The sequence below is a fragment of the Bos javanicus genome, chromosome 19 (assembly GCF_032452875.1).
Source record: "Bos javanicus breed banteng chromosome 19, ARS-OSU_banteng_1.0, whole genome shotgun sequence".
In the NCBI taxonomy this organism is placed as follows: Eukaryota; Metazoa; Chordata; class Mammalia; order Artiodactyla; family Bovidae; genus Bos; species Bos javanicus.
Window position 1 is genome coordinate 63,763,029 of NC_083886.1, and position 69,249 is coordinate 63,832,277.

The 69,249-nt window shown below is 57.0% G+C and overlaps 1 protein-coding gene and 1 long non-coding RNA gene across 7 annotated transcripts; one reads left to right on the plus strand and one right to left on the minus strand.

Moving 5' to 3' along the window:
• Positions 1 to 1,521: 1,521 nt before the first annotated feature.
• LOC133231628 (uncharacterized) lies at positions 1,522 to 2,549 on the plus strand. 2 transcript variants are annotated; one of them, XR_009731173.1, is made up of 2 exons: positions 1,522 to 1,727; positions 2,266 to 2,549. It is a non-coding gene; the product is annotated as an uncharacterized LOC133231628 (long non-coding RNA). The 2 variants fall into 2 exon arrangements; XR_009731172.1 differs by having other exon boundaries at positions 2,311 to 2,549.
• A 24,168-nt stretch (positions 2,550 to 26,717) lies between these two features.
• Positions 26,718 to 55,268, minus strand: AXIN2 (axin 2). Of its 5 annotated transcripts, none has more exons than XM_061393046.1 (11): positions 55,121 to 55,268; positions 51,700 to 52,628; positions 44,167 to 44,307; positions 36,980 to 37,082; positions 34,297 to 34,437; positions 33,684 to 34,201; positions 33,406 to 33,573; positions 32,892 to 33,128; positions 32,371 to 32,466; positions 31,024 to 31,191; positions 26,718 to 28,035 (listed from the first exon to the last, which is right to left on the minus strand). In XM_061393046.1, exons 2-11 carry the CDS (start codon positions 52,512 to 52,514, stop codon positions 27,909 to 27,911), a joined length of 2,514 nt encoding a protein of 837 aa, XP_061249030.1. In that variant the 5' UTR covers positions 52,515 to 52,628; positions 55,121 to 55,268; the 3' UTR covers positions 26,718 to 27,908. The 5 variants fall into 5 exon arrangements, with proteins under 5 accessions (XP_061249030.1, XP_061249031.1, XP_061249027.1 ...); XM_061393047.1 differs by having other exon boundaries at positions 33,406 to 33,570; positions 51,700 to 52,632; XM_061393043.1 differs by having other exon boundaries at positions 51,700 to 52,632.
• Positions 55,269 to 69,249: the final 13,981 nt, after the last annotated feature.

Consider the following 69,249-nt stretch of genomic DNA (forward strand, 5'->3'; position numbering starts at 1 on the left):
TATTCTTGCCTGGAGAATCCCCTGGACAGAGGAGCCTGGCGGGCTACAGTCCACGGGGTCACAGAGTCAGACACGACTTGGCAACTGAACAGCAAGGAGTGCCTTGTCTGCTGTGTTTCCTGACTCTGCCCCTCGGGGAGGCCGAGGGCCCGCTCACTGTCCCCGAGCCCAGAGGCCTGTCGAGCCTGCAGGTCGACAGGACCGACCGGCTCCAGGCCGGCTCGGCGCCCGGCTCAGGTGTTCCTGTGAGGTTCACCTCCCCACATCTCTCCCGTCCTGCGTCACCTCCTCCGCTGCCCGTGAGCGGGGCTGGGTCGCCCACAACAGTAAAGAAAGTGTTCAAAATAACTGGGGTGAAGACGACAGTGTGGGTGGGACTTGCCCACGTGACCACCCACCCGTGTTGATTTACCGTGGGAACAGCACACACCCGGCGGCCCCGGAGCAGGGACACGCGAGCCTCCTGCAGCAGCTGTGTGATCCCCCGGGGGGCTTCACACTCTGCAGAAAGGGTCGGGGGTGGGGTGGGGTGGGTGAGAGGCTCAGGCTTCACCCGGAGTGAGGGGGGCGGAAAGGGAGCAATGAAGACCATTCAATCAGCCCGAATCACCAGCAGGGGCTCGGTGTGAGCCCCGGGGGCAGAAACCCAGGGGGTCAAGCCCCAGAGACTCTCAGCTCCCGTTGAGGGCTCCCGCTGAGCTGGTCGGAGAGGCTGAGGCTGCGTTTTCGCCCCTGAACTGGTCCCCCAGGGCCGCGCTCGTGGGCTGGCGTGTGCGGGGCACGCTAGGCACAGAGCGGGGGTGGACCGGCGTCTTAGGGCAGTGAGAACTGGCCCGGCTGCGGGGCTCGCGTGTGGCCGGGAGGACGGGGGCCCCTCGGCAGGGCGTGAAGCACAGAGGTGCGGGGCGTGCTCGGCACAGGCGGGGTGGACCAGCGTCGTGGGGCAGTGAGAACCCGGCCCGGCTGCGGGGCTCCCGTAGAGCACGGCGCCCCTCATCCTGCTCTGGTCTTGGAGTCGGTCCGCGGCCTCCTGCCGACCGCTGGGTGCAGGGCCCCTGCCTCCTCCCCACCTCAGCAGCCTAGCCAGTCTTCCTCTTCCTCTGGGGCAGGGGCCTCGTCTTCCTCCCTAGGTCCAGCTCCCGATGCGCCTCCAGCACCGTGCCCAGTGGGCATCCGATGCCTGTTTGTGAAAGTAGACTGAGACCCATCTGGATGGCTTCTGTGTGTGTGTGCTCAGGCGTGTCTCTGTGTGACCCTATAGACCATAGCCCCCCAGGCTCCTCTGTCCAGGGGATTCTCCAGGCAAGAATACTGGAATGGGTAGCCATTCGCTTCTCCAGGGGATCTTCCTGACCCAGGGATCAAACCTGCGTCTCCAGCATGGTAGGCAGATTCTTTACCGCTGAGCCACCCGGGAAGCCCCAGGCGGCTACTATGCACCACCTAAGCTAAGTGCCATGTCATAGACAAAGGTCCCCTGAGGCCTCTGCAGGTTTTGAGCCCCGCCCAGGACCCCTCAGCTGTCATCAGCGGAGCCTGCCCTGTCATGAGAGCTGCTGACACCTGGCAGCGGCCTTTCAAGTTCACCCAGCAACCCCAGAACGGCGGGTCACCAGCAGGACAGACAAGAGCTCAGTGAGAGACACCACCCACTGAGCAGGAGAAGCCGAAGAAAGAGTGCTAGAGAACCCAGAAGTCCAGAACGAGGGTGAAGCCTTAGAACCGTGGTACCTGCCGTGTGTTGCCGTGTGGACTGGGAGTTTTGAAGCACCCGGGCTTTTCCAGGGGTAGGTGGGGTGGGCAGGAGGGCCAGGAGTGTGGATGAAAACGGAGGTTCCTCAGCCCCATGCCAGCTTTTATCTGAGGGCTCTGCCTTTATCGGGTTTATTTGTGTATATTTCTGGGTACAATTTCCTTTGAACAAAGGGATCTGTGACTCAAAGAATGTTTGAAAGCCACTTACTATTTCCAGTACAAGATCAAGGCACAGAGCAATCAGGAATGGCTGGGAACGATGGGGCAGGCTTCCAGGAGGGAGGGCTGAAATTCAGAAGAGGAGAGGGAAGGAGAGAGGGCCCTGGGTGCGGCCGATGACGGGAATGGTGGTGGGACCAGCAGGTGACCGGGGGTCAGCCAGGGCCCTCCTGGGATAAAACGAGAGTTGTGTGGATGAACGGAGATGTGGGGAGGGTTAGAGGGGCTGGGCTGAGGGCTGCCCCCGTCTCTCACTTGCTGGGTCCCCTAAATCACAGGCCCATGTTTTAGGGTCCAAGACAGTGATTCCAGAAACCTGGTTCTGAAACATTCCAGGCACCTCCCACCATCTTCATGAAGTCCTCAGCCCGTGATGTAATTGGACAAGTTCCAGCAGGACCCGGTGCTCAGAAATGTCGCCCCTCCCCTGCTGCATCTGACCTCCTTGCTCCAGGGTTTCGCAGCCTCGAGTTTCAAAGGCATTGATCCTTGTTCACATCCCACCCAGCAGTGATAACTTTGGGTGTTCAACTCAGACTTGAAAATCATGTTCACCCAAAAACTTGCACACGGAAGTTCATAGCAGGTTTGTTTGTAACAACGCAAAGCTGGAAACCACCCAAGTGTCCTTCCATGGGTGAATTGTGGTACGTCCAACCCCTGGAAGACAGCTCGGTGATAAAAAGGAATGAAAGATGGATGTGCAAACAGCTTGGATGGATCCTGAGGGAATTACGCTGAATTGAAAACTCCCAGTTGTGGTGGGTTACATACTGTGATTCTGTTTATGTGGGATACTCTTGATATAACGAAGTTACAGAGATGGGGAACAGATTACTAGTGGCCAGAAGTTAGGGATGGGACAGAGGGTGAGCCTTGATGTAAAGAGGAACACCAGAGAGCCTTGGAGTGATGGAGCGGGCCTGTATCTTGGTGGAGGTGCTGGGTGCACTGACCTAGGCATGCGATAAAATTGCAAAGAAGGACACACGCACAGAATGAGAGCAGGTAAACCTGGCAAAACCTGCACACGCTTCACAGATTGTACCAATGCCACCGTCCTGACACTGATCTTTTACTCTATTTATCCAAGGTGTAGTCACTGGGGAAAATGGGCTGAATGTACACAGGACCCCCTGTGGATTTCTTTCTTTCTTTTACAAGTTCTTCTGGATCTATAATTATTTCCAAAGTAGAAAATTAAAGAAACACTCCCACGCTGCACAGATATCCCTGGGAGGGATAACCCTTGTGCTTCAATTAAGATCTTGTAAATCGGTCACAGTTTTGATAGACAGCAGAGGAAGCTCTCCCCTGGGGGCTCAGTGGTAAAGAATCCATCTACAACGCAGGAGACGCGGGTTCCATCCCTGGGTTGGGAAGAACCACTGGAGAAGGGAATGATAATGCACTCTCACCCAATTTCCACTTTCGCCCAGAGGTTTCCCAGACTTTGCCGTGAGATGCTTTCATGTTGTGTGCAGGGAAGCTGGATGCACTTTCAAGACACTTTAGATGATAAAGACCGTGATCATTTAAGGGGGTGAATGGTGAATCCCCCCAACAAGCGGCACCCTGAATCCAGGACTTCCCAGACACCGGAGGAGAGCCCTCGGGGAGGACGGACAGACACCTGCCAGGCTGGTGAAAGAAGAGGTGGGAGAAGGCAGAGTAGGAGGCTTCTTCCCCCTCGAGTTAGAAAGTGAGCAGAGTGAGAGATCAAACACTCAGAGGGCCCTCCTGTCAGCCTCTCCCTGTTTTAATTAAGCAGCCTGTCCACACGCCCACCCTCCCTCCCGCGAACCTGCTTTGCACTCAGCGAGAGCCGCTGCCCAGCAGGCCGCAACTGAGCCTTCAGAAGCCAACAGCCTCGGGAAAGGCCAACAGCTTCAGGTGGGGCTCACCCACCCCACCCCCACCCCGCCTCCTGCACCAGGCAGAGCAGCCGCAGGTGGGCCAGGGGCTGGGGGTCACCCCAGACCCTCCTCCACGCGTGGGGACCCCCACCCCACAGTGACCACCCCCAGTGGGAAATGCGTGGCCAGGGTGGGGGCGTCCGCACGGATGAAACTCACACTGAAACCCCTGTGCTTAGCACTGCGATGTGCGACGTGCCCGTTTTCTCTTCCCTGTTGTTTTTAATGCTGGGTGCGAACCTGTGCCCCCTGCAGTGGAAGCGTGGCTTCTTAACCCTGGACCTCCAGGGAAGTCCTGCGGTATGTCTTCTTTAAGAAGCCAATCTGTAACTTGTTTTTTTAACGTGTATATATAGCATTCTTTATTATCCTTTTCCATTATGGTTTATCCCAGGATATTGACCAGAGTCCCCTGTGCTGCACAGTAGGCCCTGTTGTTTGTCCATCCTGTGTGTAACAGTTGGCATCTTTGAACCCTAACCTCCCCTCCAGGCCTCCCCCTACCACCCCACCTCCTCCTTGGCACCCCAGGGCTGTTCTCGAGGCCCGGGATTCTGGTTCCGTCTCACAGATGGGTTCTTCTGTATCATAGCTGGGATTCCCGTATAAAGAGGCGCTGGCCGGGTCTCCGGCCTCCTCGCAGCTCCTGGCTGGCGGCCCACATCCCTGCAGACCCTGCGCGTCCCGAACGTCTCCAGGTGCTCCCACCTCCAGGCCTTTGTCCAAGCTCCTTGCTGAGCCCGGACGCCGCCCTTCTGTCTGCCCGTGCTTCCCCCGGTCGTGACACTTCGCTGAAGCCTTTCCTGAATTTCTCATGGTGCCCCGGGCCGCGGGCGAGCGCCTCTCTTCACCGATCCCGTGAGGTGTGGTGGCTCCTCGGGGACCCGTGCCTCCTCCCACCTGGCCAGCGGCCCACAGATCAGTGTCTCCGTCCGCGTTTCTGATCGGAAGAGAGTGGGCTGGAGAGCGCGGGCCGGAGGGCGCCGGGTTGGACCAACCCAGCGGCAGGGCCGGTCCGAGGAAGGGCACCCCTCCCGGGCTTCGTCTCTGAGTCGAGGAGCCACCACCTCCGTCTCCAGGTGGGAGCAGGCGTCATCTCCAGGTGAGATGTTTCCGGAAACCCTTGGCGATGCCTTGACAAGCCTTCTCAGAAGAGAAGCGCAGCCCTCTGGGCTTAATCCAGAAAGGCGGGGAGGAGGGGGAGGTAGGGCGACTTGGGGGAGGGGTGGCGGGAGGGAGGAGGCCCCGTTTCTAAAGCAGCGATGCCCGACCTTGCATTCAGAGCCCTCCCCCTCCATGCGGCGGACAACGCAGCCTTCGGTAAGGGTGCCCGCGGTCCTTCAGGGGACAGAGGAAGACGGAAGGGAGAGCTCTGTCACCGGGGCTAAGGGCAGGACCTGTCTCACCGCGTTTCATGAGGTCCTGATGGTTAATCTAAACGAAGCACTTAGGGGCTTTCCTGGCGGCTCAGTGGTAAAGAACCCGCCCGCCGCTGCAGGAGATTCCGGTCTGATCTCTGGTCCAGGAAGATCCCCTTTCCTGGGAGCAACTAAGCCCGCGGGTGCCACGACTGAGCCTGTGCTCCAGAGCCCCCGCATCTGGAGTCCGTATTCCGGACAAGAGGAGCCGCCGCAGTGGGAGCCTGTGGCAAGAGGAAGAGCAGCCCCATTCACCACAGAGGAAAGCCCTCAGGGCAACAGAGAGCCAGCACGGCGGAAATGAATAAATAGAAGTATATATATAATATAATATATATATATAAATAATATATATTAAATAAATAAAATTTTATAATATATTAATATAATAAATGAAATTATAGATATAATATTTTATATATATATAAGGAAAAGCACTGAGAAAATGGCCTGGCACAGAATAAGTGTTCTGTTTGTTTTATTTCATCATCGCATCAACTCCTCAAAGTGAGTATTATTCCCAGTTTATATATAAGGAAACTAAAGCAGGAAAGAGAATTAACTCAAGAAGAATTAGCGTCAGACTCAGATCAGAAAAGAATGTTTAGTGACCGTCTGGACTGCCCAGGTGGCGCTAATGGGAAAGAACCTGCCTGCCAGTGTAGGAGACGCAGGAGACGTGGGTTCGATCCCTGGGTCAAGAAGATCCCCTGAAGAAGGACATGGCAACCCACTCCAGTGTTCTTGCCCGGAGAATCCCATGGACAGGGGGGCCTGGCAGGCTGCAGTCCATGGAGTGACAAAGAGTCAGACGTGACCAAGTTCATACACACACACTGAGCATGTGGACATCCCTGCCGGTTCAGTGGTTAAGACTCTGTGCTCCCACTGCGTGGGGCCTGGGTTCCATCCCTGGTGGGGAAATACAATCCTGGAAGCCACAGGGCCTGGCCATAAAAAGAAAAAAGAAGCAATGCTTAGTGAACATCTGTCTTGTGAAGAGTCCTGGGAGGGTTCCTAGGAGACTGAAAGGTCCCCACTTCCCCAAAGAGATTCTGTTTTCTACTGGATTGCTGACAAATGGAGGCTCCAATGGAGGCTAAAACGTCCAGAGAAGGGCAGAGAAAACCCTGGAGGAAGGCAGGTGGGGAAGGAAGGGGTTTTAGACTGGCCAAGGAGAGCTTGGCTGGAGGAACCACATCTGGGAAGTTCTAATTAGGGCTTGTGATTAGTGGAGAGAAAGCCATCAACAGCTTAGAGGCAGGGAGATGCTTTTGTTGTTCAGTCACTCAGTCATGTCTGACTCCTTGTAATTCATGGACTACAGCGCATCAGACTTCCCTGTCCACTGTCTCTTGGAGTTTGTTCAAACTCATGTCCGTCGAGTCGGTGATGCCATCCAACCAGCTCATCCTCAGTCGTCCCCTTCTCCTCCTTCCCTCAATCTTTCCCAGCATCAGGGTCTTTTTCAGTGAGTCGGCTCTTTGCATCAGATAACCAAAGTTTTGGACTTTCAGCTTCAGCATCAGTCCTTCCAATGAATATTCAGGGCTGATTTCCTTTAGGATTGACTGGTTCGATCTCCTTGCTGTCCAAGAGACTCTCAAGAGTCTTCTCCAGCGCCACAATTTGAAAGCATCAATTCTTCAGAGCTCAGCCTTCTTTATGGTCCAACTCTCATATCCATAGATGACTATGATAAAAACCATAGCTTCGACTAAACAGACCTTTGTTGGCAAAGTGATGTCTCTGCTTTTTAGATGCTTTAGTGAGAGTTAGATTTGCATCAGCCGCCCTCGGGCCCTGCACTGGAAGGCGCTGATTACAGAAAATAAAACCGCTGTGGGCCAGAGCAGGTCAAAGGACCCCTTGATCCTGGGCCTCAAAGGTAGACTTTTGATCTCCACCCCGCCAAGGAGGAAAAAGGGTATCCACCCCTCCACCATCGTCATTAAAGGTAAACAGTAAAAGCACAGTTACGAGACAGTGGCCCTCAACCTAGGAGCACATTCATTCCCCCGAGGGAGTCCCACCCCCACTCCAATGAAGTCTGAGTCCCCGGGGGTGGTGCCCAAATGTCAGGCAGCTTTAAAGTCCCTGCAGCTGCTGTATTGATGAGCACCAAAAGCAAGGTTGAAGCTCTGTTTCTTCAGCTTTTTTTCTTTTTTCTTTTCTTTTAATGGAAGCGGCCAGAGCCTCTCTCCAGGCGAAGAACAGAGAGCAGAGAAGAACTGGCTTCTCCTTGTGATCTTGGTCCAAACCCCTTTTTCTCTTGCTGAGGGATTCTCCCAGCAACCTCCAAGCAACCAGCTGAGAGATGCTGCCCTGTATTTTCGGCCCTCAGCTGTAGAACAAAGAACTCTTTGAGGTTTAATAAGAGGCTGCTCAGCTGTCTGGCCCCTGGGCTTGGAAGATCTAGAGTGAGAGTCCGGCTGCCCCACCTGGAACAGGGCACACCTCGGAGCAGGGCTGGAGGACCCCAAAAACAGCATCTCTCCTCCAAGCTCCTGCCCACCCTGCTTTGAGCCCTGAGAGAGGCCTCAGCAAAGCAAGGTGCTGCAGGAGGTAAAAGCCAACAAAGCTAGGCGTGCACACGGGGGTGCAAGAGGAGAGCAGAAAAGCTGGCTTAAAACCCAACATTCAAAAAACTAAGATCATGGCATCTGGTCACTTCATGGCAAATAGAAGGGGAAACAGTAGAGGCAGCTGTTAGGGGAAGCACAGTGATTGAAGCTGCCCACCCTGGCCAGGCACCATGGTAACCATTTGCATGAGTTGTTTTATGACACGGGATCCTGATAAGGAACACGGAACTAATGAGCCACCACCAACCGGAAGAGTTCAGGAAAGGTCGAAAGGAGACACTGTGTGTCTGGCCACTTCCCAGAATCCCTCTCACTAGCATCCATCGTGGCTGAGCGATCTGTGCACCACCAGGAAAGACTCTGAATTAGAATGACTGGCCAAAGACCACCCGGAAACTAATCTCATCACCATAAAACCCGAGACGTGGCAGAGCAGTTCTCCTGGGTTCCCTTACCTCCTGCTCTCCACCTGGGTGCCCTTTCCCAATAAAATCTCTTGGTTTGTCAGCACATGTGTCTCCTTGGACAATTCATTTCCAAGTGTTAGACGAGAGTCCAGTTTTGGGCCCTGGAAGGGGTCCCCCTTCCTGCAACACAGTGACAGATTTTCTTTTCTTGGACTCCAAAATCACTGCAGACAGTGACTGCAGCCATGAAATTAGAAGATGCTTGCTTCTTGGAAGAAAATCTATGGCAAACCTAGACAGTGTGTTAAAAGCAAAGACATTAATTTTGCCAAAAAAAGTCTGCAGAATCAAAGTTATGGTTTTTCCAGTAGTTATGTAGGGTGTGATAGTTGGACCCTAAAGAAGGCTGAGCACCGAGGAGTTGATGCTTTTCAACTGTGGTGCTTGCAAAGACTCTTGAGAGTCCTTTGGACAGCAAGGAGACCCAACCAGTCAATTCTAAAGGAAATCAACCCTGAATATTCATTGGAAGGACTGATGCTGAAGCTGAAGCTCTAATACTTTGGCCACCTGATGCAAATTTGACTCATTGGAAAAGCCCCTGATGCTGGAAAGATTGAGGGCAGGAGGAGAAGGGGATGACAGAGGATGAGATGGTTGGATGGCATCACCGACTCAACAGACCTGAATTTGAGCAAACTCGGGGAGATAGTGAAGGACAGGGAAGTCCAGCATGCTGCAGTCCATGGGGTCACAGAGTTGGACACGACTGAGCGACTGAACAACAACAGTTAGGGGTACAAGGTATTAGGGTCTCAGGCAGCGAACCACAGCCCCCATCCATCCTGCTCGCCACTGAAGGGAAACCAGCTTGAATTTAACTCCTTGGTGGGAATCTGTCAATGCAATATCTCCCAAGCCTTCTGCTCCCTGCTTTGTCCCTGGGAGAAGCGATTTCCAGCTCTTCTAAAGTGGTCCTGACCCCCTGGTGTTGGGGGGTGAGAGGCTAGGAAGTGAGTGTTGAACAGGGCTTGGGTCACATGAATGAGGCAGGGCCTGGAAGGGCATTCCCCGCCACCCCCTGCCTTCTTCACTCTCTCTGGGAGGTGCTGAGTGGCACTCAAGACCCAGTGGACCTGTCTGAGCCCGTGCGTGGGACCTGCCAGTCGTCCTCACCCCTGCCTTTCCACCGCTCACTCTCACCTGGGCCTCTGCCTTTGCCTTCCTGCACACCTGTGTCTCTTGGGGGCATCCTTCCGCTGGACTGGTCCTGTCTGAGGACCTCCCAGACCCAAGTCCATTCATCTTACCCAGCATCTCACAGCCTTGGGTATAGCTGACCACACGGTGTAGCTGTGGTGGTAGGGTTAAAGTGACACTCTCTCAATAGATAGAAGAAGGTCAGTTCAGTTCAGTCACTCAGTCGTGTCCGACTCTTTGCAACCCTATGAATCGCAGCACGCCAGGCCTCCCTGTCCCCGACCAACTCCCGGAGTTCACTCAAACTCATGTCCATGGAGTCAGTGATGCCATCCAGCCATCTCATCCTCTGTTGTCCCCTTATCCTCCTGCCCCCAATCCCTCCCAGCATCAGAGTCTTTTCCAATGAGTCAACTCTTCGCATGAGGTGGCCAAAGTACTGGAGTTTCAGCTTTAGCATCATTCCATCCAAAAACAGGACTGATCTCCTTTAGGATGACTGGTTGGATCTCCTTGCAGTCCAAGGGACTCTCAAGATTCTTCTCCAACCCCACAGTTCAAAAGCATCAATTCTTCAGTGCTCAGCCTTCTTCACAGTCCAACTCTCACATCCATACATGACCACAGGAAAAACCATAGCCTTGACTAGACGAACCTTTGTTGGCAAAGTAATGTCTCCGCTTTTCAATATGTATCTAGGTTGGTCATAACTTTCCTTCCAAGGAGTAAACGTCTTTTAATTTCATGGCTGCAATCACTATCTGCAGTGATTTTGGAGCCCAGAAAAATAAAGTCTGACACTGTTTCCACTGTTTCCCCATCTATTTCCCATGAAGTGATGGGACCAGATGCCATGATCTGCGTTTTCTGAATGCTGAGCTTTAAGCCAACTTTTTCACTCTCCTCTTTCACTTTCATCAAGAGGCTTTTGAGTTCCTCTTCACTTTCTGCCATAAGGGTGGTGTCATCTGCATATCTGAGGTTCTTGATATTTCTCCCGGCAATCTTGATTCCAGCTTGTGTTTCTTCCAGCCCAGCATTTCTTGTGATGTACTCTGCATAGAAGTTAAATAAGCAGGGTGACAATATACAGCCTTGACGTACTCCTTTTCCTATTTGGAACCAGTCTGTTGTTCCATGTCCAGTTCTAACTGTTGCTTCCTGACCTGCATACAGATTTCTCAAGAGGTAGATCAGGTGGTCTGGTATTCCCATCTCTTTCAGAATTTCCACAGTTTATTGTGATCCACACAGTCAAAGGCTTTGGCATAGTCAATAAAGCAGAAATAGATGTTTTTCTGGAACTCTCTTGCTTTTTCCATGATCCACTGGATGTTGACAATTTGATCTCTGGTTCCTCTGCCTTTTCTAAAACCAGCTTGAACATCAGGAAGTTCACAGTTCACGTATTGCTGAAGCCTGGCTTGGAGAATTTTGAGCATTACTTTACTAGTGTGTGAGATGAGTGCAATTGTGCGGTAGTTTGAGCATTCTTTGGCATTGCCTTTCTTTGGGATTGGAATGCAAACTGACCTTTTCCAGTCCTGTGGCCACTGCTGAGTTTTCCAAATGTGCTGGCATATTGAGTGCAGCACTTTCACAGCATCATCTTTCAGGATTTGAAATAGCTCAACTGGAATTCCATCACCTCCACTAGCTTTGTTCGTAGTGATGCTTTCTAAGGCCCACTTGACTTCACATTCCAGGATGTCTGGATCTAGGCCAGGGATCACACCATCGTGATTATTTGGGTTGTGAAGATCCTTTTTTACAGTTCTGTGTATTCCTGCCACCTCTTCTTAATATCTTCTGCTTCTGTTAGGTCCATACCATTTCTGTCCTTTATCGAGCCCATCTTTGCATGAAGTGTTCCCTTGGTATCTCTGATTTTCTTGAAGAGATCTCTAGTCTTTCCAATTCTGTTTTTTTCCCTCTATTTCTTTGCATTGATCACTGAGGAAGGCTTTCCTATCTCTTCTTGCCATTCTTTGGAACTCTGCATTCAGATGCTTATATTTTTCCTTTTCTCCTTTGCTTTTCGCTTCTCTTCTTTTCACAGCTATTTGTAAGGCCTCCCCAGATAGCCATTTTGCTTTTTTGCATTTCTTTTCCATGGGGATGGTCTTGATCCCTGTCTCCTGTACAATGTCACGAACCTCATTCCATAGTTCATCAGGCACTCTATCTATCATATTTAGTCCCTTAAATCTATTTCTCACTTCCACTGTATAATCATAAGGGATTTGATTTAGGTCATACCTGAATGGTCTAGTGATTTTCCCTACTTTCTTCAATTTAAGTCTGAATTTGGTAATAAGGAGTTCATGATCTGAGCCACAGTCAGCTCCCAGTCTTGTTTTTGCTGACTGTATAGAGCTTCTCCATCTTTGGCTGCAAAGAACATAATCAATCTGATTTCGGTGTTGGCCAGCTGGTGATGTCCATGTGTAGAGTCTTCTCTTGTGTTGTTGAAAGAGGGTGTTTGCTACGACCAGTGCATTTTCTTGGCAAAACTCTAATAGCCTTTATCCTACTTCATTCCGTATTCCAAGGCCAAGTTTGCCGGTTACTCCAGGTGTTTCTTGACTTCCTACTTTTGCATTCCAGTCCCCTATAATGAAAAGGACATCTTTCTTGGGTGTTAGTTCTAAAAGGTCTTGTAGATCTTCATAGAACCGTTCAACTTTAGCTTCTTCAGCGTTACTGGTTGGGGCATAGACTTGGATTACTGTGATATTGAATGGTTTGCCTTGGAAACGAACAGAGATCATTCTGTCGTTTTTGAGACTGCATCCAAGTACTGCATTTTGGACTCTTTTGTTGACCATGATGGCTACTCCATTTCTTCTGAGGGATTCCTGCCTGCAGTAGTAGATATAATGGTTATCTGAGTTAAATTCACCCATTCCAGTCCATTTCAGTTCGCTGATTCCTAGAATGTCGACATCCACTCTTGCCATCTCCTGTTTGACCACTTCCAATTTGCCTTGATTCATGGACCTGACATTCCAGGTTCCTATGCAATACTGCTCTTTACAGCATCGGACCTTGCTGCTATCACCAGTCACATCCACAACTGGGTATTGTTTTTGCTTTGGCTCCATCCCTTTGTTCTTTCTGGAGTTATTTCTCCACTGATCTCCAGTAGCATATTGGGCACCTACTGACTTGGGGAGTTCCTCTTTCAGTATCCTATCATTTTGCCTTTTCATACTGTTCATGGGGTTCTCAAGGCAAGAATACTGAAGTGGTTTGCCATTCCCTTCTCCAATGGACCACATTCTGTCAGATCTCTCCACCATGACCTGCCCATCTTGGGTTGCCCCACAGGCATGGCTTAGTTTCATTGAGTTAGACAAGGCTGTGGTCCTAGTGTGATTAGACTGACTAGTTTTCTGTGAGTATGGTTTCAGTGTGTCTGCCCTCTGATGCCCTCTTGCAACACCTACCACCTTACTTGGGTTTCTCTTACCTTGGACATGGGGTATTTCTTCACGGCTGCTTCAGCAAAGCGCAGCCGCTGCTCCTTACCTTGGACGAGGGGTATCTCCTCACAGCCGCCCTTCCTGACCTTCAACGTGGGATAGCGCCTCTAGGCCCTCCTGCGCCCGCGCAGCCACCACTCCTTGGACGTGGGGTTGGTCCTCCCGGCCGCCACCCCTGGCCTCCGGCGTAGGGGCGTGGGGTAGCTTCTCGCGGCTGCCGCCCCTGACCTCGGATGCGGGGTAGCTCCTCCCGGCCGCCGCCCCTGACCTCGGACTTGGATAGCTCTTCTCTGCCGTTCCTGCGCTGTTGCAGCCTGGCACTCTTGGCCACTGCCCTTTACTTCAGACGTGGGGTAACTCCTCTTGGCTGCCATCCTTTGGGCATGGGGTCCTCCTGGCTTCTGCCCCTGACCTCGGACGTGGGGTAGCTCCTCTCGGCCGCGCTTAGCGCGCCGGTCACAGCCGCCTTCGCGCTTAACCATAGCCTTGACCAAATGGACCTTTGTGGCAAAGTAATGTCTCTGCTTTTGAATATGCTATCTAGGTTGGTCATAACTTTCCTTCCAAGGAGCAAGTGTCTTTTAATTTCATGGCTGCAATCACCATCTGCAGTGACTTTGGAGCCCCAAAATAAAGTCTGACACTGTTTCCACTGTTTCCCCATCTATTTCCCATGAAGTGATGGGACCAGATGCCATGATCTGCGTTTTCTGAATGCTGAGCTTTAAGCCAAATTTTTCACTCTCCTCTTTCACTTTCATCAAGAGGCTCTTTAGTTCCTCTTCACTTTCTGCCATAAGAGTGGTGTCATCTGCATATCTGAGGTTATTGATATTTCTCCTGGCAATCTTGATTCCAGCTTGTGCTTCTTCCAGCCCAGCATTTCTCATGATGTACTCTGCATAGAAGTTAGATAAGCAGGGTGACAATATACAGCCTTGACATACTCCTTTTCCTATTTGGAACCAGTCTGTTGTTCCATGTCCAGTTTTAACTGTTTCCTGACCTGCATACAGGTTTCTCAAGAGGCAGGTCAGTTGGTCTGGTATTCCTAGATATAGATAGATGGATAGATAATTGATAGATGATGACAGGTAAATGATAGATGGTAGATAGACAATAGATATTTGACAGAGATAAACAGTAGATAGAGGATAGATAGTAGATGGATAGATGATAGATGGACATCACACAGTGCTTAAAGCCGGCTTGCTTTTTCCCTCCTATTTCTGCTACCTCCCTTGAAAGTTGACTTGGGAGGATGGTGGGTCAGCAGTGACTGGAGAGAACAAACCACTGGCCCAAGACCCAGTGGGAGCAGTCAGCCCCAACCTTCCTGGACTGCTATCCCTGCAGGGGAGAGACAGGACTGCCCACTCTTCATCTCCTTGTAGAAGCGGCAGGACCAGAAGCTGGGCTGAGAAGCTCCAGAGATGGATGTGACTTTGGATCCCCAGTTTTCCTACTGGCTGCTATAAGAAGGAGGCGGTCTTTCTTTTTCTCTGCCCTTTGAAGATTTGGGTTTGGTTTGCAAGGGAGGGGCTAGCCTGACTGTAGTCCTGGAGGAAAACACCAACTGAGAAAATGCCTTAAAGAGGCAGACAAAGGAAAAGAAAAAACGCCTACATTTATAATTTATTTTTTAATTTGGTAAGAGAAATGGAAAAATATCAGTGAGTGGTTCTAAGGCCAGGTAGGAAAGCATTTCTAAGTATACATGTATTAAGAACACGCAATGGACACAGTGAAAGATTCAAATTCTTTTTTAAATGTAAAGTTTCTCAACGTGAAAGAAAATAATTTCTATCGTTAAAAAGAAAAATACGTACAATTCTATAGGTTAAAAAAGAAAATATTTCAACATATATGACAAAGTAAATGTCCTTCATAGATCAGATCAGATCAGATCAGTCACTCAATCATGTCCGACTCTTGCCTTCATATATAAAGAGCTATTAAAAATGAATGAGGAAAAAATGAAAAATTCCAGTTTAAAAAAAGTTCAATGCACAAGAACATATAATTTACAAATGAAAACATACAAGTGTAAAAAGTATATTCTATCAAGTAATAAAATAAATACAAACTAAAATAATAATGGAATTCTATTTTTTTCACTTAAATACTCAATGTTGTAAAGAATATGAAAAACAGGAACTCTGATTCGAAGCCACTGGGGACAGTTTGGCCATCTGAATTAAACTATTCACATTCCTTCACTTAGCCACTCTCACTTTTAGGAATACCTCTTAAGAAAATAAAAAGAAAATCATTATGAAGATTCACACATGAAGATATTAACCATGGAGTTCTTCATGATAATTTTATTTATTTTTAAAAATTTTTATCAGAGTATTATTGATTACAATGTTGAGTTAGTTTCAGGTGTACAACAAAGTGACTCAGTTATATTTATCCACATACCTGTTCTTCATAAGATTCTTTCCCTGTATAGGTCTTTATAGAGTCCTGAGTAGAGTTTCCTGTGCTATATACGGTAGGTCCTTACTATTTATCTATTTTATATATCATGATGATTTTAAAATTAAGAACAACCTAAATGCCTGAAAATAGGAAATTAGTTTAATATCAGTTCAGTTGCTCAGTCGTGTCTGACTCTTTGCAATCCCATGGACTGCAGCACATATAATGAGTTTAATATAGTTTAGTACAAAAATATTGGATAGAATACTATACAGTCAATAAAAACTGTGTCTTCAAAGAAAATTTAAGGACACACAAAGATGCTCACAGTCCCTTCACTTCAGTTGTGTCCGACTCTGTGCAACCTCATGGACTGTAGCTGGTCAGGCTCCTCTGTCCATGGGATTTCCCAGACAGGAATACTGGACCGGTTGCCATGTCCTTCTCCAGGGGATCTTCCCAACTCAGGGATTGGACCCCTGCCTCCTGTGTCTCATGCATTGGCAGGTGGCCTCTTTATCACTGAGCCACCAGGGAAGCCCAAGTCTCAATAAAATTGATTAAAAAAAATGACTCTGGACTTCCCTGGTATTTCAGTAGCTAAAACTCTGCACTTTCACTGCAGGGGGCACGGGTTCAATTCCTGGTCTGGGAACTAAGATCCCACGTGTTCGGCATGGCCAGAAAATTAAAAAAAAAAAAAAAGACTCTGAACACTACCTTAAATACTTTTCTGTTATTCTCATCCATCAGGTAACTAAAAGTGCATGGCTCTAACTGCAAATTATCCTGAGCAGATCTCTCCATATTGAAGGTATTCTCCTTACTATCTGGGACCTGAGACTCGGCAGCATGGAGATCCCCCCAATCCTACACAACGGGGCCTCTTTCTCCTAACTCGAATGTCAGGAAGTGGAACCAGGAGGGAAGCAGGAACAAAGACATTTCTGATCAACTGGCAGTATTATAATATCCCATTATGACATACACGCATGGACATGGACATGGACATGGTCACGGACACGTGTTTATTTCCACAAATGCCATTCTTATGGTGCCTGACATTAAGAAAATATATGCACGCATGCGTGCGCAGTCGTGTCTGACTCTTTGCGACCCCATGGACTGTAGCCCGCCAGGCTCCTCTGTTCATGGGATTCTCCAGGCAAGAATACTGGAGTGGGTTGCCATTGCTTCCTCCAGGGGATCTTCCAGACTCAGGGATTAAACCTACATCTCCTCATGGGCAGGGAGGTTCTTTACCATTGTGCCACCTGGGAAGCCCCATAAAAATGCATAATAAGTGTGCATAACCCTTGTCCCAAGCCTGCATTCTTTATGCTGTGATCTCTACATCCATGGACGTTTTCATGAAGCCGAAATTCTCTTTAACCTTGTATCGAAGGTGCTGCCTTTGGAATGGAGGCATGGTAAGAAGGCGGTTCTAGGAGGAGCCTCTCAGAAACCCATTTGGGAGCCTTGGGGGGAAAGTAGAAAAGAGTGGCTTTATCGCACTGCCGGGCAAGTGGGCCACAGCAGGCCGGTACCCTCCACGTGTGTCTCCTGGTTCTGGAGCCCTTTTCCACGGTGTCCTGGGCCAGCTCACAGCGGCCTGGGAGAGCTGACCTCAGGTTTCAGCCTGAAGTTGGCTGTGATGGGAGCGCTGCCACCATGGAAGTCAGCAAATGGCACAAATCAAGGCTTCCTCCCCAGACAGCTCGTTGTTCAACACTTACCAGCACACCACTGCCTCTGACTCAGAAAGAGATGCAATTCCCACTGGAAAGAGGATAGCGTGGGGTGTGAGCATGGACATTGAGGTTTGGAACTGCTGCTTTTCATCTGAGGTCACAGAGACCATTGCAACTGCCCTGAAGATCCATCTTCCTGTAAGACGGGGGTGGGGGTGGGCTGGGAGAGGTGCCCGGCTGACGTTCCGTAGAGTGGTTTAGCTTTTTTTTCTTATTGATGGCTGCCCCAGGTCTCGGGGTTGCGCACAAGGGCATTCTGTAGGAGTGGGGGTTACTCTCGCTGCGGTGCATGGGCTTCTCACGGCGGCAGCTTCTTGTTGCAGCTTGCAGGCTCCGGAGTTCAGGCTTCAGTGGTTGCAGTGTGCAGTTTAACTGCCCGGCAGCACTTGGGTTTTCCTGGACCAAGGATCAAACCCATGTCTCCTGCACTGACAGGCAGGTTCTCAACCAGTGGACCACCAGCGAAGTCCTCTGTGGTGGTGGTGGTGGTTTAGTTGCTAAGTTGTGTCAGACTCTTGTGACCCATGGACTGTAGCCTGCCAGGCTCCTCTGTCCATGGGATTTTCCAAGCAAGAATACTGGAGTGGGTTGCCATTTCCTTCTCCAGAGGATCTTACCGGGCCAGGAATTGAACCCAGGTCTCCTGAATTGCAGGCAGATTCTTGACTGACTGAGCTAGTCCTCTGTGTGGTTTAAAATTGTGCTTGGTAGCATAGGGGGCTTCTGATTAAGCAAAACCCGTTTATTTCAGAAACCTGTTCTTGGTGTTGGAATGAAGCTGGATGCAGCACAGAGTTGGGTGAGATCGTAGCTGTGACCTCAGAGCAAGGAAGAGAAAACCCCATTCGGGGAGGGTACCACCACAGCCTCAGTTGGATGCGTTTTCGGATGGTTCATGATCTTGCCAAGAGTCCAGAAGATGGGATTGTTTGAGGGACCGCAAGGTGAGTACCAGGCAGAGCTGAAGCGTCCTGCAGGGCTCCTGGTGCCAGGAAGGCAGGAAGTGTCCCTGCGAGCAGCCCCTGGCGGGGCCTGTGTCTGCCAGGTGCTGTCTGTCGGCCTGGCCCTCAAGGGGAAGTTCCTTTCCCCCTGGGGGGGCGGGGGGGCGGGGGGCCTGGGGGGAGGGCAGTGAGAAGACCAGGTGGCATCCCAAGCCCATTCAGTCCACATCAGCAGACGGGGCCTTTGGGGTGGGATCCTTCAGTCTTGAGGCTTAAAGCCCCTCTTAGAAGGTATTTAATCACCTTGAAAATGTGACCTCTATTTTTTTCCTCATCAAGGAGCAGTGTGGGCTTGGAAATCAGACCTGGAAAGCTGAAGGCCTTCTTCTGGCGACAGGTCCTCCCCCATCACACTGGGACACGAGCAGGAGCAGGGGGCGTGGGCCCCGCGCTGGATGCACCCCAGGCTGCCTCCCTGACTCCTGACCCTCTGCTCCTACGGCTCCCATGGGACCTGCGTGGGCAGGGGAGTCTTCAGCTCCGCCCCCTCCTCCCGGTAGAACAGGAGCCAGAGCAAGGTGCCCTCCTGGGTGTAATGAGGGGACCAGAACCACTCCCCGCCCCGCCCCCCGCATTTCTCTGGGAAGCTGCTGAATGGCTGGAAAACTTTCTAATCAACAAGAAATCAAACGCTGAGGCTCCATCGCGACAGTCACGCCTGAAACTCTAAACTTTACATGAAAACTCTCCGCGCGCCTTTGAACTCACCTCCCACTCCGTCGGCATCCCGCCTCCTCCATTATCCGCCTCCTTCGCCGTCATGCCCCATCATACCCCCTCCTCCATCATCTGCCTCCTCCTCCATCATCCCCCCTCCTCCATCCCCCCTCCTCCTCCATCCCTCCTCCTTTGTCATCCCCCTCCTCCATTCCTCCTCCTTCTCCATCCCCCCTCCTCCATCATGCCCCCTCCTCCATCATCCCCTCCTCCTCCATCATCCCCTCTCCACCATACCCCTCCTCCATCCCTCCTCCTCCGTCATCCCCTCCTCTTTCGTCATCCCCCTCCTCCTCCGCATCCCCCTCCTCCTCCATCATCCCCTCTCCTCCATACTCCTCCTCCATCCCTCCTCCTCCATCATTCCGTCCTCCTCCGTCATCCCCCTCCTCCTCCGTCATCCCCTCCTCCTCCATCCCCCTCCTTCGTCATCCCCCGTCCTTCGTCACCCCCTCTCCTCCATACCCCCTCCTCCTCCGTCCCTCCTCCTCCATCATCCCCCGTCCTTCGTCATCTCCTCCTCTGTCATCCCCTTCCTCCTCCATCATTCCTCCTCCTCCATACCCCCTCCTCCTCCATCCCTCCTCCTTCGTCATCCCCCGTCCTTTGTCATCCCTCCTCCTCCGTCATCCCCCTCCTCCTCCATCATCCCCCGTCCGCTGGCACCCCGTATTGACTGGTTCCCCGAGGTTGCGGGCGTGGCGCGGCCTTTGAACCCTGGACTCCCGGAGCCCATCACCGCTCGCTCGGCTACATCGAGGCCGGGCTTTCAAGTCCCTTCTGGCTGTGGGCTTCGCACACTTTTGGTTACTGAGCAATCAAATAATTAAATGGGCTCTCAGGGAAGAAAAGTCGTTCTTTTCCGCGGTAATGAAACCCTCCAGGGTGGACCAGAGCGCCGCGTTGCCAAGGCAGCGGGGCCCGTAGAGACGCCGAGTGCACTCGTCTCTGCCCGGGTTCCGGGGGATGGACCCCCGAGGCCCCCCGCACCGCAGCACCCCCGAGACGGGGCTTGACTGCCCACTTTGGGGCGCAAATGGAGTGGGGGCTGGGGAGCCCCCTTCTTCCGGGAGATGGGGGCGGGGAGCACGCGGGAGAAGTAGGGGAGGAGGGGCGGGGGAGGAGGGGAAGAGGGGGCGGGCGGGGGAGGAGGTGCGGGGAGGAGGGGTGCGGGGAGGAGGGGTGGGGGGAGGAGGGGACGGGCGGGGGAGGAGGGGAGGAGAGGAGGAGGGGAAGAGGGCGGGCAGGGGAGGAGGTGCGGGGAGGAGGGATGAGGGGAGGAGGGGGCGGGCGGGGGAGGAGGAAGCTGTGGCCCCGGGTTCTGCGTCTCTCCATCACCTGCGCGCCTGTCACCTGTCTTCCCAGCCTATACCAGAGCTAGCTTCTCTCCGGAACACTGATCCCCGCCTTTGATGGGGGTCAGCCCCCACCTGGAAGGCCCTAAGGCCCCCTTCATCACCCCCCAACCCAGACCCTGGGCGCTCCCTTCCGCCCACCTGCGGGCCTTGCCCGGCCTGGTCCCTGTCCCAGGACCCCCTCCTGCTCTCCTCCTGTGGATTTCTGGGGCCCAGGAAGTCTCAGCCTGCAGTGACCCTCCTCCGGGTCTCGGGCGGTCACCTCAATCAGGCAGCACTGCGTCCATCGTGTCAGAACCCACGCCTCCAGGGCAGGGACTGGGGCTTCAGGGACAGGCCCCCTCCCCCAGGAAGGCAGGGTCCTTCTCCGCAGGCGCTGCTGATGCTGGCCTGCAGCAAAGAGCCAGCGTGGCCTCAGGGCCCAAGAGCCCTGTTAGGAAAAGGCCCTCACACCCCCAGGCCTCTGGTTGCAAACATCTAACCTGTGGAATTCTCCAGAACTGCAACTCGAGATTCTCTTTATCACTGCGTCCTGTTTCTCAAAGTGACTGGTTCCATCCCCAGCCTCCCTCTCACATGGTGTGGGCTCCTGGTCCTGAGAACACATCTGCCCACCACCTCCTGGATGGGAACTGTGTTATTAGCATCCTTTGGGTTGAGTAAAACAAAACCCAAGTCAAGTCGACTTAAGAGAAAAAAGAGACAGGATTTGCTGGCTCCCAGGGACCTGGGGCAGCTGGATGTAAGGATCCAGTGACGTCAGAGGTTGGCCAGTCTCCCCTTCCGCCGCCAGCCCCTCCTCTTGAGGCTCTGAATTCTTCTGGCTTCAGCCCCAGAGGGCTCTCCTTGGTGAGGTCTTCCGAAGCTCCTGTTTGTCCTTCCACTTGAGAGGCCCCAGCAGACAGGGAGCGCCGTGCTCTCTGAATTCCTGGCCTGAGTCCCAAGGCTGACTCTCGCTGGACCCACGCTAGTCTCACGCCCATTCCCGAACCAATTTTGATACCAGAGAGGGAAATGTATCAGTTGGCCAGATCCTGTGCTGTTTGCACGACCGAGGAGTGCTCCCCAAAGGAAAACCACGGTGCTGCTACCAGGAGACCCAGCAAAGATCAGAAGCAGCTACAATGACCGTGGGGACAGCTTGCAGAAGTAAACACTGGTGTCGTATATGGAGACTTGGGAGCAGGCGGCTTGGAGCACTCTGCGCACTGGGGACCAGAGTGTGGAAATCAACCAGGCCCAACGCAAGACACCATCAGGGGTTGTATGGAGCGGGAGACTCGGGCGGGGGACCCCCGCAAGCGGCCGTCAAATGAGGCGGGTATGGTCCCGAAGCAGGACCTCCCGACAGGTAAGGGGTGAGGCAGGCAGGCAGGCCCACAAGCCCTTCCTTCAGGGCCGGAAGTGAATCCTGCAGTCCCGGGGCAGGCGGGGGCGGGGCGGGGGCTGGGCTCGGCCTGCTGTCGGTCACAAACAGAAGGGACTGCCCTGCGGCCTGGAAGAGGAGCTCCAGGTGGTGGAGTCCAGGCGGTCTGCACAGCAAGCAGGTGGTCTGAAGAAAGGGCCACGGAGCCTCCCCTGTGGTTCAGAAGGTAAAGAGTCGGCCTGCAATGCAGGAGAAACGGGTTCAATCCCTGGGTCGGGAAGATCACCTAGAGAAGGGCATGAGAACCCACTCATGTTCTGGCCTGGAGAATGCCGTGGACAGAGGAGCCTGGCGGGCTACAGTCCATGGGGTCGCAAAGAGTTAGACACGACTGAGCAACTAACACGCACACACTGCTTGGAACAATAAAAGTCTTCACACATGTAGGAATTTATCCTCAAAAACAGATGCTCAGAATACTGAGCAAGAGAGTGTGCCATATACAGGAAGGAAATACACCAAAATATTATCAATTGGTATCTTGGGGCCGTGGGATTACAGATGAATTGGGGGGGGGGCGCTTTTTATCATTCTATGTATTTTTCAAATTTTCTACCATGACTATTTATTTCTCTGGTTTGCAAAAAAAAAAAAAAAAAAGGAAAAATCTCTGCAGCTCAGATCAAATAAGCTGACCTTTTACTCTGACCATCCGCGCGTCCGCTTAACTCCCTTTCTCATGTCTCGCTGTCCCTGCCCTGGGGACCCGGCTGTCCCTCCGTCTGGATAATTGGCCTCTGGCCCAGTGGGAAGCAGGTGGCCCCAGCAGCCCTGCCCCCTAACGCGAGGGGAGGGGCTCTGCTCCGCCGGCGGAGGGGCTCAGATGGACGGCAGCTGCGCCCCACCTCCGGCTCGGGCCCGCCCCCTTCTCTCACCCCCGGGGCGTTTTTCAGGCGGGAGGAATAAACAACGAAGGCCTGTGGCCATCGCGGGCGTGCCAAGCAGTGGGTGTCATCTGGCGGCCCTTCAGCCCAAACCTTTTATGTTGACAAACCGCGTCGATCAGAGGACTAATTGCTTCTTGCTGTCTTCGGCCCGGCCAAGTGCTCCACAATGACTCACAAACCAACCGCACAACTGGCGATCGCAAAAGTCTTTACCCTCCTGGAAACAGACACGAGAGAGAGCGCCCACCGCCTGGTTGGGGCTGGGAGCTGAGGCTCATTTTACCAGTGCGGGTCCCTGCCAGGACAGAAACCTTCCCTCAGAGGCAGGAAGACTCCCCTCCCCAAATCCCTGGCTGCCCCCCAGCCACCAGGTAGCTGATGGCTTCCCTTGGAAAACACTGTAGAACCCCCCAGGCCTGTGCCGAACTCAGAATTCCCTGGAGGAAGAGACGGACAGCTCACACAGTCTAGGGTGCAGCCTCCAGACCTGAAGAGGACCATTTCTCAACCTGGAAATCTTTAGAGACAGAAAATCCGTGATTTCTCCCAAGTGTTTTATATCCTGGTAGCCAAGCAGAGAGAATGACAGGCCAAGGCCCTGAGCAGATGAGCCCTTTCGGAGAAGTCAAGAGTCATGTGGATGGAGCCAGGGGCCTTATGCCCTCGGAACCGGGCCCTGGACGAGGTGGACACTTGTGTCTGTGGCGGGTCTCTGCTAAAGCCCCCAACACACACACACACACACACACACACACACACACACACACACACAGAATCTTTTTTTTTTTAAAATAAGACCAACCAACAACAGCAAAAAGCCCAGCCTTACCTAATTATTCAAATAGACTGGAGTATTTTCCCTGGGGTGACTTCCAATTTCCTTCCTTTTGACAATATGATTATAATCCCAACATATCCTGGGGGTTGAAAAGAAGAAAACAGGGTCCTTTATGCAAAACCCCAGTCCATGAACCGCCCCTCCCCCAGGTGGGGGGCTGCAGAGAATTTCCAGGTGCTGTGGAAGGCAGCAACCCCAACCTTTGTGGCACCCGGGAGCAAGCGGTTTTGTGGAAGACGGCTTTTCCACGGACAGGGGTAGGGGAACGGCTTCAGGATGGCTCAAGTGCCTCACGTGTACTGTGCGCTTTATCTTTAATCTCGTGCTGTCGCTGATCTGACTGGAGGTACTGGTCTGCAGCCTGGAGGTTTGGGACCCCTGGTGCAAGCTCAAACGTAATGAAGACAAACCTTAGATGCACTGGGGCCAGAGCAAGGCTCTGGTTGGAACTTCTCCGTCTCCCCAGCCGGCGCGGTGCCCCCTGCCTCTCCTGGTTCCGTGCCAGGCCAGTGCCCAGAGGCTGCAGCAGGATGTGGGGTGGGGTGGTGGCGGATTTCCTAATACTAATCCAGGGAGTGAGGATGGAGCTGCAAGAGCTCCCGCCAGCCCAGAGTGGACTCAGGCCCAGGGTCTGCACGCTCCTCTGATGAACTGGAGAGCGATCAATCAGAAAAGGGGGCCAGAGCTTCCGGAAGCACCCAGGAAATGAAGACGAGGTAGGTGACCCGCTGGGCAGCTGGCGCTTAGAGAGGGGAGGTGGTGAAGGACCAGGGGGGTGCCCCGGGCCTCCCTGGGGTGGGGTGTCCGGCGTGGGCAGCTGTGAATCACCAGCTCCCAGTGGAGACCCGGCGGGGCTGGAGGAGAGAGGTCTTGCATTTTATCTTTTTCTTTGGAAAATTCGAATAAAACCAAAGACCCTCTCGTCGGAGGAAGGCACAGTGGATTCTGTAGACAAAGTCAAAGTTTGAGGATCCCAGAGGCCAGTCCCTGCCTCCTGTGCGGAGCCGACTGTCACAGTGAGAAGAGTGAGTGCGAGCGGCCATCGCGTCCGCTTTCTGCCTCGTGCATGCTGCTGGGGAGCTTCCCACGGAGACAGTGGCTCTGGGACGTGGGTTCAGGTTCTTCTGAACCCCAAGCCCGAGTCGGAACTCATGATTCTTACGGGAGGAATCAAGAGGTCTCCCACCACGCCACCAGCTTGAATCTCTTCATTCCGCATACTGGAAGTGAAAGTCGCTCAGTCGTGTCCGACTCTTTGCAACCCCACGACCTATACAGTCCATGGAATTCTCCAGGCCAGAATTCTGGAGTGGGCAGCCTTCGCCTTCTCCAGGGGATCTTCCTGACCCAGGAATCAAACCGGGGTCTCCCGCATTGCAGGCGGATTTTCAGATTGGAAAGAACCCTATGATTCTGGGAGTGGGTCTGGGGCACCCCGGCTTGGAGCCCCCATCCAGTCAGGAGGGGAGGGCTGCAGCCACCTGCATCCTGAGGACCAAGATCAGAGTCCTGCAGCCTGGACGCGCTCGCACCCTCACCAGCTGCCCAGGAGCAGCCCCATCACACCTTGGCGTGGGGGCTGCACAGTGCAAGCTGGCCCGGCCCCCAGCGCCCCGCGGCCGGGACCCTGGCCTCCTCTGCCTGCTCTGCCCGCACCAGCTTCCAGCAGCAGCAGGAAGCCAGCCTGAGCCTCCGCAGACCCACCTTGTGAGAAGTCACACCCAACTGCCGTCAAAGCTTTCTCTTCGTAGATAAACTCATTTGTCTCATATTTTAGATCCCACATATAAGTGATATCCCCCGGTATTTGTCTTTTTCTGACTTACTTCGCTTCGTAAGATCCCCTCTAGGTCCTTCCTGGTTCCTGCAAATGACACGGTTTCATTTTTGCGGCCAAGTAGTGTCCCCCTGCACGTGTGGACCGCAGCCTCACCCATCCCTCTCTCGATGGGTTTTAGGCTGTTTCCATGTTGGCTATTGTGTACAGTGCAGCTGTGGAAGTTGGGGTACATGTCTTTTTGGATTCTGGCTTTCTCAGGGTGTATGCCCAGGAGTGGGAGTCCTGGTTGTGTGATAACTCTGCTTTTGGATTTCTGAGGAGACTCCATACTGTGCCCACAGTGGCTGCACCCACTCACATTCCACCAACCAACAGTGGAGGAGGGGCCCTTTCCTTTATACTCTCTCCAGCATTTATTTGTAGACTTTTTTAAATTTAAAAAATATTTAAATTTTTATTTTCACGTATAGCTGATTTACAGCACTGTATTAGTCTCAGATGTTCAGCAGTAACTGTCAAATATACATATATATATATATATATATTTTTTTTTTTTTCAGATTCTTCTGTTACGGGTTGTCACAGGATGCTGAGTAGACTGTGCTCCAGTAGGTCCTTGAAAGTGTTAGTCGCTCAGTCGTGTCCGACTCTGCTATCCCATGGACTGTAGCCCCCCAGTGCCCTCTGTCCATGGGATTCTCCAGGCCAGAATACTGGAGTGGGGAGCCTTTCCCTTCTCCAGGGGATCTTCCTAACCCAGGGATCAAACCCAGGTCTCCTGCACTGCAGGCAGATTCTTTACTGTCTGAGCCACCAGGGAAGCCCAACAGTAGGTCCTTGCTGGTTATCTGTTTTATATATAATATGTGTATCTGCTAACCCCAAACTCATTTACTCCCCCCCCCACGTTTTCCCCTTATTTCAGAAAGGGTTCATCCTAGGACTCCTCTACATGGACTTGCTCTCCGGGATCTGAAATGCGGCCCAGCCCTGAGTGCTCACGCAGGGGGAGGGGATGTTTGTTGGGTGAAGAGCAGTCCACAAAGACAACCACCCTGTGAGGAGTGTGCTCCTCACCTGGCCATCTGATCTACCCAGCCGGGGGAGGGTGGCTGATGGGCACTGGGACGGATGTGGTTCACTGACCCCAGGGCAGTCACGATCTGCTCACCATCTCCAGAGGTTGCTCACCCCTGACACACCTGAGATGCAAGTGCTCCCGGAAGGACCCTACCCCAGCCCCTGGTCACCTGTACCTACCTGGCCAGGTGGCAGATAGCTGCTGCGAGGAGGAGGCTGATGAAGCAGGTGGTAGACAGGGAGAACTTCAGAGATGCTGTCCACATCTGCTCCCACATGAGAAAACCCTCAGCCAGTCAGCAACCCAGTCACTTTGAAGAAATCATTTTCCAAAACACCAATCGGGTAAGAAGACCTCCAGCTCAGAGAGAAATGGATTCGAGCCAGGTGGGAAAAATCAAGCAAAGGTACTGACATACAAAAGGGTGCCACTCCCCCAGTTTCACCCCGCGAACTCAAGGATGAGGCTGATATTTTGAAAAATATAAAATTTTAATAAAGGCTACATCTCTTAATTACAATAATTATTGTACCAAGTAATTTTCCTTAGATGAACTCTTTATAATGCATAATTTACAGTATAAGTAGAACAAAATGCCATGGCAAAAGTCATTGAGTACAAGACTTGTAATAAAAAGGCATAAAATATATTTGTACATAAACCCCTTTCAAAAAACAAGGGAAAGCTGGAGCCCTCAATATAGGGCGACACACGGCGTGGGCACCGTGCAGGTACAGGTACTGTACTGATTCAAGGGCAAGCTCCAGAGACAGTGGTGAATACTCTCTCCATACAATATATACAGACGCGGGCTCAGGGGACAACGGCCGACAGAATGCACAGCTATGAGTTAACGTGAAAACCCCAACGCCAACAGGAAGGTGTCTGCAGGGAGGGTGCTTGGGCCAGTCTTCCCAAAGCTGTCCGCTGCTTTGCAGGGCGGGGGTGAGGTGAGGAGTAGCTTCTAGAATGGCTGGGGTCCAGAGAGCAATCTGTAGCAAACGCCGAGGACCAGGACCGCCATTTCCATAAATCACAAGGCGAACCACACGGCTGCAGCAGGCGTCGGCCGTGGGGTGGAGGGGCTGGGCCTTGGTGGGGAGCCCCAGAAGTCACAGGATGGACTTCGGCCCCAGGGAGGCTCGTCCCCCGCCACGATCATCCAATTGACAGGACCTCAACACCAGGCCTCCAGACCTACATGAAAAAACAGCAGCGTGGGGTGGGGTCGCGGGGGAGCCGAAAATGCACCAATTTCCGCGTGTGCCGGCGGCAGGCCACCCTGGACGGTCCGTCTTCACGCGGAGCTTAATTCTTGGTGACAGAGAACCAGGAAAATCCCTCTCCCGCGTCCACACGCGGGGCGCGGGAAGCCTGTTCAATAAATACCAGCAGGGACTCCTGTCCAGGTGAGCCAGGGCTGGATTCACAGCCCGGGGGGTCGCCCAGGACACGCGGCAGCCTCTCGGCAGTTAGCATCGCCGGCGCCAGTGGTCCCGTTTCTAGCGAGCAGTTCCGGCTTTCCTCTCGGCTTTCCTCTCTGCAGCGCCGGGCGGAGCCGCGAAGGCCGACCCCGCCCTCCCGAAGGCCCCCGTGGGACTCGTCCCGCATCTTCACTCTTGCTTCGCAAGGTGGGGTCGTGGTCGCCCCGGCGGAGGAGGGCTCAGTCGATCCTCTCCACCTTGCCCAGGATGCGGCCCTCGTACATGGGCAAGACCACCTCGTCGTCCCAGACCTCCTCAAACACCGCTCCGCACGCGAACTCGTCGCTCGCCTTTTTGAAGTAATACCTTAAAGGGAAAACCCAACGTGCTCGGTGAAGTTGCACTTTCTACACGTCTTGAGAAGAGTTTGTCAACAAGAGGGGGGACCAAGGGGTCTTGAGAACGCTGCTGCATGGGGCTGGCAGGGAAATCACCAGTGGGATCTGCCGTGAGAGCCTCTGGGCTGGGTGAAGGGCAAAGCCAAGTGGGCGGCCTGGAGGCCGGGGGCCAGGCCCCTCCTCCCCGCACCCCTCCATAGCTGCCACCAGCGCTAAGGCTGCAGCCTGCAGTCCAGGACTGACGAAGAGAGCTGCTTCTTTCTCCCCAGTTTTTTTTTTTTTGGGGGGGGCGGGCAAAGCATGCTTGGAGTTCACCTGCAGGGGCAGCCTGGGGAGAGGGGCCCTCAAAGAGCCCCCAGACTCAGCTATCTGATTCTGTGAAGCCTGTGGGAGGCTGGTACCTGTGATCCTCCCCACCCACCAGTGCCTGACCAGGCGTGGGCACAGCCAGGGGCTCGGGCACAGCTGGGGAGCAGGACTGGCTGCTTCCACTGTGACCACCACGGGAGGTGGGCAGCTCCCTGCTTCATGGGGCCACCGAGGCTGCCCCGGTCCCCTGCCCTCCGCCCCGGTCCCCTCGCTCCCCTGCCCCAGGGTCCAACGCCAGAAGCCCCTATCCTGTGTGGATGGAAAGGCCTGGGTCCCACTCCAGCCTTCCTTCTTGAAGCCACTTGACAGCACTGGCGCAGATGACCAGCCTGTCCCAGGAGGGTCACGTCTGGGACGACTGCTGTCCCGCCCGCCTGGCCCACCCGCGCCCCTGCCTGGACACCGTGCCATGTCCTCTGCCTCCCCCGGCCCCTGCCAGGCAGACCCCGCAGACGGACTAAACTCGCCCCTGAAGGCTGTCATCTTCAGGCAGCAGAGGCCCCCGGGGGAGGGGAACAGCTTCTCAAACAATAAACGAGCAACCGCGTCTCAGGGGTATGGGGGGCCTCTGTTTTTATCTTTTCTCCTTAAAAAGCTTTCCCACAGCCCCCTGGCTTAGAGCTAAATGTCTCTGCTCTTCAGTGAAGGCAGGCCAAGTACTCGCAAAGCCGATAAGGCTAGATACGGTGAGACAGCTGGAGGTACTCAAGGGGCTGGGCTGCAGGGGTCAGCGCTGGAGACACCGGTCCTGGGTGGCCACCGAGACAGGGCACCGTGGATGGGGGGTGGGGGGAGACAACAGTCTTGTTTCCCTGGAGAGGCTCTGATGCCCTGGCACCCCAGGCCCACAGCCCTCGGGGTCAGCACGGAGCAGAGCAGGGTGGCTTCCCGGCCTCTCTGAGCAGAGGCTCTTGGTGACCGTGTCCATAATCGCAACCTCCTCCAGGAGCCCTGACCTTGAGACTTCAAAGGCGTAGCCCTTGGCTTCTCACCACTGCGACCCGCTTCAGGCCCTGCTTCCCGGGCATCTGGCCTCTGAGGGCGGCTCCCCTCCGGGCCCTGCCCTGCAGCCCACGCCCCGGCCTGTCCTCGCTGGGATTTGGCGGGCGGGGGGCGGCGCAGGCAAGGTGAGTGCAGCAGCGCACGGGCTGAGAAGACCAGGGGCCAGGGGTCCAGCTCCGGCCCGGAAGGGTGGCAGGGAGGCCCCCTCGCCACAGCCTGATCCAATCAGCAAGGAATGTGCGTGCAGAGTCCACGCGTCAGAGGAGGGCTGGGGCTTCAAAGCCCAGCTCGCTGAGCGTGCCTCGGGACAGACAGGATCCGGGCCAGATGTGGCCGGAGTGCCCAAGCGGGGGCTGCCCTGCTCCGTGCTCTGGGCCCCCCGGAAGGTCACCTACGGTCCCACGCAAGGGCCAGCCGCGCCAAAGCTGAGATCCAGATGGGTCCCTGGAGGGGCACCTGCGCCGCTATCCTCGCCTGGATCTGTGCAAGATAAGCCAGACCCATTCTCCCTTCTGCTCATCTCCAGAACCGTCTCTGCCAGGTGTGAACCAGGAAGGTCCCAGCCCGGCCCAAAGCCTGTGGCCCATCACTGGCATGGCCCTGGCCCTGAGCCCTACTCCCTTCCCTGCAAACCAAGTCATTCTGGGCTGCAGAGGGCCTGCTCTGAAGGGCAGGGGTCTCAGGCCCTGGAGGTGGGCTCACCAGGTTGAGAGATGGTGTGCACCCAGCAGGTCACTTGCTAAGGGATGCTAAAGTTCTCACACTCCCTTCCTCGCTCGGGGGGGCACTGGGGTGGTGGCTTCTGCGCCCGAGCTGGGCTCCTCTCTGACCCGTGCCCCCCACTGCTTCCCACTCCTCGTCCTGGCCCTGCACACGGCACCCAGGACACAGCGGGACACAACCCGTGTACTCCTCTGGGATGGAGGCAGCTGACGAGGCCAGCTAGGACTCTGGATGAACCAGACAAGGCGAGAGAAAAGTGACCTCCTTGGACGCCTGGAGCTGGCACACCAGGGCGGGGTCTGCACCGTGCAGGCGGGGCGAGGCCTGGGGGGACGGTGGGGCATCTCCCCCAGGTCCCGGCAGGAAGAGTGGGCAGCCCCGTGCCCCCACAACCACCCACAGGTCCTGCCCTCTGTCCGCTTCAGGCCACCCTGCCTCACGCTACCCAGGATCCAGAGCTGAGGGGGCACGATGCCACCCGTCACGGGTGGCGGTTTCCACCGGCCTTTCGTGTGGACGGCTCTCCCGGACCTGCCTGAGGGCCGCCTTTCAGCCTCCTCATCCGCCTGTCCGACTCCTCTGCTCTCTCCATGATCTCCCTTTCAGGCTCCTGCCCGGCTCTCCTGACAAAGCGAGCTGTCCCCTGGCTCCTGAGTCCCCTTCTCCTGCTAGAGAAAGCCTGTCCCGGCCCTGTGCTATCTCTGGGAGGGGCAAGGGTGGGGGAGTCGGAGGAAAGGAGACAGAGCAAAGCCCCAGGCAGCCTGCCCCCCCGGGCCCTGCAGGTCTGGGGGCCGAGAGGCGACCTGGCTCTTGGTTCTGAGCAAACAGGCTCTGGAGCAGAGGAAAGCCCCAGGATGCTCACCGGTAGTTTCCCTTTTTGCTGAGCTGCTCCTTAAAGTGGCCCAAGGTCAGGCTCTGGGCCTTCAGCATCCGCCGGTAGGGGATCTCCTCCCCGCAGAAGAAGTAAGTGACCACCAGCTCGCTGGCCTGGAGCGCATGCATCCCTGCCAGCTTCTTGGGCTCCTTGTGGCTGAAAACGAGATGGAAAAGCCACAAGTCCAGCATCTGAAAGCGGTCAGAGCGCACGCACACACCCAGAAGGTCTGCAAACGGGTGTCTTCAGAGGTGAGGCTGCAGCTGAATGTGCTGAGGGCACTGGGCAGGGGCCCTGCGTCGGGGGAGCCACCGTGCTGGACACATGGTCCTCCCCCGGTCATCGGTGCAGGGCACACAGATGTGTGTGCTGCCCAATGAGAGGACAGAGGAATGTCCATTGGGGGGCACCCACAGGGAACTTGCCCCAAAAGACAGCAACCCTCCCAGAGTGACCAGGACACCACACTTGCCCCAATCAGGGTCTGTGGTTTCTGCCTCTACCCAGGGATGGTGTGAACTTGGAACGCCAGGGACCATGGTGGGGGTGTGTGGGGATCAGGCCTCAGTCACTGCAACTTCTGAGTTTTTGCAGAATGGCTAAAAAAAAAAAAAAAAAGCAATAGGCCCAGACAGCTGGTCAACTTAAGGTCAACCAATTAAAACGTTGTAGAGATTTTTTTTCTCTCTTTGAACACTACTCATGACGGAGCAACTAAGAAAGAACAAGTGAATGATTTCGACCACTTTAGATCTCAGCAGCTGACCACTTTTTTCACACCCCATCATGGAACGAAACGAAGCCTGGCTTTCCTGTCCAGTCACAGGAGTGTAACTCGACAACAGGAACCGGGGCACCGGCTGGGAGATGCTTTTCCCACCACCCCCCAATCCCGGCCCCCGCAAGACAGCAAGGATGGGCCCTTCGTCTGTCTCTGCAACCAGGCAGAAGGGCCTTCCTGCTCAGTTCCACACAGACGTTTTCAACCCGCTAGCCTTCCAGGTGAACAGGAACAACTTTTCCATCTGTGTTTGGGTTTCTCTAACCAGAGGCTAAAGGCTTTGCTCTGATCTTGCGACCTTGAGCCAACCACCACTTCACGAAGGAACACTTGCGTGTTACTACAAGTCACCACGCATTCCTCTGCATGAACAGGGGTTTTCCAGACTCTGATCTATGGCACCATCTGGGTTTACTGTTCCTTGTCTTGGATGTTAAAATCAAGATGATTTTATAGCCTAAAAAAGTTTTCAAAAATTGCAACCCCTGACACGAATACCCAGAAAACACAAAGCCTCTGGGTGGACCTCAGCGTCACCAGGCCAAGACACTCACTCTTCCAAAGCCGGGCTCGGGCTGGAGAAGGGTGTGGTGCCTGGCATCCCGGGGCCCGGGTGGCTCCTGTCCCTCTGCTGACCGGCCGCACAGCACCTGAGGACGGGAAAGGTTGAGAGGGAAGCCCCATCCCTGGGGCCAAGGGAAAACAGAGAACCAGCCTCCCCAGACTCCGACTTCCCCCGGGGGGAGCCCCACCCCGGCCTTGTGTGGACAGGAGCTCCCAGGGGCTGGCCCAGCCATGCTAAGCCCTGGGCCCCTGGGACTGCACACTGCCTGCTCAGGCCGAGGGATGCAGGCACTGGATCCCCAGCAGGTCACGGTGCCTTGAAGCTCGTCTCACAGCTCCAGCCGACTGGGACATTCCTCAGGTAATGGGATTTGCAAGGAATTTCAGAGATTCCTTTTCTTCCTTGCAGGCACAACTGGCCAGATCCAGTGAGCCCGTCAGAGCGGCTGGACCTCAAGGCAGGGGTCCTCCGGCCTACCCCTCCCCTGACCGCTGCGGCTGGTCCACTCACCGCTGCTTCGGGGGTTTGGACACTTCAGCCAGCCGGCGGCATGCCTCCTCCAGCTGGGCCAGGGTGTTAGGCGGGGTCAAGGGAGGCACCGAGGAGTCCTGGGTGCATGCCGGGTGGGCCCGGGGGACGGCGCGGGGGTGCCCAGTGCTGCCCCCCCACAGGTGGTGGCGGCCGGCCCGCTCGGCTGGGGATGTGCGGGCTGACTCCGTGGGGTAGGCCCGCTTGGTGCTCTGGGCGCTGGAGGAGGAAGGTGGAGAGGGTATGAAATGCGGTTAGAAAAACTGGAAAATGTGACTCCACCAGCGAGCTCTTCATCCTGCCTCCGGAGAGCAAAAAAAAACCCAAAAAACAAAAAACAGCTGGGCCATACCACCACCCGGCGTTGCCAGGATGCGGCACTTCTGCGGTCTCAGCGCAGCCGCTCGCCCTGGGAGGGCAGCGCCCACTGCCCTTTGGCTCGGGCCGCGTGGCCAGTCCGCCCCCATGCCCTGGGGCGGGCCGCGCCGCAGCTCACCTGTGGGGCTTGGGCTTGCCCGGCCGCTCGCTCTCCAGCACCCACTGCCACACGACTTGCGCCCTGTCTCCTTCCTCCCCAGGCGGCTGCAGGGACCCCATTCCACCGGGGGCCCCGGCTTCCCTGGCTGGCGCTGTGCTTCGTCTTGGGGGGGCACCGCCCCGGCTGCTGGTGGGGACAGAGGAGCGTGTCCATCTCAGCAACCCCGACCGCCTCCGCCACCCCGCCCCTCCCTGCCACCAAGTCCCGCTGCCCCACCCTCGTACAGGGTCACTCACCCAAGCTGGGCAGCCCCAGGGGGCTCGGGGACCCCGGGGTGGCTCTTGCACTTGGCGCAGCAGGAGTAGTCGGCACCCCCGGGGACTGGGCAGGGGCAGCGCGCCCGCGGGGCGGCCTCGGCCTCCGCCTCATCCCTGGTCCGGGGGCCGGCGTGGTGGTGGATGTAGTGGTGGTGGATGTGCTTCGTGGCCTGCCTGCTCACGAAGCCCCTGGCCCCGAGGAGGGAGCAGCTGGCTGGGACGGCCGCGGCGGGCAGGGGGCCCCCAGGCGGGGGCAGCGCACGGTGCGACTGGAGGTGGTGGCGGTGGTGGTGGTCAGGGGAGCGTGCGCGGGGGCTGTAGCGGCCCACACCCGGGGACTGGCAGCCGGGGGTCTTGAGGACCCTGGACAGGTGGTCGTCCAGGATGGTCTGCGGGTCCTCCTCGTAGCTGCTGGATGGCAGGAGGCAAAGCGCGTGTGGCGCGGGCCCTGCCTCCCGTGAGCCCGGTGCCAGCTCCACGCCCTCCTTCTCCTCATCCTGGAAGGGAAGGCAGCGTTGGTTGGGAGTCGCCCGGGTCAGCAGGAGCCCCTTCCCCCGCTAATCCGGGGCGGGGGGGACGGTGCGGCCCCCACCTCTTGGATCTGCTGCAGCCGTTCCTCCAGGCTGTGCCGCGTCTCCAGCTCCAGCTTCAGCTTCTCCAGTCGGGCGATGAGCTCAGCAGCGAAGGCGGCAGGCTCCACGGGGGTCATCTCCTTGGGCAGCCGGTGGGTTCTCTGCGGGGCACGGGGAGGAGACGCGATCAGGGGGCTGCCCGGGCTGGGGAACGGGCGTCGGGATGCGGCCAGGTCCACGGCTGCTTGGAGACTGGGCAGCGCGGGGCCCGGGTGGCATGGCCGCTTTATGCGCCGGCGCCGCAGTCTCATGGAGAGCCATGGTCCCCGGCCGTGCGCCGTGGGCACAAGCAGTTGGTCGCACTCCGAGAAGCCGCGTGCGCTCCCTCTGTAGTACAACCAGCCCATCAGTCGCTACTCTGAAGTTGAAAATCTTCAAAGACTGTTGTCAAACATCAAAAAAAAAAAAAAAAAAAAAGGCAGCTGTCTGCAATGGGGAGGGGAGAGCGCAACTCAAGGAATAAAAAGTATGAGTCTAAACAGAAAGGGAGTTGGGAATGTGAAAAAATAAGATTGGAAGAGAGGTAGGGGGGAGCAAAAGGAAAAAAAATAAAGGAGTCACAGGGCCCAGATCAGAAGCAGTGGTAATTTCTTCCCTGGCCGCACACTGTGCACCTTTGAGGTGGTGTTGTCTAACACTGCACCGACCCCCCTCGTTCTGGCCCACCCCTCCTCCCATCTCTTTGTACAGAAAATGAAGAAAGCTGCTGCGGGCTAGTAGCAGAACACTGCTGAGTTTGGCTGCCTGAAGCTGATCTATCAAGGGAGAAGGGAACATCTCCAAGTCAAGTGTGGAATATAAAAAGGCACTAGAACACTGCCAAGAGCAGCCGACAGAGAACCCCTGCCGCCGGCCCTCTGTCCCCTCCTGTCGTCCTAAGCCCCCCACCCCAACCCCTGGTCCTTCTGCCTCCTCCCTTCACTTCCCTCCTGCTTTGGCCCTTTTCTTGGGTGGGGGATGGGCAACAGAAAGCCAACCTGCAGAGGCCAGCATCTCCCCACTTCAGCAATGAACTGAGCCTCACCACGGCAACCGCAGAGCCACAGGACTCCGGGAGGGGAGGGCCCATCTAGAGATGGCTGCCATCTCACCCAGGCTGGCTCCATGCAGCACCATCCCCCCCAACCCCCAGCAAAGTGCTGCCTCCTGGAGAAGGCGGGTTTGCACTCCCCAGGACAAAAATCATGTAATTTACAAGCCTGGGCAACAGAACTTTTCTTAAACGCACAAAACTCCCCCTAGCACCCTGGCTCCACCAAATCAAAATATATACATCACATCGATACTGTTGTATTGGGGTGAGGAGACGGTGATTGAGAAGGGGGGCTCTAGAGATCCCCAGAAAAGCCATCTTCATCGGCTGTTTTCACAAATTTGAGTGCCCTGGACTGTTCCAGGAGCTTCGGAGAGAAGTTGCAACAGTCTACACACTAATGCAACATGGGACCAGCAACTCGACGAGCTGATTTTCTATATGCGACATAACCAGTGAGCCAGCTGGGTTCTCTGTGGCTGGCAGGAAGGACTCGGAAACAGATGCTGCTCTGAGCTGCGCACTCTCTTGCCTTCCCCAGGGAGCAGTTAGACAGGGCAGGGTGGCCCCCTGCGTGCAGGGGCCGGGGGCTGGCTGCCCTCCAGGACCTGGAAATCACCAGGGAGGTCCCTGAAAAGCCCTCCACACCCCGCTGGCCTCTCGTCTCAAGCACAGAAAGAAGCACTCATGGATCCTCAAACACTGACTGCAGACTCAACAGGCAGGCACTAAGCAATGTTCTGGGGCTGGAAACAGGAGGGACAACTGATCTCCAGGGCTTTGGAGCAGAAATGGTACAAAGAGGAACACTGACTGAAGTGACAGAGCCAGGCGGGCAACAGGAGGAGAGGGCCCGGGGATGTAACTGGCCCCGGCAGGAGGCAGACTCCGCCAGCCTCCTGGTTCAGTCAGTCAGTCAACAAGAGCTCAGGGAGACCTACGATGCGCCCGGCGCGGGTCTGGTCTCCGTGGAGAAGGAGCTAACAGAGCCGCCCAACGCAAAGCGTACGTCACCTTTGGGGCCTGGTTTCTGGGAAGGAACCCCTTGGTTTCTTTGTCTTAGAGAACTCTTTCTTTGTTGAGAAAATGGAGAGGGTTGCATAGGTCATTGTGAGGTCCTCTGCGCTGGGTTACACCCTGATGAACCCCGTCACACCTCTCAGGTGGGCCTTCCCTTCCTCCAGTTCCCGGAGCTGACCCACTTGGAGACTGCACTCCCAGGCCCCGCCTCCACGATACTTCCCCACGAGGCCCCGCCCCCCACAGAACCACCCCCCCCCCCACGCGCAGGCGCACTCACTGCCCCCCCCCCCCGCAGACCTCCCCCAACGAGGCCCCGCCCCCGGCAGACCCCACCCCTGCCGCGCAGGTGCACTCACGGGGCCCCGCCCCATGAGCCCCCGGCAGACCCCACCCCCGCGAGGCCCCACACCCAGCAGACTCCCCTCCCCCACCACGCAGGTGCACTCACGGAAGCACCCCCACCCCATGAGCCCCCTAGCAGACCCCCGAGGCTCCGCCCCCAGCAGACTCCCCCCCCCACCGCGCAGGCGCACACACCGGGCCCCGCCCCCACGAGATCCCGCCCCCCACCGCGCAGGTGCACTCACCGGGAAGTGAGGTAGGGACACTTGACCGTTGGCCTTCACGCTCCGGTGCATCTCTCTTTGCAGCTGCTTCTTACTCCCCACGCGGTAAGGAGGGACGCCATCTCTAAGGGAGACGAAGGACAGGACCCACCGGCTCACGAGGACGCCTCAGCACACGCGCCCTCCGGCGCTCCCACCGAGGACAGACGCCCGGCCCGCCCCCTGTCCCTGGGCACCATGGTGGACCCTGAGGGGACGTCAAGCCAAGACCCAGGCGCCCTGCCCCTCAGGCCTCTCTGGAAGCGGCTCCAGCTCAGGGAAGAAGCGCCAGCTTGGAAAGAGCTCCGGTCTGTGCTCTGGTCCTAGGAGTGGGCCCACGCGGAGGGAGGGTCCCCCGGCAGGACACTGAGACCCTTTGCTTCCTCCAGTGGTCTGCTACCACCGCAGTGCATTACCCGGAATCAGGGGGCCAGGGCCTTAAAGTACATCAGGCGGTGCTGAAAGGACGGGGACCAGGCCCACAGAAGACTAAGCCGGGCTGGTGCAGGGGTGCAGAATTCTCTCAAGTCAACCTCGGGTTGTTTCCGAATGTCTCCCTCCCATCAGTCACCAGCAGGCGTCCTTGGCCTCCTCCCTTCCCTCAGCTCCAAATCCCACTGCCCCCAACCATCGGACTCTCAGATCCATGACCAAGGTGGGCGTAAAAGAGAAAGCCCCTACTTCCGGGTGTTCTGCATGAGTCATCCAGATTAAGTGAGCACCTACTATGTGCGAGCGCTTATTCTAGGCTCCAGGCAAGACAGCAGTGAGGGGAGGGGATAAAACATGCAGATGACTCCCTGATAAAGCTTGTGTTCTAACACATAGCAAGTGAAACATGAAAAGCAAAATGTATGTAAGTTCAGTGGTAAACAATCTGCCTGCAATGCAGGAGATGCAGGTTCGATCCCTGGGTCAGGAAGATCCCTTGGAGGAGAAAATGGCAACCCACTCCAGCATTCTTGCCTGGGAAATCCCACGGACAGAAGAGCCTGGCGGGCATGCCATCCATGGAGCTGCGAGAGAGTCAGACATGACTTGGCAACTAAACAACAACACGGTAAGTGAGAAGGTGGTAAGTACTATGATGAAACACACTGTGGAAATGGGGAGCAAGGACAGCTGGCGGGGTGGAGCTGCAGTTTTAAATGGGGGGCGGGTTGTCAAGTCCTTGCCACAAAGGTGATTTCTGAGCAAAGATAGGGAGGCAGTAGAGGCCCTTATATTATATTTTTATTTTTTAAAATTGAAGTAGGGTTGATTTACAATGTTGTGTTTATTTTTAATTTCTGGCCTCACCCTGTGGCATGGAGGAATCCCAGTTCCCTGACCAGGGAATGAACCCACACCCCTGGCACTGGAAGGCAGAGTCTTAACCACTGGACCTCCAGGGGAAGTCCCCATCATTATATCTTTTGGAAAGCAAATGGAAGAGGTTTAAAAACAGCACCACCACATCCTCCTCCACTCCGCCCAGTCTTCACTGAGAGCAGGACCTGGAGTTGTGAGGACGTTTTTAAAAGACTTTTGTTCTTGGAAGCTGTTGGATGGTCAAGGTGTGATTATATCCCCAAAGCTCTTCCTTTCGGAAGCCATTTATTTACAAAAGCCTCGGGGTTCAGACGTTTGCGTACTGAATCATCCTTCGAGGCAGCAAATGTTGGAATGAGCTGCTTGGCTATTTCCCTTTCCCTGGCATTTTCTTCGTCATCAGGCCCCTGGCTTGTCAGTGGTGGGGGAGCATCAGTTGTGTCTAAGAAAGCCAACAGGTCTCCTTGTATATATACTGTGGTATAACTCTGTGTGGCGCCAAGGACTGTAACCCGCCAGCTCTTCTGTCAATGGGATTTTCCAGGCAAGAATACTGGACTGGTTGCCATTTCCTCCTCCAGGGGATCTTCCTGACCCGGGGATCCAACCCGCATCTCTTGTGTCTCCTGCATTGCGGGCAGGTTCTTCACCACTAGCGCCCCCTGGGAAGCCCAGGTGGTTTCCCTGCCCCCACCTAAAATCACCTGTGGGGTGGGGGTCACAGTGGGGACCCACAGCTTGGGTCTCATGCTTGTCTGACCAACTCCTGCTGCCCCAGGACTGCAAGATAAGGTCCACATCCTGCCAGCAACTCTCTTGGACACACCAGGACCTCCCTGTGAGGCACATAGGGGCCCCACCCGCTCCTCCAAGGCTCTGACCTTGAGCACCCTCTGGCAGCCTCCACCCCTCACCCCTTGCCTCCCAAGATGAAAGCAGTGCTAAGGCTTCCATAGAAAAGAGGAGACAGAAAGGTGAGCTGGGGAGGCAGTTGAGAAAGGGAGGTGGGGGGGCACGTCACGGGCCACTTGAAGGCAGAGGAACGAGTGAGTTCTGGAAACACCCCTGCGACCAGCACCCAGCAGCCCCCTGCACCCAGGGAAGGTGGAGGGTCTGGTTGCCGGCGCGAAAACCTGTGGCCAGCGCAGAAAAGGGAGCTTCTAACCCAGCTCAGAGGCTTACCAGGCGCCTTCAGGGAAATGTGGCTTTAATCCACCCCCCTCCTCCCCACAGCCAAGAATCTTCTACCAAAACAGCCCCTCATTCCAGAAGGGGCCTCTCTTCTTTTCATCCAGGCTCTATAAGAGTCTGTGATCAGTTTCCTGGCTTCTCAGGACTGTGAGCTGATGTGCGCCCAAGTCTTGGTCCCTGAACAGTCTCCTTTAATTATAAACATTTTAGCTAGCGAGCCTGCTGCCGGGCCCAGCTGTTTCTGGGGAGCACGGTTTTGAAGTGTGGACTCCACTTAGCTGCCATTTAAGCCGAGCCAATTAGCTTAGCCTTTTGACTGGGCCGTGCCCGGCCTAACCTGAATGTTGCTTTCCGGGAGCTTTGAAATAGCAGGCTCACGTGCACACGTGTCCACTTGCATTTCCGTTTGGCCACCACTCCGAGGGCGGCCTCTGATCACAGCCAACATCAAAGGGCTGGTTTGTAAGATAAGGCACTATGTGAAGTTCACTCGGACGCTTTCCCCGGGGACCAGAATAAACCCATAAATAAGATAAAAGGAAATAAAAATAAATAAAATGACCTGGACCACCCTCTGCAAGAAACGCATCTCGGGCTGATTTTGTGACACCCTGAGCAGACACTGACTTCAGAAGCAGCTCTGTGCAGAGAGAGAAGTCAGGGTGCCACCTCCACTCTGGCCTCCCGACTTTCACTTCCTAACAGAGAGGCCACACTTGGGTGGCAGGAACCTACTGCTCCTGGTGTATCCAGCCACCCTCCCCCCCCAATCCTTCTGCCCAAGGACTGGGCTTGAGGACTTGGCTGGGAGTCTTAACTTTCAAAAAAAAAAAAAAGATTAAAAAAAGTCATTTCTTCTGAGAATGTAGGTTTTGGAACAACAGGCTCGTAAAATGGCCTTCTCAGAGGCCTGTGGAAAGACTCAAATCCCCAGCCATCTTTAATGGGACTTTCTGCTTAGCGGGGAACCAGCAGTGGGCAGCAGGCCCTGGCCTTCTGGCCCCCGAGGCTCCCTGAATACCCTCAGGGCAAGGCCGCCCAGCCCAACTTCTCCCTAGCCTCAGGCAGAGGTCCCCAGACTTCACTGGTTCTGTGGCAAATGAGACCAAGGCTTCCCCAGGCTTGCGTCTAATGAACTCCAGCCTTCTGGAGTCTATTGAAGGCGGCCCGTGACCCCCGTCCCCCCAGCCCAAGCTGCGCCCCTCCCCAGCCCCCAGCAGGGCGGCCAATCCCTTGCTGGCTATTGTGCCCTGGAGAAGCAGCCAGGGCCCTTTTCATGCTTTACGGGGGTCCTATTCACTCGTGCGAGGAGATTTCAAAGGGGCCTGCTGCCTCTCACCCCTGAGCTTCCCCAAGTGGACAATGGGCTGAAAGCGCCTCAGCTCAGCTTTTCATCCCCCGCGCTCCGCACCGTGCCGGGCCGCAACTGGCCGAGCTGAAGAGGGTCGAATCCCAGCCAGGGATCCGCCCGGCGCCGGGCCAGCGGCCAGAAAGTGCCTCGCCCAGCGGGCTTTCCGTGTCTGCCAAGGCGACGGGCCCGGGACCCCTAGGATCTCCAAGCCCAGTCCCGCCCGTCAGAGCAGCTCTCGTCCTGAGACCCTTTGTGCACCCCTGTGTAGGCAGCGGGAGGCGGCCCCACGCTGATGGGAACTGTGGGCCCAGGGGCATCAGAACGTGGAACTGGGGACGGATGGCTGCATCCAGCAAGCTGCCCTCGAGGCTGGGCGAACAGAGCCACGCACTCCCCCATGCCCCCGGCACTGACCTTAGGAAGGCAGGCTCCAGGGCGTGGGCCTCAGGGCCCCAGGCCCCCCGCAACCCCCAGCCTTGGTGTCCTGGTTTACTCATCCCCATTCAAGGGGGCCATGCCGAGGCGGGAGCAGACCCTGCCTTGAGGTCCTGCCACCTGGGACCCAGGGCACCCACTGTGAGCACGAGGGGTCCGCCTCAGCCTCCCCACCCACCCGGACCTTCCTGGCCCACAAGCTGACCCAGGACAGCTCACTTCTTCCTGCGCTCTGGGCACCTTAAGTACACAGCGCTTTAGCTAAAGGTGGGGGAGGGTAAGGGCTTTGAAGTCACCTCTGAGGATGCCTTCTTTCCGGGCAGGGTCTAAAGAAGAGGGGGAGGGCAGAGGGGGCAGGGGAGGAGTTAGACCTTCCCCCCCACCCCAGCCCCAAGTCATTAGGGCTTCCCTGGCGGCTCTGCCACCGCAGAAGACCTGGGATCGATCCCTGGGTCGGGAAGATCCTCTGGAGAATGGAACAGGGACCCACTCCAGTATTCCTGCCTGGAGAAGTCCACAGAGGAGCCTGGTGGGCTACAGTCCACAGGGTCGCAAAATGTCAGACATGACCGAGCAACTAACGCTTCACTGAGTCATTAAAAAAGAAAGCTGTGTGGTCACTAATAAATAGAGACTCAGGATAGCTCAAAGATCTCCTTGTCAACTGGTCCTATTACTGCGGTTGTTCACGGGGGGAGCGGGAGCAGGCTGAGGGCAGGGGCCTGTGGGCTGGACCTCAGTTCTGTCTCTGACAGGAGCAGTTACAGGAGCACCAGGCCTTCCTGCCCCATCTGAGAGCCATGAGCGGTGGCCAGTTTTTCTGATTGGGTCTTGTGAGGCTCAGCCAGGTATGGGGACTACACCCAAGTTACCTCATCCCAAACCCAGAATAACACCTCAGTGACGCAGAGCAGGAGGCAAGCCAAAAATAATCTCTAAGAAAACTAAATAGAAGCCTCACAGTCTTAAGTCAACTATGTTTAACTAAGGAGATTCACTCAATACCCTCATTCAGACCCAACTTATACTCCTGTTTTACACCTAACACTGACTCCCATGCAATCCACACTCTAGTTAAGAACCAGAGGGAAAGTGGTGCTAGAAATGAGCACACAGGCAGAGAAGGACAGGAGCAGCGTGGCCGAGAGGAAAGAGACGTGCTTTCGGGGCCGGGGAGGCACCGGCGCCTCTCGGGGCAGAAAGTGTGAAAGTGGGAACGTCAGTCTCCTGGTCGTGTCTGACTCTGTGACCCCCACGGACTACAGCCTGCCGGGCTCCTCTGTCCATGGGAGTTCCCAGGCAAGAGTACTGGAGTGGGTTGCCATTCCCTTCTCCAGGGGATCTTCCTGACCTAGGGATCGAACCCAGGTCTCCTGCATTGCAGGCAGATCCTTTACTGTCTGAGCCACCAGGGAAGCCTCCTGGGGGCAGAAAGCCATATACAATGTTGAATTCTGTGAGATCATATTACAACGTGGTATGAAAACAGAACTTCAGATTAATTATTGGACCAAGAAACAGAATACATCTTGTCTAATACTATTCAATAAGGAGAGAGCAAAAACAGTGTTTTAAGAAATATGTACTTTCCAAGTATAATAACGATGGAAACCTCACCTCTGTAAGAGCCCTCATCTCTTCATGTTGGATGAATGACGGCTTCCCTCTCTCCATTTCACTCAAGCCAAAGAGCTATTCTTGTATTAAATCTCACCTTAAACGTCTCTCTCCTTTTACTAACGGGGGAATCTGAGGTGATACAATAAAAGCCACCGGGAAACTCAACAGTCAAGTCTCAAACCAACCCGTCCACTTTCCTTTCAGTCGGCTCCATGCCGCAGGCCAAGCAACAGATCTCTGGCCAATGGAAACCAGATCATTTCAAGCAAACTGGAAGAAGAGCTGGGAAGTCTTGGGAAGGCAGGAGGGACAGACTGGAAACGCGTGTGCCAGAAGCAACCACAGCTGCACAGGCTTGCCTGCAGAAAGCCGTCCCCTTAGCAGACTCTACTCCAGAGCGTGTGAGGAAGACTCCAAAGACCACCTCTAGAGTGGTGGTTCCCAGCTGGGCTCCACCTCTGAGCCTCTTGAATCAGAATCGTTAAAGTTGGCAGGAGATGGGGATGTCTGGTCCATGCCACCGCCCCACCCCCACACACCTGAGACTCACAGAGCATCCTTGTTCTCCGTCCACAGAAGTCACCACTGCACGACCTCAAACGACCTCCAGCTCAAAGCATGACCCTGCCCATGGCCCGCTGACCTCATCTGACCACCCTGATGGCTGGGACTGCCTTCAGGAGCCCCAGCTGTCCATCTGCAGAAGAGCCAGGATCCGAGACAACTCTGGAGAGAGCGCCCAGCGACAGAGCAGGCACCACACTGGCACTTGCTGAACTGAACCATCCGAGAGGGGGCATCACACGCAGCAGCCTGGGGAGCACTCGGGCTTCTGGACTCCGCTGTCACTGAGCCCAGACACAGCCTCCCGCGCCCCCTGCCTCCCACCTGTCCGTTCTGCAGACGCAACACCTGGATTCAAGACCCGCCAAGCTCTTCTGCCCACAGGGAAAGTGGCGAAATGACAAGCAGAAGGGGGCGTCTGCACTCAGGGAGCCTGCAGGCGCTGCCCTTAACCATCTACCTTAGTTCACGTGTCTTCTGTGAAGACACCTTCCGATCCCCATTCAAGGCTCTAAGCCTCCCAAGGAACCCTCCCGCATTAAAGCTGAGCCACGCCAGCGGCTCACTCCCGTCCCAGCCAACAGACGCCCACACGGACACGGGTGGGCTTCACAACGCCGGCCGAGGACCCTGCCCTGCTGCTCCCGCGGGCCACACTGCCAGCCGGGCACGTGGTGGGAAAGCAGAAGGCGCTTACACGCTACTGTCCGTCATGGACATGGAGTCGTCGGTCAGCGCGTCACTGGATATCTCGCTGTCGTTGGCGCTGGCGGCCGGCGCGAAGACGTAGCCGGAGCCCACGTGGTACGGGTTCACGGGGTCGCTCCACCTGAAGGGCCTGCGGAGAAAGACAGAGCTGCGCATCCCGACTCTCGCCCCAGCCCGGGGCGCCCGGGAGACCCTGGGACAGTCCCCAGCCTGCTGCCCAGGGCCCGCTGGTCCTCTGGGCAGTGAACAGGCTCACGGGGCCCGTGGAGCCACTGACCTGCCCTGGGGAGAGAGCAGGGGCTTCTCTGCGCCTGAGGTGGCTCAGGGGGGCTCAGAGTCCTCAAGGGACACTTCCAGAGGAGACTGCTACTGGAGGGGAGGCGAGCGGATGACAGAGGAGTTGAGTCTGCAGACGGAGCATCCCTGCCCACGAAGTGAGGTAGCCCTTTACATACGCGACCTCATCTGATCCTCGAGGCCACCAGGGTGAAGAGGTCGTGTGCCCATTTCACAGATGTGCCCGGGGGGCCCTGGATCACAGAACCGCAGCCAGTGGGTGTGGGACCCATCCGGATGACTCCCCCTCAGCCCGTCTCTCTGCTTCTTCACACAGGACTAGCCTCAGTGTCAAAAGACACTCCAGCGTGAGAGCCAGGATGACTGACCGATGGTGGGTGTCTGGGCTCCCCGGTGGAGGAACTGGTGGGGTGGTGGGGATGCTCCCTGGGCCCGGTGGGCCCGGTGACCCTGGATGGGACACGGGGGTGGGGGCCAGGGAAGCGAAGCGCAGCAGCAGGTCCTCCACCCTGGGTGGCGGCGGGGTGGGGGAGAGGCCTGAGGCTTTCCCAGCAGCCGTGGGATCCAGGGGGCCTGGGTCAGACTGAGGTGGGGGGCGGGCAGGGAGCTGCTGCACAGCTGGGCAGAAGAGCCCCGAGGAGGGTGGAATGAAGGTGTGTGTGGGGGGTCCTGCCTTCGGGACCTGCCCTCCGGCTGCAGCAACGAAGCAGACTAGTGACACTTAGAGCTGTAACTCTTCACAGCAGAGCAGGCCTCATAAAGGGCCTAACCCGACCCTCAGTTTAAAACGTTAAAGAAACCAAGAGCTACCACCAGTGATGGGAACAGTCAACTCACTGGACAAGACCCTGATGCTGGGAAAGACTGAGGGCAAAAGGAGAAGGGGGTGACGGAGGATGAGACGGTTGGATGGCATCAGTGACTCAATGGACAGGAGTTTGAGCAAAGACCAGGAGAGTGAAGGACAGGGAAGCCTGGTGTGCTGCAGTCTGTGGGGTTGCAAAGAGCTGGACATGACTGAGTGACTGAACCAGCACCACCATCAGCTCAGGGCTCAGTGTGGGTGGGGTCCCATCTCCTCCCTGCCGCACCCCCGCCAGTACAGGAGGTGGTCAAGGACTGTCTGCCACCCAGTCATTGGCAAGGCCCCCCAGGGAGTGATGGAGCCCCAGGTGGGGGTGATGCTCTGCGGGGCGGCCACGTGGAGCCCACATCAGGTCCTGGAGGAGCTGATGGCAGCAGAGATCCCCAACCTGCCGGACTGAGCGAGGCCAGATCTTGGAGACGTCAGGTGGCCGAGCAGCGACCAGGAAGTGCTCACAAGGAGTGTGGCGTGAGCCCACTGGACACCTTGGGCCAGGCCACCCTGCCTGGCCCCGCCGCTCCGGCCTCGCTGGCCCACCTGTGAGGGTGGGGGGGCCTGGCCCCTCCCTCCCTGCCCCGGATTCTCGGTGCTGATGCCAGGAGGCCGGGGGATCCTCCGTGACTTGGAACTGGTGCCCATGTCTCCAGTGTGGCGTTTCCAGACAGCAGGGCAGGAGGAAGAGGGAGGAGGGGACCGCCCACGAGAGGCCCATGGTCCTCCCAGAGCAGAGGCGGGCAAGGGGCGGCTGGTGCGAGCACTCGCGAGGAGACACACACTGCTGTGTCTCCACTACGGGCGGGACATGAGGGGAGTGGAAGAAAATGCTTCCCCGTGGTCAGGTGGCCCCAAGGAGCGGGTGCGGGCAGGTTATGGGGTCGCCAAGATGTTAAAGTGGCCCAAAGCTCCAATCTCCTGGACAGGCCCCTGCCTCAAAGCAGGATGGAGCTTCCCAGGGGGCTCAGTGGTAAAGAATCTGCCTGCCAATGCGAGAGACACAGGTTTGATCCCTGGTTCGGGAAGATCCCCTCAAGGAGGAAATCACAACCCACTCCAGTGTTCTTGCCTGGGAAATCCCACGGACAGAGGAGCCTGGAGGGCTACAGTCCATGGGGTCGCAAAAGAGTCGGATATGACCGAGCGACTGAGCAACAAGAAGGATGGAGGAGATGACGGTCCTCAAGGGCTCCGTCAAGTGGAACCGGGAAGCTCCCAGCCAGCTGGGTGTCACAGCCTCCACGGAAATGGGGTCCACCTCAAACAACGTGTGGTTCAGATAGCCACTGGCCCCGGGCTGGAAACACCTTCCAAGGGCGCTGTTTACAGGGGTCCTGGTAAGAGGGCACTTTACTAGGGTCATGCTAACTCTCCAGAAAACCACCCAGCAGCAAACACAAGGTGCTCTCGGGCAGGGTTATCAGGGTGACTGCACAGCGCTGGTGTGTTTCCCTCCTGAAGGCCTGTCCTGCGTGTGCAGGTGACAAGCCCCCTGAGAGCAGGGCCGGCCCGTCTGCCTCCCCGGCGCCCACCCCCAAGCACTGCCCGGCGTGTGGCTCGTGGCTGAAGCTCACAGCTTTGTCCACACTCCCTTTTTTAAGGACCTAGGACACGGTTGCTGAACGGGTTTTTCATCTAAGAGGTGTAACACAGAGATCAAAAAAGCCCAAACAGCCTTAAATAGCCTCTGTGCCCCTGCCCATCCCCTGTGTTGCTATCTCTGCGGTCTTCACACATCTGCACCACCAGGTGAGGGCTGCAACCGCACGGCAGGGACGGCGTGACTGAGACCCCCCAGCAGAGCAAGGTGCCTCCTGCAGACGCTGCGTGCGGACACCGCTCTGCGCTCCCGGCCAGACACCGGGGCCCCAAAATAAACTGGGCTCCCTCCCTCCCAACACAGAGGGCTACTGTGCCACCAGCAATCACACGTGGAATGTACTGCTCTTCGCTCAGTCCCTGTAGTGAAGTACAGGGATTTTCCTTCCATCATCACAAGATGACTCAGAGGAAGGTGGAGAGTCCTAGGGAGAGACACAGACTTGATTTTTTCTTTTTTTTTTTTTAAAAACCCAGAACTTTGTCAAGACCTCCACAAAGTTTGGAGAAAATGAATTAGAAATCCTTTCTTGTGATCGCTTTAAAAAAAAAACAAAGAAACTCAACCAGGCTACAGTAATTGTACCCAGATGCGTATTATTTCTTCAGGGCCATGGTGCTCCCAGTTGCTGCAAGCCCCTTCTATTCCTCCAGAGAGCAGAGGCCGGGACAGGGCTCGCGTTGGGCACCCCCAGGCCCGCGGCTTCAGGGTGCACAGGGCCTCGGCAGTCAGGGGGCAGAGGCCCCTGGGACCCTGCTCCGCATGCCCCTGGCCTGGTCTTATCTGTTATCTCCTGCGATCCCGGGGCCCCACCCCCACCCCCAACTCCAGGGCCAGGCCCATACACAGAGAGAGCAGACTCGGCCTTTGGGACCCCTTTCTGGGGCCCCTCTCAAAACAGCGCACCTTCAAAGGCATTGGCTTCTAAGGCTGTGCGTTTGAGGCTCTTCTTTTCAGAAGCCCTCTAATGATTTCCTCACCAAGTCCCCACCCAGAAGGGGCCGCTCCCTCCCGCAGCATCTTCTAAGGGAAGTGGGGAAGGTGGAGGGCGAGGCCAGGTTCGCAGGCGAGGCGCACGGGGTGGGCGTCGCACAGCGCCCCCCTCGGCCAGCTCCCAGCACAGCCTCCCTCGGGCGTCATGTTCTTCCATGATGTTGAGGCCAAGCTGGACTCCAGTGGCTTCCACAGAAACGGGCCCCATCGGTGATGGCTTAGGGGGGACAGGAAGCACTGGCAGCTGGCAGGGGACACCTGCTGGGCCCCTGATGTACCGTGAGGCCATGAGGCCGGGGAGCCAGTGATAGACGGGAGACCACCGAGAGGGCGTCCCAGCACCAGGCCAGCCCCCACCAGGCCGCCGTCCTCCAGGGAGGTAGGGAGCATGTGTGCATGTGCGTGCGTGCCCCTCCTCTGAGGACCCTGTCTCCTCTTCTATGAGTCTGTGTCCTTTCGTGACCCATGGACTGTAGCCCGCCAGGCCCCTCTGTCCATGGAATTCTCCAGGCAAGAACACTGCAGAGGGTAACCATTCCCTTCTCCAGGGAATCTTCACAACCCAGGGATCGAACTCACATTTCCTGCACTGCAGGTGTATTTTTTATTGTCTGAGCCACCACGGAAGCCCCTTAATATGAAACCCAACCAAATCAGTAAGAACAAAAACCAAGTCTTTGAAAGTGAGGCTCCTCTGAGTGCCCAAGGTAAACTCAGGGCTTGGGGACCAGCTGGTGCCCTTGGCATCCAGCTGCCAAGCCTGCTCCTCAGCAGCTGGTGACAGGGAGCCCTCAGCAGGACTCGGGCTCCCTGTCTCCTTCATTTGACTAAATCAAGCCGGTCTGTAGGCCAGGGACCTGGCTTAATCAGTGGAGGGGAGGCTGACTTGAGCTGGAGACGCTCCCTACATCCCAGGAACTAGCTGGGAACGCGGACACAAGTTCAACAAGTACAGGAGGTCGGGGCGGGGGAGGGGACAGCTGAGACCGATGGGCACAGAGTGAAGGGACAGAGCAGGTGATGACATAGTTACCCCCACAGGGGATGGTGAGAAGAAATGTGGGAGACCCCTGTAAGTCAGTGATCGCTCAGAAAGGCAAAGCACGCTTGCTTCACAACAAAACCACCAACAGAAGCCCTGGTCGTGCCCCCAAACAGTAAAACAAGGTTGCCCTGAGCCCCACATCCTACTCGGGAGCTCAGTGAGTTCATGAGCCCCAGGACAAGCTCTCTGAACAATAAAAACCAGTCATTTGTGGACCTGGCTTGACCACATAGGGACCATAAAACTCCCCTGCTCAACCTGGAGGAGCTGAGGCTGGAAGCATGACGTCTGCTCACGAGTCACAGAATCTCTTCTCCCCTCCCCACTTTTCCGTGATCATAAAACTGTAGCCCAGTGAGTTCTTGGGCCATGGCACCCCTTTGCCTGCCTGCTTGTAAACCTCACAAGCGTCCTATTCTAACAAGTCACTTCGTATCTGTCACATTGCATCTGAGTTCTTTTCTGCACTGAGACAAAGGACTAAGGTACTGGAGCTCTTCAGAGCCCCCGAAAGGACACAAACTGCTTCAGAGGTTCACAGTGGACGCGGGCTAAGACTCAAGGCTCACTCTTTGCAAGTGAGACCTGAACCTGGTTGCCCTTTTCACACAGCCAACGGTGAGCATGAGTAAATCAAGCTAATTATAATGCCTTATGTCTGTTCAAACCATGTCCCTTTACAAAGGGCTTTCCTGTTCATTATTCTGATCCTAACAGCAACCTGTGACATCAGCAGAAGGGACAGTGCCCTCTCAGCTTCAGCAAGACTTCAGCCCAGGTGGGAAGAGGTGGTCAGGGCTGCACCTCAGGCCTGTGAACAGCTCGGTGCAGCTCCTAACACACCGCAGGCACCCTTGAGTATCTTGCAAGTTAAAAAAAAAAAAAAAATACTGGGGTAGGTCTTAATCCCTCTTTGACAATGCCCAGGTAAGACTTGCAGTCCAGGTAAGGTACCAGCCTCTCAACCCAACAGGGGGACAACTCAGGCAGGAATCTAGTAGGAAACCCAGGGGGCCAATGAAAAGGTGTCATTTACATATGAACAGCACCCACCAACCCCAACCAAAGAGGCACGGAAGAAACACAAAGGAGGATGCTCGCCTGCAGACACCCCGTTAAAGCTGAATCCTGGTAGAAACACCCAGGCTGGGCCGGGAGGGGGCGGGGTCCCGACTGCCCACCCACAAAGGGGAGGGTCCCAGGAGGGTCCCGCCCCGGAGCCCGAATGGCTCCAAAACCAGCCAGGGCGCGGTTTACAAAGGTGGCGCTCTGGGCCCTGACCCCGGGGGGACACTGAAGCCCCGCTGTCTCAAGGCCCCCTGAGAAGCCGCCTGACCACAGGCCTTAAGTAGCCTCGGCGACCGCTGCCAGCCTGGAGGGCACGGAGGCCGGCGGGGCTTTCCCCAAGTATCCGCATAACGGAACAGGCAGGGGTGGCAGGTGGCCTGGAGCTGCCAGCCCCAGAAGTCAGAGCCAGCATCTTTCTCCAAACAGCCCGAAACCATAGCTTAAAGATGCTGAAACAACTCGGTTCCGATGATCCTTGGAGCCCTTGCACAAGCCAGTCAGGTCCCATCGAAGGTGGTGGTGGACCAGATGTCCGCCCGGGAGACCAGCTCGCAGAGCCACAGGAGCGCCCCCTGGCGGTGCCAACGCCACCCTTCCCTCCCAGCAGGACCACCCCAGGACCACCAGCTTCCTGGCTCAGACCCGGCTCCCCGCCCCTCCGAGGCCCGCCGGACCCTACAGAGGGAGGCAACCTCCAGAGACAGCAGCCAGGTCGCACGCCCCTTCCCACAGGGTCAGCGATAAGCTGCTCCAAGAGCAGCCCAGCGGCCGGCCCCTCCCCCGCATGCCATCAGCAACAACCTGGAACTCAGAGGCTCATTCTCTTTGGATATTTGGAAGGGGAGAGAGAGAGAGAGAAACAGAAAAACTCATTCCAACAGGAGGTCTGAAGTTGCCTCCAAAGGTCAAGAATCTTAAGACTTGGCCGTTCTATAAAGAACTGCTTGTCCTCCAAGCCTCCAAGAGAGAAGGCAGTCCAGGGCCCAAGTCCTCTCCCGCCAGAACCTCCTCTCCATCAGCAGTGAGCGACACAGGCACCAACCGGGGTCTGCCCCCCAGGGCAGCAAGCATGTAAGACCTAGCAGCAGGTTCTAAAAGCACAGGACCCTTCACTGGGGAGTCACAGGTCCCTGCCTCCTCTGGAGGATTCCTCGCAGGGTTCACATCTCGTTCCATAAAGAACCACAAGCCCAGTTGTTAAGCCAGCTGCTGGCTCTTAACATGAAAGTTCAAACGATCCCACTTACCCCCGTGGTCTGGGCACACATGCTACCACCTGGGCCGCCAGCTCCGCCAGCATTCACTCCTCACCACTGAGTGACCCCTTCCCAAACCGGCGCTTAGTGTCTGACTGACTCTCCTCGCTGCCCCTCTAAGACTGGTGCAGGATAATGAGTAACCACATTGAGGCATTCTGCTGCCACTGTCTGCAGCCGGCACTGGGAGACTCCGGGTATTTAGCTGTGCGTGCATCCCTCTCCTCTCCTTTCAACAACAGAAAGCCAGATCAAAGGGTTCGTGGCCAGCGGTCCGAGTGCAAGACAGACCTCTGTCAGCCTCAGCAGCACATCTGACCATCCATCCATCCACCCTCCTTAACTCAAAACATCTGCAGAGCCCACTTCATTCCCCCCCCCCCCCCGTCCACCCCAGGGCTTACCTGTATCCGCTTTCGATGGTGTCCATGGCCCTCGCGCTGGCTGTGGCCCTCAGGGCCTTGCTGGACAAGCCCACCACAGTGGGGGGGAGTTTGCACTTGAAGTCGGCACAAGTCCACTCCTCCTCCTCATTCAAGGTGGGGAGGTAGCCACACACAAGCCTGAGGCTGCCCAGGCCCCCCTGACTCAGGTAAGCTGGGTTCTCGCCCCCGCTCCCCACGTACTGGAGGCATATGTCCGACGTCAGAAACGTCTGGTAGGCGTTCTCCTCCATCACGGCCTGGACCTCGGTCTGGGCCTGGTCGAACATTACTGAGTCAATCTGCTGCTTCTTGATGCTGTCCCGAATGTACGTCTTGGTGGCAGGTTTCAGCTGCTTGGAGACGATGCTGTTGTTCTCGATGTACCTTTTGTAGATCGCTTTGGCTACTCGTAAAGTTTTGGCATCCTTCAGGTTCATCTGCCGGAATCCATTGCAGGCGAACCAGAAGTCTAAAGTATCCACACATTTCTCCCGCTCCAGGAAAGTCCGGAAGAGATAAGCACCGTCCTGATCGCCCAGCAAGGAGTGCAGAGACTTGGTCCACCTGGTCAGCGGGGAATCTGGGGACGCCCGGCCCTCCGGCTCCCCCAGCCCGCCCTCGTTCCGCCGGGCGCTGGGGGAGACGGGCGAGGCCTTGGCGGCCGGGCCCTTTCCCACGCCCGGCTGGCACGGTGGGGTCTCCCCTTCTTCCCCGGGCACTGGGGGCCGCGGGGCATCCTCGCGGAAGCTGCTGCTGGGGTCTGGGAGCCGAGGCACCAGCACAGCACTGCTCATGGCGAGTGCCTTCTTCTCGCTGAGTTTAGGAATTTTTTTCTTCTTCCAGTTCCTCCCAGCAATCAGCGTGGTCTCTCTTTCTCTCTCAAGTCAGCAGGGACTCATCTGAGCCTCCTTTCTGGGAAGAAAAGGAAGGGGGTGGGGGAGGCACAGAGAAAAGGGTATTGATATAATCAAAACCAGATCTACCCAACATCAAAGCAAGAAAGTAAACAGGCTTTTCAACTCCTCAAATTCAAATCAAGCAACCCAGCTATCTGCGAGGTGCTCATCTAAAGTATCAGACACTGCTTTTTCAAAGGCGAAATCTGAGCTCCCCGCTTGGGGGCGGGGGCGGGGGGGCGGGGGCGGGGAAGGGGCGCGGGGAGGGTGGGAGGTGGGGCAGAGGGCCCGGGAGGTGGAAGACACCGGCTTCCAAAACCCCACCCGGCCCCGGCGCGCGCAGGGCAGCCCGGCGCGCCCCTCCCCTCGCCGGGACAGCACCCACTCCACAGACGCGCGCCCCGAGCCGCCGGGCGGTGCGCAGGTGAAACCAATTTCGGTCAATTTCCCCACGCGGCTCTCAGCACAGATACTCGAGCTCCAAACGTGCCCTTCCCCGGCATCTGGTTCCCATCCCCTCACCTACCCCTTCCCACTCCTTAAAAATTCAGAAGAGCCTCGACCGAGCAAGCAGCCCGCCCAGCACAGGGAGGGATGGGCTCCCGGACTCCCAGCTGGAACCACCCCCCCCCCACCCCGCGCCACCCCCAGATGGAAACGTTCGCTGCGCCCCGCCTCCCGCCAAGAATCCGGCTCAGTCTACACCTCGGTTTTCCCGGTTCCCCGAAACCAGAAATCCACTCACTCAGACAAGGCTTTGATCTCTCAACTTTGCCAGAGAGCGGAGAAGCCTCAGGACTCGCCGCCCCCTGCCCCCCGCCCCCCCGGAGCCGCAAACCCTACAAAACCGGATCAGAAACCGTCTCACGCTACCACCGCCTGTGCCAAGAATCCCAAACTCTGCTGACCTCAAGCCTCTTTTTTCCACAAGCAAAAAGTCTTATCTAACCAATAAAGCAGCCGCTCACCCCAGCATGGGAAGGATCAAACTCGGGAGAGCGGAGGGGAGGGCTGGGGGGGCGGGTGGGCGCGACACCGAACCGGAGGCTGGGGGCCCTGGGTGGGCGCGCGGGGCCCCCGCGCGGGGCCTCAGGCCGCCAGTAGCGCAGCGCTGCCCAGGCGGAGGGGAAGGGGGTCGGCCCCGTTACCTGGAAGACGAAGGGGGCCCGAGGGCCGGCTCTCATCGCTGTCGAGCGCCCCCCACCCACCCCGGCTCGTCCCCCGGCCCCGGTCCACCCCGACCGTCCGGAGCCCCGGGAGGCGCTCGCAGCCCCGAGTCCGGGCGCGGGTCGGAGGCGCCCACAGAGAAGCCCGGAACGCGGCGGCCGGTCCAGCAATGGCGACGCGGAGGCTCGGCCTCTCCGCACGAGGGGCCGGGGCGGCCGGGGCGCGGGGCAGGCGGCAAGAGGGACGCGGGGAACGCAGGCGCCCCGGGCTCGGGCCGCTCCGGCGCGCAGACTGAGCCTCGGCCGGCGATCGGGGCCCCTCTGCGCCGACCGGGGGCTGGAGGGGAGGAGGGGAGGGGAGGAGAGCGCGGCGGGAGGGGGCGGGGGAGGGGAGGGGGCGCCGCCGCCCTTTCATCCCACCTCCCAAAGGCGCCCCGGCGCACTCTCGCACCCCGACTCCTACCCAGCGCCGCCCCGGCGCGACACCCCCGGGGGAGGGGGGGTCTGCCCCCGCTCCGCCCCCGCCGATCGCTCGAGTCTCTCCGCCCGGCCCCCGCCACCCCGGCCGAGCCCCCCGGAGCGCCGGGCGCCGCGCCCGCCACCCCTCTGCGCGCCCGCCCGGAGCGCGCCCCGAAATAGCCGGCCTGCCCACTTCAAAGGGCCGCCCGGCACATCAAAGCGCGCGGGCCGCCCGCCGCCGCGGCCTCGCACTCACCAGGGGTCCGCGCGCGCGCTCCGCGCCCAGACCTCGCGGGCGCCCCGGGCAGGGCCCCGGCCCCGGCCCCCGGATCGGCTCGCCGCCGCGGTCCCAGGCCCCCCCGGGCCGGACCCGGTGTCGGGGAGCATGGGGAGGCGCGCGGCCGGGGAGGGAGTGCGGGGAGCCCGGCGGCGAGGGAGGCGGCGGCGCGCCCGGCCGCCCCGCGTCTGCGGAAGATCCGAGTGGGCCTCGCCCCGCCGCGGCCGCCCTGGCCCCCCGGCCACGCCGGCCGGGCTTTCGACGCGGGCGCCGCTTCCAGCAGCCGCTCCGCGCACCCCACGTCCTCCCGGCGCTTCCAACAAAAACTGCGCCGCGGACCTCACTGTGCACTTCAAAGGCGCGGGCCGGCGCACGGTCCTGAAAGGGAGGTAAGCGCCCGGCGCGCCCGCGCCGCCCCCGGGCCCCCGCCGCCCCTCGGCGCGCCCGGCCGGCTCGCGGCCCCCTCCCCGGCCCCCCCCGCCCCCGGCCGGGCCGGAGCCCCTCCCGCCCCCGGCGCCCGCGACGCCGCCGGGCGCGCCCTCCGCCCCGGCCCGGGGGGCCCGCGGGGCAGCCGCTCGGCCGGGGCCGCGCCTCCGTCCCACCTTTCAGAGCGCAGCCGGCGGCGGGGGACCCGGGCGCCCCGGGCCCGGGGCGGCCCCGCGATTCATGGCTGCGAGCGCTTCTCTTCACTTCCCGGCGCCCGGCGGTACCGAGTTGCCAGGACCTGATCAAAGCGCCGCCGGCCCCGCGCGCCCGCCCCGCCGCCCTGATCCCGCCGCGCCAATCCCCGCCGCGCTCGGCCGGCCCGCGCCGCCCGCCTTAAAGGGGCCGCGCCCGGCCCGCCCCGCCGGGCCCCCGCGGCCGCCCGCGCCCGGCCCGAGTTCTGGTTCCGCCTCTCAAGTGCTCTGTCCTTTTTGCTCCGGCTTCCTCCGCCAGCCTGTCCCCGTCCTCCCCAGCTCGGGAAAGCAACAGTTTATTGTAGCATCCTGGCCATTCTGAGAATTGCAAGCAGGCAGATTTTTTTTTTTCCTATCATCAAACACTTTTCTACCTCTGTACAAGTTTCCCTGGGAATTTGGGCTTAGAGAAGCTTGTAAAAAAATAAAAATAAAGATAAGAGCGCTAGACCGGGGGTGGACGGCTAAGTGTCGTAGGAGGAACGCAGGCCTGCACCAGAAGTCGTGCGTGCTTGTGATAGGACCCCGCGTGCCTGGGTCGGTGAGTGTGTGAAGATGGTGTGAATCTGCCTGCAGAGGCCTGGGGGCTGGAGGTGGGCCCAGACGCCTCCCTGGGAAGCCGGCCTCAACTCCCTGCAGATTTTAACCCCACATTCCCAACCTGGCCATCAGGACCCTCCCAGCGGGTACACCCCCATCTTTCGGTATCAGCTGCATCCCCCACTCTCGGATGTTGCATATTAAACAGACACGGGATGTCTTTTCCCCCATGGACTCTCAGTGCTAACGTAGTGAAAACTCCTCACCCCACCATCACCTCTCAGTACCCCCAACATCCACCCAACAACCATCTCGCTTAGAATAATGAGAAAATATACCACAAACCCAGAACATTGTTTATTTACGCATCTATTGGATCTCTCAAATGATGAGCTAATAATTGATTTTTCCTCCTCTTAAAAAACACGAAGGTGGAGCCCAGACTTGCTGCAGAAGGGAGAGGAGAGCTTGGCCTCCTCAGACGTCGAAGCACTGGCTTTCCACCTCTACTGTTTCTTACTTTACGTTCTTAGTGAATTGAATGGAGGGCAAAGCCTTCCCAATGCAGAGGGGCCTTGAACCTTCATCAGGCCTTTAGGACTTCAAAACACGCAAGAAACAGGTTTCTCTGACTGCATAGGTTTCTGCAGGGAGAGAGGAAGAGGGGGCGTCCCGTGACCTGCTGTGCCGGCAGAGATGCTCCCAGGCTGTGATCAGGGCCCAGAGCTCCTGCAGGTTGAGCCGCCTGGGCTTTGCCCTCCCCAAGACCTGCCTCTCTGTGTCCACGCTCTGCTCCTCGGGCTCACCTCCCAGGTGGCCAGGCTGGTGTGAAGCCAGTGGTCCAAAGCCAGGAAACACATGGCCACTTTGGGGCAGACCAGTGAACAAGAGTGGCCAGATGAGTTAGCTCTGGATTGGGACCTGCTGCTGCTGGGTGTGAGGACGCTGGAAGCCAGCCTTTCAGAACGCTGCACACCCCCTCAGGGGACCGTAGGAGAGCCTGGAGCTGTCCGGGGGTTCCCAGGAGCCTTTCGACCACAGAGGGTGTGAATCTAGGACCAGAAGTGTATGCAGAAGGGGATGCATTGCCATAAGCATCTACAATATAAACAACAGCAGCGTGTGTGTGCGTGTGTGTGTGCACAACGCGCACACACACACACAATGTGGGGGAGTGCAAACTCCAAAATCAAAATAAACAGCGGTCAGGAAGAGGAGGCTCTAAAAGGCGGTGGGCACTCAGTCTTCACGGGTGGCTCTCCTCCCCCCCAGCTGCCACCCCCTCCCACCCTGCACGACCCCCTGGCCCCAACCATCCCAGGTTGGCTTTCACCAAAGGGCTCGCCCTCTGTTCCCTATGAGCCCAGGACTGGGCCGCGGGAGCAAGGGCGGGTTCCGCTTGGCGCTCTCAGCATGAGCACTTGGAGAGCCCGGTTTCCAGAACAGGTGCTCGGTCACCTTGGGCCAGCGCCTCCCCCCGCTCCCCCGCCCTGTCCCCTGGTGGTACATTTAGCGCTGGGGCTGGGCCAAGGGCCCAGAAGTCAGGAGCCCCTCAAGCCCCCCGGGTCCCCGACTACTTGTTGATGATATTTCTGGAGGAGGAGCCAAAGCGCCCTGCTTCTCCCCAGCCCCTTTCTCAAGATAGCACAGTTTTCCATTTTCCCCTTCTCCCTGGCAGCCGCAGCGTCATGTGACTGGTTGTAATCCTGCACGGTTGCCTGGAAACTGGAAAGCAAGGTGATGGATTTCTGCACATGCTCACTGCCCCTGCTTTGAAGACAAGCCCTATGGAGGATCAACAGCCCACTTGGCCTAAGCGCAGACAAGTTTAATAAAGCAGAGAGTAATTCTTTTCTGGAATTAGGTACCGGGCTGAAATCCTAGAATCCCAGAAAATGCAGGGCTCCCTGTGAGGCACCTGGCCAGATCTCCAATCTTGAGTCAGCTAGACAAAACCTCCTGGGGGGGCAGAGAGGGGGAAGTCACACCAGCTGCGACTTCAGAGCAGCTCAGACCCAGGACATTGCTCTCGAAGAGTCAGTGACTCTGTCTGTCTTTTATTTCTTTGGAAAACTGCCACCTTAGACAATGCAGCTTTGTGTGGGGAGGGGGTGGAGAGACATGCAGGTAATGTTTCTAGAAACTGCAGGTCACCCAGCTGCTCTGAGGCCCTGTGTTTACTTGTAAAGTGGAGGGGACACCCCTCCAAAGGCTGTTGTGAGGAGGCACCACGCTGGACACCCACGGCAGCCTCTGCAGTCCCTGTTTCCTCAGTAGCCTGTTAGCTGTTCTGGGAAGTAACTCCCATCTCTGGAGCAGTGATGCCCTCCAGTTAGGGGCTTCTGGCCTAGGGGGCTGGAAACCGTGCAGGGGGTGCCTGCAGAGGGGACCCCCAGCCTCTGCTGTCCTCCGGGGAGAGGGGCAGGGCTCGGCGCAAAGGGGTCTGTGCTGTCGGCTAGCTCTCAGAGGCCTCGTACCCAGGACCCCAGAGAAACAGCAGCAGCTGCGGGCTTCCCTGGTGGTTCAGTGGTTAGGGCTCTCTGCGTCCAATGCAGGGGTTGCGGGTTCGATCCCTGGTTGGGGAACTAAGACCCCATGGTGGCTCAGCAGTAAAGACTCCACCTGCAGTGCAGAAGACGCAGGTTCCATCCCTGGGTTGGGAGGATCCCCTGGAGGAGGAAATGGTAACCCACTCCAGTATTCTTGCCTGGAGAATCCCAAGGACAGAGGAGCCTGGCAGGCTACAGTCCGTGGGGTTGCAAAGAGTCAGACGTGACAGCAACTAACAACTGTATATCTTTGGCAGCGTCTTCCAGCCAGGGGAGGCCTTAAAATGGGGTCTAATCTAACCCATCATTTAAGAGATGAGGAAAGTGAAGCAAAGAGGAAGGGAGATCTTCCCCGGGTTCCTTGGCCCACTCCCAAGCTGAGCTAGAACCCCCAAGTCCATCCCCTCTTCTCCACACTGTGGTCACCAGACCTGGGCAGTTCACCCTGGGTCCTTGGCTTCCGTAACAGGACGGATAAATATCATTTCATGAAAAGAACATTGTAAGTCAACTATATCCCAATAAAGTTAAAAGAAATAAATCACGAACTTAAGTGATAACCAAAAAAAAAAAAAAAAAAAAGCCGAAAAAGTCATCAGCCATCTTAATTAGTACAATTTACTTTACAACGTAAGAATAATTTGGAATGCGGTCCTAAAGCATCATTGCTGGGCTTGAGCTGGAAATGCCAAGGAAGCACATTCATTTGGCTCCAACCAATGGGCGGCCTTGACCCAGAAGTGGGCTCCGTGGCTCCTGGGCGATGCTGCCAAGCCTTCAGTGGTGACAGGTGTTTCCACGGCCACTCTGTGAGGTGGGTGCAGCGGAGGGTGGGGTGGAGCCCCCAGAGTCTGGGAGGAGGAAGGGAGTGGGAAAAAGTGGGCTCTGCTTCCTCCCCCTCGGGAGGGGAGGGGGTGGAAATGGCAAGGTGGGGATTTTTAAGCCACAGGCGAAAAAGTGAGGTCTTAGGCAGCCCTATCCCCAGCAGTTTGGAGGAGAAACCTATTTTTAATAAAAATGATCATCTTCATTCTCTTCAGTTTAGAATGAAATTAAGCTAAACAGTCAATCCTGAATCAACCCCGAATATCCACTGAAGGGCTGGTGCTGAAGCTGAAGCTCCAATACCTTGGCCACCTGATGCAAAGAGCCGACTCATTGGAAAAGACCCTGATGCTGGGAAAGATTGAAGGCGGGAGGAGAAGGGGATGACAGAGATGGTTGGATGGCATCATTGGCACGATGGACATGAGTTTGAGCAAGCTCCAGGAGCTAGTGAAGGACAGGGAGGCCTGGCATGCTGCAGTCCATGGGGCTGCAAAGAGTCAGACAAACAACAACAAAGCAAACAATAATTTAAAACTTCCTAATCTGATTTACCTTCAGGTGCTTTTAATATTTACTATAAATGGAGCTAGAAACTGCTGTCATGGCTGGCATCCCACCAGGAGTTTTCAGGGAGATGGGCTTTCAGGAGCTTGTCACCAGAAGAGACCATCCATAGTCAAACAAATCCAGAAAGAGGTTCTGATTTTTGAAGTTCTTGGCTCCTGAGTGTCCAGCAGATACACACACACAAAAGCTGTTTTCAGAAAAGGAAGTGAAAGATAGATAGGAAAAAAAAGTCCCTGAAGTCAGCATTCCAACTGGCAACACGTGAAACTTTGTAAGTAAATAGGTCTGTGTTCCTGAGCGGCGGCCCTCCATGGGCCTTCTTGTTTTCTGCCCCTGAAGTTTCGTCCTGCTCCCTTTAAACAGCTGCTGGAAGGGGCAGTTGTCCCGGGCTTGAGATCAGTCCCCTTGTTCCTGCACGTCAGTGTCTCTTCATTTGTCCTCGGCATCTCTGCCCGACGCTCAGTGCCTCCCTGGCTCTGAAGGGCTGGCCACGTGGCCCAGGATGCTCGGCGGGGCCGCGGGCTGCCCCGGAGCACCTGGGAGGTTCTGGATTTGTTTCTGTTGAGGCTTCCCGACGTCAGGTCCTCATCCTGTCTCCTGGGCCTCATCCTGCCTCCTGGGCCTCAGAGCATTGGCTCCAGAAGGCTGCCTGCCGTCCTTCAAGAGGCGTCTACAGGGGCAGGCTGCCCGCCTGCACTCTCAGTGTCCCTTCCACCCATGGTGGGCTCTCAGCCGGTGAGGGGCATCCTGCCTGGGGAGTCCCGGGCCTTCCTGGGTGCGCGCCTGCAGTGCTCCTGTTCTCAAGTCCCGCTGGCTTCTTCGGGACGACCCTCTAACGGTGGCCGCCTCCCTTTCTGGGCTCCTCCCTGTCGGGTGTCTTCCTCCTTCCATCCACACCTCCGAGCCCATCTCTCCAGGGATCAGGGCCTCCCAGCCCTCCAGCCCCACCTCTTCACCAGCCTCCTTCATCCTCCCGATCCTGGACCACTGGCCACAGATGGCTAGAATTTAACACCGTTCAAATGGAACCACCTTTGTCTCTCGCAGAAGCCAGGCGGCCTCTGTCAGGCAGTGACCCCGCGTCCTCTGCCGCCTCCGAGCGAAACCTGGGCCAGTCCAAGCTCTTCTCCCTCACGTGCGCCCACCCAGCGTCCAGCCCTGATGCTTCTGTCTCCTAAAATCTCCCCCAGTCACCACCTTCTCCCCGTATCTGCCACTACCACATGGCTCTGGCCCTTCTCTCTTGCCAGGAGCAGCAGCATGTCCTACCTAACTGTCCTCCGGGCCTGTGGTTTCCAGTCCCTGCCTGGGGCCCTTAGGTGATGCTGCGAAGAGAGTGCAAGGCGCTCTCCAGCTGACTGTGTCCTTCCCACCTTCAGATCCCCCTCCAACCCCGGCTGCACATGACCTTCGTTCAGGCCCAAAACCCTGTGCGAGGCCACGGGGTGGTTGGCCGGCCTGGCCTCCAGTTGCGTGTCCGCCTCACACGGAGCTTCCGTTCCCCTTCCTCACAGGAGTCCCCTGCCGGCCGGCCGCCCCTCCGGCTTCTTTAGGCCTGATCCCTCTTCCCCGGACTGGAGCACCTCCTCCCGCGGTCATGGCGCCGGTGGCAACCTGGAGCAGAACTCACCCCCACCTCCTCCGGGTCGGCCCACTCAGCCACGGACCCAGGATGCAGGGGCCATGCTCTAGCACACTCGCATCCCTCAGCCCAGGCCCTCCCAGGCACCAAGTCAGGACTTGATAAATGTAGACAGAGGTGGTAGTAAAGGAGGGAACTGGGGACCATCCGCCTGGACCGAGACGCCGGTCTCAGAAGTGCCCTCGCCAGGGTCCAGCCTTTAGTCCTGAGTCAGGACAGCTATTGATGAGATGAGGATGAGATGGTTGGATGGCATCACCGACTCAATGGACATGGGGTTTCAGTAAAGTCCGGGAGTTGGTGATGGACAGGGAGGCCTGGCGTGCTGCAGTCCACGGTGTTGCAAAGAGCTGGACAGACTGAGCGACTGAACGCCATCAACCATGAGAGGATGTCCCCTGAACAGACGCGGAGAAATGACCTGCACATCAGGTATGCCTGTGCTTACCCAATGGCTTCTTAGCAAAAAACATTAGTATCCCACCCAGAAATTAAAATGTGAGAACTGAACCTCACTCCTGTACTAATGTTCTCTTGATAACCATTGCCCCATAACTTCAGCACAGAACAAGTCACACTAATGTACTGAAAGTGTGAAGTCCGTCTTGGTAATACCAAAGAACCACCCCAACGCTTAGAAAACGCCAGGAAAAAATTAAGTGGCACAAACACACTGTGCTGGCCAGCGCATCAGACAAGAAGACCCGGAGAAGATGCCACCAGCGTCACAGCAGAGGCCAGAGGACCGGCTCCCAGCTGATAATACTGCTGCTTCCCCTCCCCAGAAGGGAGTATGTCTTTTTTGCAGAATTGACAAACTTTTTTTCAAGAAGATCAGAACGTTTCACATGAATCCATCAATTCACAAATCAGATAGTGATCAACGCCTGGTGGCCTGATTTGGGGGCCAGAAAATTCAGCCACGGGAAGGGGGTGAGTGAGGGGCCCCGCCCTGCCGCTGCCTCTGTTCCAAGGTCAGGGGGAGACCTGCGGCCCCTGGGCCAGGTGTGGGGGCAGCTGTGAGACGGCTGCCCGTTGCCCGCTGGGTGGGGTGGCGGGCGGAGGGGTGTGCCGTCTTCCTGGGGGACTTTGGCCCCCGGAGGAGCCCCCGCTGCAGGACGGTTTCTAGAAGCCAAGACCACAAGGCCGGCCTGAGCGAGCTCTGCCGGGGTTGGGGGTGGGGGTCGGCGGGCGTGGGGAGGCCCTTTTCCTCGGGGCGGTGGGCTTCCTCAGGCCCGCAGCTGCTTCAGCTAAGCTTGACTTTCCTGAGAGCGCCCTGGCCCCGGCCAGCACACCCCGGGCGCTGACCTTTTGACCCACCAGGGGCATCCTCGCCCACCCCTTAGCCAGCCCTAGGGTGGCCGGACTCTGGATTTCCCTGAGGAAAGGTGTCAACATTCAACTCTACAAGACAACGGAGGGGCCTGCCTGCCCTTGGCGGGGAGCTCCCCCTAGAAGGGCCTGTTCTGGGGAGCCAGGACGGGAAGAGGGTGGGCATCGCGGGTGCAGCACAGCGGAAGGGAAGCGGGACCCTTCGAGACCCAGCGCCGCGTTCCCGTACTTCGTGCGCTATCAGGCAGGAGAAGCCGGGGCGCAAGGGGGGGCTCCGGTCGCCTCAGAGGCGGGGAGCCTGAACCCTGCAGTCTCCCCAGGAGTGGGTGGACCCTGGGGCTCCCCAGGTGGCGCTAGTGGTAAAGAAGCTGCCCGTGCAGGACCCCAAAGAGACGTGGGCTCAGTCCCGGGCTCGGGAAGATCCTCTGGAGGGGGCACGTGCCTGGAGAAGCCCGTGGACAGAGGAGCCCGGCGGGCCACAGTCCTTGGGGGCGTAAAGAGTCAGACTCAGCAACTGAACAACAGCCCCAAAGCCGGGTCAGGAGGCGCATGTGCCCCGAGGGGACCCGGCCTGGGGGGCCGCCCCCGGTGTCCGCTGGGCCCTCATTGGCTGTTTCGTCTCCATCCGCCAACCCACCTGTCTGTTCTGCGTGCGCTGTGCCCGGGGTTCCTGGCCCCATAACATTTCACCTCCTGGTGTAGAAGTTGTCTCACCTATAAACATGCTCTTTGAGGTGGGCCTCCCCAGGGGCACCCAAGGCAGGGGAAACTGGGGACACGGGCTCACAAAGAGGCAGGGAGTCACGGCCTCCCGATTGCAGACTGCCGCTGCCCACCTTCCGCACGCGGCCGGTGCCGGCTGTATCCGGCATATGAGGGCGCTAGGTCTGTCCAGGGCTGCTCATCAGGACGGCCTGACCTCCATGAGCCCCCAGAGCTGCAAACCGAGCCTCGCACGGCTCTCAAATCCAACGCAGTGGAATAAAGGGAGGACCAGAGGAGTCGGGGTAAGAAGCAACAACACACACTGGACTCGGGAGTCAGGAAGGCAAATCCCGTTTCAAATCCTGACCCACCACTGTCGAGCTGAGACCTTGAATAAGCCATATCCATCCTTCATCTATCTATCCATCTATTAATATTATCTGTCATCTATCTGCTTATCTATCCACCCATCTATCTATCTGTCTATCTGTGTGCTTAGTCGCTCAGTCGAGTCTGATTCTTTCCAACCCCATGGACTGTAGCCCACCAGGCTCCTCTGTCCATGGGATTCTCCAGGCAGGAATACTGGAGTGGGTTGCCATGCCCTCCTCCAGGGGATCTTCCCAACCCAGGGATCAAACCCACGTCTCCCACGTTGCAGGCGGATTCTTTCATCCGAGCCACCAGGGAAGCCCCATCCGTCTCTCTGCTGCTGCTGCTGCTGCTGCTGTGTCGCTTCAGTCGTGTCCGACTGTGTGTGACCCCAGAGATGGCAGCCCACCAGGCTTCCCCGTCCCTGGGATTCTCCAGGCAAGAACACTGGAGTGGGTTGCCATTTCCTTCTCCGATGCATGAAAGTGAAAATTGAAAGTGAAGTTGCTCAGTCGTGCCCGACTCTTAGCGACCCCATGGACTGCAGCCCACCAGGCTCCTCCATCCACGGGATTTTCCAGGCAAAAAGTACTGAAGTGGGGTGCCATTGCCTTCTCCTCCGTCTCTCTATTATCTATTAATCCTCTGTCTTCAGTCTCTCTACTATCTGTCCATCCATCATGTATCTACCTATCTTTTATCTATCACTCACCTGTCTAGCCATCCATCTGTCGATCACGGATCCATCTATCATCTCTCTATCCATCTTTTCGAGGCCTCATTTTCCCGTCCACAGTGGAGCTAAGGGTCGATAACCACCGTGGAAGCGACAGATTGCCAAGCTGCCCTTTCTGGTTTGTTGCCTGGCTCCAGTCCTGGGCACCGCACCGCCTCGGGATGTTGTGAGAGCCAAGATGAGGGACGCGAAATGCCTGTCACGGAGACCCGCAGGGCAACCCAGAGCTGGAGTGCCTGCTCCCCACTCGGGGTGTGAGGCCAGGGCACTGGTCCTGGGGGCCCGGGCAGGGGGACCACCCCCGTGCAGTAAGCACAGGTGCGGCCGAGTCAGGCCTGGACCCCGCGGGGCCGCAGGGACCCCAGGGGCTCCAAGGCCTGTCCGTCCGCCGAGCACAGGCGGGCCGTGCCCTCCTTGGCGCCATCTCCCCTCGCAGAGGCGGCGGCGGCAGGACCCTCAGGCCGAGGGCAGTAACCGGGCCCTAAAGAGGCCTGGCCGCCATAGACCAGAGACGGGTCCCGAGCCCGCTTCCTTTCTGGTGAAAGGCCTCAAGGGCTCGGGAGCCACTGTGACGTCCGAGTCTGGTCCTTGCAACCGGGATGTTTGAGGCCTCAGCTCAGAGTCCACGGAGACAGAGATGATCACGGCAGGGCCAGAAAGATTGGGGGGGGTGCGCCGTCCCGCCCCGGGGGAGAGACGTCCACAGGGAGAGACGCGGAGGAGGAGGCACCCGGCAGCCCCTCTCCCCTTCAACCACTGCCTTTATCAGCCTACTTTACAGAACAGGTAAGAGGGCGGAACCTGCTACAGCAGAAAACACAAATTCATCCCCTGTGCAATAGTTCTTAGAAATTTCAAGACGGTGACATGCGTGTGTGCTGACTCACTTCAGTCGTGTCTGACTCTGACCCCTTGGACCAGAGCCCTCCAGGCTCCTCTGTCCATGAGGATTCTCCAGGCAAGAAGACTGGAGCGGGTTGCCGTGCCCTCCTGCAGGGCATCCTCCTGACCCAGGGACTGAACTGGCGTCTCCCGCACTGCAGGCAGATTCTTTACCACTAGCGCCTGTGAGCTTGCTTCCTCCTGCTGAAATGCAGTAGGAAGAAGAGGCCCGGGTGGGCGAAGCAGGGAAGAGAGGAGGGAAGGGCCCCTGGCCCCCTCTGGGGCAGCTGGGGGCAGATGGTGGGCCCCGGGCTGCTGGGAGGACGACGGGGGAGGCCGGGCGGGGTCGAACCCCAGCGCATCACTGGGAAGCTGTGGGGCCTCGGGCACAGGTTCTGAGCCTCCACGTTCTCTACTATGACGTGGGGCTAAACCACCTTGTTCCCGGGAGGGCGAAGGGAGGAGATGGACATAGAAGTCCGTGTAGACAGCAAGGTGTGCGCCTCCCTCGAGCACAATCAGGCCGTGCTCTCCCCCAGGAAAACGTCTGAGATGCTCCGGGGAGCCTGCTGGATCTGGGGATGCTGAGCGCAGGCCAGTCACCCCTGGCCAGCTTCCAGGCTCATCCTTGAGCCGGGAGGGTCACTCCCTCTGCAGACCGTGTCAGCAGGCAAGGCCACCCCAGCCCAGGGAAGGGTGATGGGCTGTGATCAGGTTTGGAAATGTGTGTCAAACCCAATTCCAACCAGATGCGGCTGGCCCGCTTCCAGCAGCCGCCTGCCATCCCAGGCCTGGCCAGGGGGAGGCTCATGCCAGGGCAGCCAGGCCTATTTGTTCCCCGAGCCCTTGGGTCCAAACCGACATGCTCACCTCCCTGTTCAGACGGTCTAGGCCATGAGGACCTCAAGGACACAGCGAGCCTGGGCAGAATCCACCTGCCCATCTTCCAGCCGGACGGGCAGGGTGGGGGGGGTGCAGCTGGTGAGGAGACACAGTGCAGCCTCCGCGAAGGGGTGCGTGAGCCCAGCCTCCCCACCCCCACCACGGGAAGCGCCCCCTGAGCCACAGATGGGCCCCCGGCAACCAGCCAGGAAGCCACGCTTTGCTGGGTTAAATATGGTGGCTGAGAAAAACCCAGGCCGCCGCCGCCACCACCCAGAAACCAACCCAGCAAAGAGTGCAGCGTCCCAGCAAGAGTCGAGGGACAGGAAACCCAAATGTTTTGAGTTTAGCTGTTAAGCATAGTTTCCAGCGAGTGTGCTCATGTCTTGAAATGAAACAGATGAAAGCAACATGTGTCGATGGTTGTAGGAAGACAATAATGTCATCAACAGGAAACAGAGAAATTGAGCCCCGAAGCCTCAGCCCAGAGCTTAACTCTTCCCCTGCCCATCCCCAGAGCCTTCTGCGGGAGTCTGGGGGCCTTTCCCCAGGGCGGGGGCCCTGGGAGACCCCCTGCAAGGGTCATGAGCACCAGAGAAGGACTTGCTTTGGTTCGTGAGGGCTGATGGCCGTGGTGGGTGGGGGGACGGGAGCCCCCGACCCTGGAGCAGCCGGAGGGGGAGCCATGTGGCTTCGCTGTCCTGAGCGGCTGCAAAGCTTTGGCTGTGGGGCCATGGCTATGAGGTCTTGGCCAGGGCAGGGCAGGCAGCTGGCAGAGGTGGCCCAGCCCAGCCAGTGTGTTGGCATTGTAGGGAGTGGGGACCCCGTGGGCCCCAGGAAGCGCTGACGGCTGCCTGGTGGCCAGAGGTGCAGGCAGAGCAGGTGGGGTCTGGGAGACCCCTTCTCACCCAGTCTCCCCACTCAAGACAGAGTAAATGAAGTACACCCACCCCACTAGCCAACCCTCAGAGAATAGGGGGGAAAACGCTGACTCTGGCTCAGTGAGTGAAGAATCTGCCTGCAACGCAGGAGACGAGGCTTCGAGTCTTGTGTTGGGAAGATTCCCTGGAGGAGGAAATGGCAGCCCACTCCAGTGTTCTTGGCTGGAGAATCCTGCGGATGGAGGAGCCTGGCGGGCTGCAGTCCTGTCCTGTGTTGCTGTGCTTAGTCCCTCAGTCGTAGAGTGAGGGGCTTAAGCAACAGATGCTTATTTTCTCACAGGACCAGAGGCTGGAAGTCCAAGATCAAGGTGCTGGAAAGTTTGGTTCCTGACTAAAACTTTCCTACTGAGCTTCTGTGTCCTCACATGGGAGACGGGGAGGGAGCTGGTCTCTTCCTTGTCTTAAAAGTTCACTAACACATCATGGGGCCCCACCCTCACGATCTCATCTAAACCTGATTGCCTCCTAAAGCCCCCCTCCAAATCCCATCATTTCAGGGTTTAGGGGTGCAGTACATGAATTTGACAGGAGACAAGATTCAGTCCACAGCACTGAGTGTGAAGGAGCATCCAGGTCAGCCTGATCTACCTCTGCGAGTGGTGGCCCCGTGCCAGCCACCGTCTGAGGCTCAGGAGCTGTGTGAGTGATGGGCAGACCCCGGCTTTGTCTTCCGGGAGCCCTCAGCGAGTGAGAGACCAGCCCAGAGGTGGACGACACGGCACCAGCAGACTGAGGGTCTCAGCGGAGATGCCCGCGGGATTCAGGCTGGGAATAGGGAAAGAGCACTGAGCCCACCCTGGACGCGACAACATGAGGAGGAGGGGGTCCCTGGGAGGGAGATGCAGCCTGCGGAGGGGCTGGGCCCCTGCAGGACCTCCCCCGGGAGCCCAGGAGGCGGGAGGCCTGCCACGGGGGCATGGCATGGAGCTGGCATGGCCGGATCAAGGGAACCCAATCCTCTGGCCTTGACTTTGCAGAGAAACTTTTTGTCGTTTGGTGGGGAAGCAGTGTCACTGAGCTCTGCTCTAGGAAGTGCCTTCTGTGGATGGTCAGGGACTGGATTCCATGAGGGCTGGGCTTCCAGAAGCCGATGGGAGTCTGCTGTAATCTAAGAGGTTGTCCTTGGTTAGATTGTTGCTGTTGTTCAGTTGCTAAGTTGTGTCCAACTCTTTGAGACCCCACAGACTGCAGCACGCCAGGCTTCCCCGTCCTATACCATCTCCCTGAGTTTGCTCAAACCCATGTCCATCGAGTCGGTAATGCCACCCAACCATCTCATCCTCTGTTGTCCTCTTCTCCTCCTCAATCTTTCCCAGCATCAGGGTCTTTTCCAGTGAGTCAGTTTTTTGCATCAGGTGGCCAAACTATTGGAGCTTCAGCTTTAGCATCAGTCCTTCCAATGAATATTCATGGTTTCCTTTAGGATGGACTGGTCGGATCTCCTTGCAGTCCAAGGGACTCTCAAGAGTTTTCTCCAACACCACAGTTCAAAAGCATCAATTCTTCGGCGCTCAGCCTTCATTATGATCCAACTCTCACATCCATACATGACCCCTGGAAAAACCATGGCTTTGACTGTACAGACTTTTGTCAGCCAAGTGATGTCTCTGCTTTTTAATACACTGTCTAGGTTTGTCGTAGCTTTTCCTCTAAGGAGCAACCGTCTTTTAGTTTCATGGCTGCAGTCGTCTTGGTTAGATATTCACACCTGATTTCAGCAACTGCCTTAGGCTGGACTTCCCCGAAGCAGATCTGAGATGGGTGTTCGCGCGAACTATCAGGAAACAGTCCTGGGGACAAGGGGGCTGGGGTGTCCATGCCACTGCTGGCTCAGGGCTGGGGACCACGCACTCCAAGCCTGCAGTGTCCCAGCAGCTTCCACCAGAGACGCAGGAGGGAAGGCAGAGGGTGAAGCAGGAAGCGGTGGGCACTGCGGCTGGAGAGCAGACAGGGAGAGACTGCTAGCTGTCCACTTAGGATGCCACCCCAGGACGCCCCTACAGACCACAGCACCGGCCTGGCCAGGAGTCAGGGCGTGGGAAGACATTTTGGGGCTCAAATCAAGGGTGTCATGGGAA

Excerpts from the sequence above, each read along its gene's own strand:
- AXIN2 (XM_061393046.1), bottom strand. The coding sequence starts at position 52,514 with ATGAGCAGTGCTGTGCTGGTGCCTCGGCTCCCAGACCCCAGCAGCAGC. Across the intron at positions 44,308-51,699 it reads ACCATCGAAAGCGGATACAG|GCCCTTCAGGTGGAGCGACC; the intron begins GTAAGCCCTGGG and ends CTTTCTCCGCAG. Across the intron at positions 34,438-36,979 it reads TGTCCCTACCTCACTTCCCG|AGAACCCACCGGCTGCCCAA; the intron begins GTGAGTGCACCT and ends CGTGCCCCGCAG.